Genomic DNA, 72,089 nt, shown 5'->3' on the forward strand with positions numbered 1-72,089 from the left:
ACGGCGGCGAAGCGGTTGAGCGCAGCACGACTGCAGCTTCTTCTTCATCGAGGCGAGGAATCCACCACGAAGGCGAGCGTAGAGCGGTGACTGACACACCCTTTGTTTTCTTGAGCTTGCTCGTTTAGGCTTGTTGTGTGCTTGGAGCCGTTTGTGGCTCGCATACGGTGTATTGGCAAGTCCCTTGCTTCGACAGTGCGGCAAGGAGTGCACAATCATCTGCAAACAAAACGTTTTTTGGTTTCATGGGATGTAGTGTTTGTGGAAGATTCTGTTCAGCCCTTGCTGTCATGTACTACAGACAGTAATGTAAGCTCACAGGACATTTATGACACTTTGTTGCCTCTTTTCAGTGGTGGAAATACGAATGTAAGTTCCAATGAGGCAAATGTACAACCTATGGGGGTTTTTGAAAATGTTTTAGATCAGCCTATTACTGATGCAGATGTACATGATGTACTTTATGAGGAAAGGGCTGAAAATGAGCAGGCTAGAGGTATGCCAAAATGGCAGGTGCACACTTTGCATGACAGTAAATTGGATGCACCTTTGTCTAGTCGTACTCGTTCAGGCTCTCGTCATGCATCTTATGCATCTGATTGTTATGCTTTGGCTGTGTCTAGCTTACATGATGTTGAGGAGCCTCTGTCTTTTGATGAAGCACATAATTCAGAAAATTGGATGGCTGCCATGCAATCAGAATATGATGCACTCATAGAAAATGACACATGGACTTTATGTGATTTGCCTCCTGGCAAAAAGGCCATTGGTACGAAGTGGGTTTACAAGTTGAAACGCAAGGCGGATGGTGACATCGATCGCCATAAGGCTCGACTTGTTGCAAAGGGTTATGCATAGCAAAAAGGCATAGATTATGAAGAGACTTTTGATCCCACTTGTCGTATGACTACTGTGCGTTTTCTATGTGCATTGGCAGCTCATTTTGGTTGGGATGTACATCAATCAGACATTGTTACTGCTTTCTTGAATGGTGACATATTTGAGGAAGTTTATGTAATGCAGCGTCGCGGTTTTGTCATAAAAGGACAAGAGGACAAAGTGTGCAAATGTAACAAGGCTTTGTATGGGTTGAAGCAATCTCCTCGTGCTTGGTATGAGAAAGCTGACACTCATTTGGTCAAACAAGGCTTTCGTAACAGTCCAACAGAAAGCACATTGTATGTAAAGCGTGAGGGTGATGTATTTCTCATCGTGGTTCTTTATGTTGATGATTTGCTCATCACTGGAACAAATGAGAGACATATTTCTGAATTTAAGGCTGATTTGAATGCTACTTGCAAGATGAAAGATTTGGGGCTGTTGCATCATTATTTGGGTATACAGTTTAAGCAGTGTGATGGTGGTATTGCCTTGTATCAGAAAAGTTACATAGAGACATTGCTATGTAAGTTTGGACTTGAGGATTGCAAACCTGTTGCCACTCCCATGGAAACAGGTTTGAAGTTGAGTCTACATGATGTTGGTGATCCTGCTGATGTCACTCTTTATCAGACTGTTGTTGGCTGCCTCATTTATGTATGCAACACGAGGCTGGATATTCACTTTGCAGTCTCACAAGTCAGCAGATTTATGCATAGCTAAGGGTCTAGGCATTGGCAGGCTGTCAAGAGGATTTTCTGCTACCTTAGTGGGACTTTACATCTTGGCTTGTTTTATCCCAAGGGGGGATCATTTCCGTAAGACTTACATGCTTTTTTGGACTCAGATTGGGCTGGTTGTTTTGACACGAGAGTGTCCACAAGTGGTTTTTGTTTCATGCTTGGCAGTTCATGTATATTATGGTTGAGCAAGAAGCAACCTACTGTGGCCACTTCGAGTTGTGAGGCTGAGTACAGGGCAGTCTTCACAGCTACGGTTGAGTGTGTATGGCTCAGACGCCTTATGGATGATTTGGGTGTTGGACAGGACACTGCCAACACTATCTACACTGACAGTCAGAGTGCATTGGCAGTTGCGAGGAACCGAGTTTTTCATGCTCGCACAAAGCACATTGAGGTGCATTACCACTATGTCTGGGAGAGGCTCTGAGCAGGAGAGATCAGCTTGGCTTATGTGCCAACACAGGACAACCTTGCAGATCTTTTCACAAAGGCATTGTCTCGTGAGAAGCTTGAAGCTTTCTGCAAAGCTTTGGGCTTACTCCCTTTTGTGGACTGATCATGTCCTTAGGGCATGGCACTTCCCTTTACTCATGTGCCAGCTCTCGTTCACCGCATCACTCCAGGGGGGAATTGTTACCATATACATGTGGTAGTGATGTGTGTGAACACACTAGGACCGTCGGGGCATTTTTTCCCTCTTTAGGAGGTTTTTCCCCCCGTGCATTGTATATACGCCCATCACTCTAGGGCTATCTATCTTTCCATTGCAAACTAAGTAACACACTCTCTATTGTGTGCCTTGAGCTTCCTTCGTCTTCTCCAAGCTGTGTGTGTTTCTCTGCAACCCTAATTCCAACAAAACTTGCTTTCACTATTGCATATAATTTTAACTAAGGGTGGGAATCCTCTTATCATTAAAGCATTGGCTAAGGCTTGCAAAGGTAAACTCAAAGAGTGGCCTAGGTTAATGCGTTATGCTTTACGGAATGATCTTACAAGTCATAGCTCAATTACTAACTAAATGCCTTTTGAGTTGATGTATGGTCAAAATCATGTAATGCTAGTTGAGGATGTAATTCCCACATGGAATGTATTGCCTTGGGAGAATGTAATGAGTAAGGAAGGCCCTCTTGCTTTGTCCATAGAGCAATTAGAAATAAGGCCTCAAGGTATTGGGATTGCGGTAGAATGACTAAAAGATGAAGGTTAAAGAATAAGGACATATTCAATTAGAGGCATAGGCTCATACCCAAAGCTATTAAGGAAGGTGATTGGGTGTTGGTGTAAGATAGTAGTCTTGACAACCAACATTCAACAATAGCAAAAATTTCAAAGAGATGGTTTGGTCCTTATGTGATCAAGCATGTACATGGGAATGAAACTTATACCTTGCATAAATTAGATGGGACAAAAATGAAGATTCCCATCGCAGGGAAAATAATCAAGTTATTCAAAAGAAGAGGTGATATAGATCCCTTTAATTCATAGGAAATTCAAAATGAAGGCTCCGATGAAAATGTTATGGGTGAGGATAAGAAAGAGAGGACAATTTGTTAGATGTTGTTGAAAGTGATGATGAAATCGACATGTATGTTGACTTAAATGAAGATTGGACCTGCTGTAAAAAGATATGTGTGGCACATGCCGAAGGATGTTCGTGCGTGTAATGGAAATGGACTATGAACATTAAGAATAACAGAATTAAGAAAATTGTAGTGAGTATTTTTATGAGAATACTTTGAAAAAATAGAGGGTGAACTTGATTAGAGGTAGCAACATAACCATTATACTTAATTAACTTGGCATGAACAATACTTTGCAAGAGAGATAATTAGAGAACTTGACGACAATTGAGGACCGGATTTATGTGGAGCCGGTCTCCCCTCCAAAAGGCTTCAGTATTACAGCTTCTCCCATAAAGAGAGACTTGGTACAATACAAGCTTTGTGTTTCTTGAGACCTTGATGGTGCAATGAAGATAGAGAGCTTCATGCAGCACAATTATGCCCGTAGTAACATAACTAAATGAAAGCATTAACTTGTCTCCGGCCTCAGTCCCAAGACCTCAAACACCTTTGAAGGTGGAGAGAGCTAGCGAGGAATGAGTTTAGGGAAGAAGAAGAAGAGATAACTTACGAGAAAGCAAAAAATCTCCTCACTTGTATTACTCTTGTAGTTTAGCATAGAATAGTAGCATAGTAATGGAGATGAAGAAGATGGCAAGCTTGCACTTTTGAACAAGGCTCTTGGTTGGATTTGCATTCCATAGCCAAGGGTTGTTGGTGTAGGCTCTCAACTTCTCAAACTTGGAGAGTTCTTGTTCAATACACCGTGAGAATGAGTGTGAGTGTGTGAGAGAGAGTATATGGTCAAGCTACCCCCCCCCCCCCCCCCCCTGCTTGGATTGACACCTCTTCCTAGCTCAAGTTTGAAGTTGATTGTGTTGGGTCCAAGCCCTTGTCGGTGGGAAAATCCCCTTATAGGCATGCAGTAGAGACTCAGTTAAGGTTAAGTTTGCATGGCCTTTTCTATGGTTTTATATACATTGTAAGCTAGTAATCAAAAGAAAAAAATAACGTTTTTTTTTTGTGCCTTGTTGTGTCGATCTCTCTCTCTCTCTCTCTCTCTCTCTCTCTCTCTCTCTCTCTCTCTCTCTCTCTCTCTCTCTCTCTCTCTCTCTCTCTCTCTCTCTCTCTCTCTCTCTCTCTCTCTCTCGTTCTCTTCTACTGCATCTTCTCCACACCATGCCTCAAAGGTGGCATCCCCCGTAGCTCAAGTCACAACAACTGGTATCATAGCGTTGCTGATCCCCAACCGGATTCTTGTTCCCCAGGTCCTCCAAATCGAAACTTGGCTTCTCTGCAGCAAAATCGAGAAAGCATGGGAGTTCAACTCTGCAACTGAATCGAGCAAGGGATGGTATCATTCGAAGGTAGCTTGTAGCCTCAGGTGAAGTAAGGCAAGCTGTCAAGCAAGCGTCCCAAAACGCTATCCTTGGAACTAGCAGCCATGCGTACTGCATATCAAAAGGCACGTACAGTTGCAACAAGTACTAGGCGGCCATTTACCCTGCATACACGACATCCCAAAAATGCAGTTGACAGCTGCAAAGGTATCTCCAAAAGCCCGTAGCAAGGCTTGATGTTGCATGCAAACAACCAAGAGCTTCAAATCCGCCTTCCCTGTGTCGTTTCTGTGTTACAGAGTTTGAAATTTTTCTTTTTAACTTCATGCTTTTAAAATAGTAGTCACCTTCTTTGAGCCTTATTCAAGAGGGCATTCACCCTGTGCTAAACACCTTCTTGTATCGGCACTCCACAACAAGCTGGTTCACAACAGTGTTTATGCATTTCCAAGGCATATATAGCAAAAGTGATTTCCTACGGGTTTCAGAACACTACAAGCCTACGACTTTCTTTTCAAAACGGTGTTGTTTGCAGTGCTATGCAAGTGATGACATATCAAAAAGCTATCACAGCACGTGGTATAGGCCAGCATATTGAGATGCTCGAAGTTCTAGTCTCTGACTTGCAACATCATGTCAAAATGCATGCAAGAACAAAGATCGATTGGCTACATCAAGCACTTGAAATGCAATTGCCATTGCGTGCGACCTAACAAAGGGCTTCTCAAACAACCATCCGGCATGGAAAAGATTCAATATATGCAAGCTCTAGCAATAAGTCAACTAATGCTACACATGAAGATCTCCTTTGACATTGCAGTACAAGATTTCACAAAATTATTTTACTAGTTGAGTGTCATCGTTTTGTTTTGTCTTTTGTCAACAAAATTATCTTTTTCACTCATAGCCTCTTTTACCTTATCTATTGTTTGTCATGCCATGATACACTTTTGTACGGGTTAGACACTGCCACCACACAGATAAGTGGTAAGACCTCCCAATTTTTATCAGTTCTCAACCCTTTTTGTTGCACTCTCATGAGGTTACTGGGTACACCATAAACCCAAGGTTTGGTAGTGAACCAAAAACTCCATTTTTTGGTAGCTAACTTTTTTGACCTACACCTTATCTGTTCAAGGGGGGGTTACTGATCTAGCACCAGGTTATGTATACACCAGAAATCCTTGGTTGTGAGAGAACCTAAAACTCATGGTTGCCGAGTATACCAAAAACTCGAGGTATCATGAGAGGGTCTGTCCAGTTCGGGCTTGAGGGGGGGATTGTTGGGTCCAAGCCCTTGTCGGTCAGCCCGTGGGAAAAGCCCCTTATAGGCATGCAGTAGAGACTCAGTTAAGGTTAAGTTTGCATGGCCTTTTGTGTGGCTTTATATACATTGTAAGCTAGTAATCAAAAGAAAAAAATAGCGTTATTTTTTTTTCGTGCCTTGCGTGTCGATCTCTCTCTCTCTCTCGCTCTCGTTCTCTTCTACTGCATCTTCTCCACACCATGCCTCAAAGGCGGCATCCCCTGTAGCTCAAGTCACAACAGATTGGACCTTCTCTAGACTGGCCAATCATATGAATTAGACATATCAAGCAACCATGGTAGCATTTGGACATATTTCCTCCTTTCCTCTTTGAGAGAGAGGGCTTGAAAAATGCTTAAACAATTAATGAAATAAACTAAATTCTCATTGGACCCCTTTAGAGGTCAACCAATAGGCTTTAGGTAGCATGTGTAAGTGCTTGACATGTGTCCTTGTTGCCTCTTAAGTCTTGGTCTTGCCTTGAGTGAGTGTGTGTGTGTTCTCTCTCATGCCCCTAGCTTTAGGGAGCGCCCCCCTTCTTGCAGGGATCATGCTGACTTTGAAACACCTCATCCCTTGAGCACCTTAGTCATGAAGCACCTTAATCATCAAGCATGACAAGCACCTTAATCATCAAGCATGAAAATCACCTCAAGCACCTTAGTCAGCAAGCACGACAAGCACCTAAAGCTTGGGCCGGGTTCCCACCTTAAGCTCTACCCTAGCTTGCCTAATATCCTAGGTCTAAGGACTTCCAACACTAACCTTTGGAGGTTTTTAATGAGGCTAACCATATTTCAACCTCCATTAGCTAGCATTGCTCTTTGACAGACCATCTCTCATTTGGACCCATTGACTTTGGTCTCGTGCTGAGATAGCTCCATAAGCACATGTCTATATTCTAACTCTTGTTCCCATTTATTCTCCCACATTAAATGATCAATTTAAGCCATTTACATAAGCGGTTACATGGGGACGACAATGTCATTGACCAACAGATTTTGGTTGATTTCATTGAACCTCCTACCTTACCGCATGAACCTGAACATGTTCTCGATTATCATGAGTTGCATACACGTCATCATGTACATCAACAAGCCTTATTCAAGTGGAAAGACCGACTTGAGGAAGGTGCCACTTGAAAAAACATTAGTGTTCTTAAGAAGAAGTTTCCCACTTTTGTTTTTTAGGAAGAAAACTCTTCTTAAGGGGGTAGTAATGTCAGGACACTGGCAAAGCCGGACTAGACAAGGGCAAGGCCCGGCTAGGCAGTGTGGAAAGGGATTCCAACTAGGGTAAAGGGCCAGGGGCCATGCTATATAGTGGGTGGCTGGGTGGTGGACTCCTAGGTTCTAGTTTCCCTTGTTCAACACTATAGGTTAGGTTTAGGTTATAGGTTATGTTAGATCATGTTGGGTTTAGGTTATAGATTAGGTGAGATTATAGGTTAGGTTAGAGCTAGCGGCAAATGAATAGTAGAAAAAATACAAACAGACTTCGAAGATGACTCGTGTATTTCTAAAAATGCAAACGGACTTCGGTTAGGTTAGGTTATAGGTTAGGTTTAGATTATAGGTTAGGTTAGGTTAGATTATAAGTTAGGTTAGAGCTAGCGGCAAATAGTAGAAAAAACACAAACGGACTTCAAGAATGACTCGTGTACTTCAAAAAACGCAAACGGACTTCGGTTAGGTTTTGTTATAGGTGAAGTTATAGGTTAGGTTTAATTTGGTTATAGGTTAGGTTATAGTTTAATTTGGTTATAGGTTAGGTTAAGCGCACACAAACTTCAAAAGCACTAATATATAGTCATTGATGTGGTCCTAATCTCCGTGCACCTCTAGATTGAGGTGTGCGGGGATCGGACATGGCTAGAGAATGTGAGATTGTTAGAGCTCGAGCTAGCATCAAATAGTTGAAAACATGCAATCGGACTTCAAAAGTGCATAGACTTCAAGAACCTTAATATATAGTCATTGACCAACAAAGACAAGATTATTACCCTGTGGTCCTAATCTCCGTGCACCTCTAGACCGAGGTGTGCCGGGATCGGGCCTGGCTAGAGAACGTGAGGTTGTTAGAGCTAGTAGCAAATAGTTGAAAAAACACAATCGGACTTCCAAAGTGCACACAGACTTCAAGAACCTTAATATATAGTCATTGACCAATAAAGACGAGATTATTACCCTACGGTCCTAATCTCCATGTATCTCTAGGCTGAGGTGTGTGGGGATCGGGCATGTTGGCTAGAGAATGTGAGGTTGTTAGAGCTAGCAACAAATAGTTGAAAAACTGCTATTGGACTTCCAAAATGCACACAAAATTCAAGAATCTTAACATATAGTCATTGATCAATAAAGACGACATTATTACCTTGTGTTCCTAATCTCCGTGCACCTCTAGACCGAGGTGTGCGGGGATCGGGCCTGGCTAGAGAATGTGAGGTTGCCATGTATTGTCATCATGTACTTAGTAGTGTGTACTTATAACAACTAGAGTGTTTTAATTATTTGTTGCATCATTGTAGATAAAGTATGGACGATAGGATGGCGTGTCCTTGTGCGCATTGCAAGCATCCTTTCAAAAACCAAAAATCTGCGAGACCAACACATACACAATCACAGTCTCTTTCTGATTGAGCAACTACAAGACCTCGTTATCGATCTCATGGTCAAGGGACTGAAGGTCAAACTCCGCAAGTAGACATTGCTTCAACTTCATCCCAAAGAAGACGATTTTCAGACGAGTAGCCATCAACTAAGTCCTCCCAACCAATACCTGATGTGGCATTTCAGGAAGTAGAGATGGAGGAGATGTTGGACACATTCTTTGACATGGATCCCATCATTGAAAACATAGAAGACGACTACATTGAACGAAATATTGTGGACCAACCTCAGTCATCCCGTTTGTATCGACGGCATGATAACAGCGATAAAGAATGCGAGATGATGCAAAGTCTTGTACGCATGTCGCTTTACAATGGTGCAAAAATCTAGGTTCTCTGTACCGCGTTACTAATTCTTAATTTGCAGTCTGTCTATGGTTGGTCTGACGTCTCAATCACATAGAGCTTTTCAGGTAAATACATTGTATCTTAAGTGTGATAAAGTGCAAATTACAGCTCAATAATGTGATCAAGGGGCTGACTTTTTCATGTAACGACAGGTTGCTCAATAAGAAAATCTTGCCAGAAGGGAATCACATGCCCCCTACCCGTCCAACCGCTAAAAAGCTTCTTACTAATTTGGGCTCGGATTATCACAAAATACATGCATGTCCTAATGATTGTATACTTTTTTGCAATGAGTATGCAAATTTGGAACAGTGTCCTAGTTGTCGATTAAACAGGTGCAGGGAGGACACACAAGGAAAATTTATCCCTGCAGAGGTCCTTCGACACTTTCCTATCATTACAAGAATAAAGAGCATGTTCAGGTGCAACTCCATAGCCGCTTTGATGACATGGCACTCAAATACTAGATTGATAGATGATGTGATGCGGGTACCTGGTGACTCTCGTGCATGGAAGCACCAGAGAAAAGTTGTCCTACATTTACGAACGAGCCTTGATGTATCCACTTTGGTCTGGCAATGGACGGAGTAAACCCATTTGGATTACGGAGTTTGTCATGGAGCACATGGCCTATTTTTCTAGTTAATTATAATCTTCCACCATGGCTAGCTATCAAGAAGGGCCATCTGTTGTTGTCATTGATCGTCCCTGGAAAGTACAAAGCAAAGAACATGGACGTCTATCTGGCACCACTTATAGAAGAGCTCCAAATTTTGTGGACAGGAATCGATGCGGTTGATATGTCCTAACCAATCAGACGATGGAAATACATGTGCAAGCATTCTCATGTGGACCATGCACGATCAGCCAGGCTTTGGTGAGTGCTCAGGCAAGTGCCTTTGAAACCCTCACACACATGTGATTCTTGGCATGCCAATGCTCTTATATTTTAATTTTGTGATGTTTCAGGCTTGAGTTACTCGGGCAATCATGCATGTCCAAAATGTGGTCCTCGACTTGGCTTCCGTTGCTCTAAGCATTTGAACAAGAGAGTTTACGAGATGCGTGGTAGATTTTTTCTTGAAGAACATGAGCTACATGGACCAAACATATGCAAACATGACATGCATCCACTGAAAGCAAGTGATTGGAAAAACATGTGGCTGGAGAGGAAAGATTGGATGCCACCTAAAATGAAAAGACTCTTTATTTTCCATGAACTCCCGTACTGGAGTGACCTGCTGATTAATCATTTGCTCGACCCAATGCACATCTTCAAGAATGTGGCGGAGATCATATGGAAAACCATCACTGGAAAAAGGGAGAGAAAGGCCCAAAGAGATGACCTACATGGTGTGGGTCGAATGCAAGAGATGTGGCCTCGGCTTAAACCCAATGGAAAGTTTGCTATACCAAAAGGTCCATGGGTTTTGCGTTGTGTAAAAGAGAAACAAGTGAAGAAGACTATATCTTCATTCAAGACTCCCACGGGGTACATGTGATGTTTTAAAATGACTGTTACGAGAGATGACAATCTCAATGGTCTTAAGTCCCACGATTGGCACAAATGTTTTTAGTTGCCTTCTCAACTCAGACATCATCAAAAATGGCTAGAGAGGTACGAAGGGAAAAGCAACAACCCTTGACAGATCGCTTGCAATTCAAGTGCAACCGTGCCACTAGAAACCTTCCTTTTCCAGATCATCTTAAAAAAATGCCCGAATTTCCAACTGGACGGTGGTTAGATGTGACAATCTCTGAGGCAAAGAGGAATGGAGTGTTGATTATTACTGAAGAGGAAGAGGAGATGTCAAGGGGTTGCAGTTGGCATGTATATTTTCACAACTTTTTTTTCGAGCTCCTCATGATCACATTGCTTTAATAACTTTTAGTCTGCTTCAATTTTGTGGCTGCAATATCACAAATATGGAGCTTTGTGGTCACATGGGAAACACTTCAGAGTGCAACGGATCAACGAACAAAGGGTCACTTTTGACAGTGGTGTTAGGGAAAGCTTTGTCCAAGAAAGTAGGAGTAGTGCCAGATATGAGAACACAGAGACTAGCCAACTTGAATACTCCGGCTACATCCAAGACATCTTGAAGATTATCTTTAGAAAGTTTGATATGTTTATCTTTGATGTCAAATGGTTCAAACTTATTACTAGCGGACCTAATGCAACTATGCGTAAAGACAAGGGTGGATTGATCCAAGTGAACTCTAGGCGGTGTGGCCAGATATGCGGGATACATTCGTACTTCCGCAGCATTGTGAACAAGCTATATTCACACACGATCCACTATGAATAGAAAATGATGAGAATGATCTGTTTAAACCCTGCTGGCTCTATGTCGTTCAAGTTGCTCCACGGAGCAAGCAAGTGTGTGAAGGATTGGACGTTGAGATCGAAGAGGCGCAGACCGACGGAACTTTAAGTTTAGATTTTGAGGTGGATGTCAGCAGTGAGCAATTGTCTGAACCTAGAGATGAGGTGTCAAATATTGAAGCTGATGCAGAGAGCGACGAAGAAGTAGAGTTTGATGACAAAGATGCAAAAGTACAGATTGAGATAGACATCTTTGGTGCATCAGATCTCATAGAAGATGAGAGATTAACTAATGATTTTTTCTAGGAACTTTTTTGTAAAACTCTTTTTATTAGTCTACAATACACTTAGATTCATTCATTTGTGTTACAACTTCGTTGATTTGTTATTTGTATTGATTAATTGTTTCTTCTATAAACTAAACGTATTTTGTGGATGTTGTTTGTGTATGATTAGCCATGGCCGATGATGATGAGCCATACTCTCTTAGTTATAGTTTTTCTGTCACTTCGACTGGCATGTCACCCGAGCAGATGGGCTCGTTTTTGTCTCAGTTCACACCATAGTAGATCGTGATGGCACATCACCTTTGGACAACGGGTTCCTCTAGACATACTACGGCCGACTCTATGCCCGGGACTAGTGTGGTCCCTACACCGAGTGGCCCCATTCCTCACTCGAGTGTGCCCCCTACACCGACGGGTGGTTCATCCTCGAGACGAGGTAGGCATCGTTTTGGAGGTGGTGGTTGCTATGGTAGCGGTTCTACCGATGCGTCCACACCACTGAGAGAGCGTCCACCACTCTCTTCAGTAGATAGTTCACCGATTGGCACACCACCTACACCTTGGGGATCACATGAGCATGATCCTAGCAAGGTATACAAGAGCAGGGATGGGGCTGTTGTGGCAGATAGGGTCGAAAAGGCCATGCAACGAAGGATTCGACAACTCTGTACAATTTAGTTTGGTCACTCTGTGATGGAGGTTTGGGATAATCTTGATCTTGAAAGAAAGAATTACATCGTCGAGGCCATTCACAGAGAGTACATGCCAGCAGAGGGGTATGATCTAGTCTCAAATCCCTAGATTTTGAGTGTGGTGAAGGCCACAATGTCACACCGTTGGTCAGAGGCGAGTGACATGTACAATGCCGGCAGTCCAAAGTCGGCATGGTTGGACGCAGAGGAGTGGGTGGGGATTGCGTAAAAGACACAAGACAATCTTGAGAGATTTCAACAGTAGAGAGATGCAGCCAGAGCATGTTTGGAGTTTGCTGGAGCGTCACATCTTGGGAGTGGAGGCTACGACACGCTTCGATTTGACATTGACATCCCTCATCGTCTTTGAAATCCCTCTGTAAAGTGTGAGCTTTGTCCTAAGGTGTGAGTCAAGGAGAGGAGAGTGGATTTATCCCACATACTGTGGAGCAAGGCTGTAGAGCTACTTAAAGCTCATTTCATGAATGAATAAACAACAACTCCATTTTGCACTACATGCTTGTCTATGGTGAGCTTGTGCTAAGCTAAGTCAATACTAAAGATTGTGTTTATGAGTCCAAGCTAATTCTATCTTGGAACCTAATTCACTTGAGTGATAATCTTGCTTACACACACACTCACGCATTGATGCTATGTTTCTCTTTCATCCACCATAGCTAGCACGATCCAATTCCTAACATTTGGTATCAGAGCCTGGGTATGCTAGCTAGGCTTGCTATTATGCATTGGCATGTTTGTACAATTAGCATTCATTGATCATCATTAGATAGATCCATTAGGTTTGCTCTTTTATTGCATAATGCATGCCTAATTAGTATTCCATTGGCTAGCATGAGCATGTTCTTGAGCTAAAAACTCTTGAGCCACTACTCACTGGCTTGTTGGAAGCTTAATTAGCGTCAAAGTTCATTAATTTGCCATTAGGAACTTGCATTTTGCATCCAAAATCTGCTCCTTGTTTTAGTAAAATTGGCATTTACGATTGGTGTGTGTGCGTAGCCTGTCTCGAGAGCTTTCCATTGAGCCCAAGATTGTTGCATTCCGATTGTTCTTCTTCATGCTCCAAGCTTAGCTCTTTCACTCTCATTCTCTGAAATTTTCTGCAGAACAGAGCCACAGAGGCACTTTGTGTGTGTGGGGAGGAAGGTCATTTAATGCCAAAGAGGAATTTTCTTTTTTCCTTTTTGTCTTGAGGAAGCAAATCTACCAAAAAGCGTGGGAACCTCCTATTTTTAGGGCCTTTGACCATTAGGGGCCATACCATAAGGGATTGGGGCGCCCACCGGCGGACATGACCACGACGGTAAGCTGCCCTTGATACTGTTTTTGGGTCCGCGATCGATCGACCGGTTGTTGAGCAGGGAATCCCTCCGTTTGACCGACAACAACCCCGCCTGCTCGATCGGCTGCAGACACCCGCCCTCACCGTCCGACTATGGATTTTAGCCAAGGCGCCAAGTTCCTTTTGATGCCGTTTTCGGGTCCGCCCTTATTCGGGCCTCCTTCCCACGCCTGCCGTGGTCCAACCCGCATGCCTTTGGCCTTGCCCATTGCCCTTAATGCCCCTTCTCGCACCGCTCCACTTACCTTCCGACGGGCCTCGAGTTCCAATTAAGCCGCACTTCCCACAAAAGTAAAAAAGGGGCCCACATCTCCACCTGCAAAGAAGCCAAAGCAACTAAAAGGACAAAGCTCCTTCAAGCATCAGAAGCAAATCCAATGAGCTTCACCGCGTAAAGCAAATGACATTACCTCCTTGTGAAGAGGGGCTTCACCGACGCGATGGTAAAGAGGAGCTTCACAAAAAGGGGGATCTCGCTCTCTCTCTCTCTCTCTCTCTCTCTCTCTCTCTCACAATGAAACCTTAAAATTATTGCAACCAAGCACAAAATTTTGCAAATAAATTTTTCTATCATCAATTGTGCTCATGTAAAGAGGCAGACACTGGATAGGAGAGTCTCCTAAGCTAAGACCCCTCTATTGGCACAAATGGGGGACAAGGGAATAGAGAAATTCAATGGGGAGGGATTTCACACTTGGCAAACGAAGTTAAGAGGCTACCTTATGAAAAAATGTTTGTGGTCTGTCATCAGCACTACCTTAGAGCAACAAGCCGAACCCGATGGAGTGGACACTAGGGCATCTACACTCATAGCAAGTGCACAGAATTTGGCCAAAGATGAACAAGCATTAGGAATCATCATCACCTCCTTGCATGCCAACTACGTGCATTTCATAGATGAATGTAAACATGCACATGAAGCCTGGCATGTCCTAGAAAGTAATTTTGGAGCTAGGGCCAAAAGAAGCAAAGTTAGTCTTAAAAGACAGCTTTACAAGATTACTATGATTGAAGGGGAGGACATAGCTAGCCTAGTGAATAGGCTTAAGAGCATTGTCACGCAGCTCACTTACATCCAAGTCAAAGTACCAGAAGATGACAAAGTGGCCATACTATTAAGTGCACTTCCACCTTCTTATGACCACTTAGTCACAATTCTTGAAGAAAAAGTGGCCATACTATTAAGTGCACTTCCACCTTCTTATGACCACTTAGTCACAATTCTTGAAGAAAAAGAACCAGCACCACCATTCCAAGATGTCATCAACTCAATCCAAGCAGAAGAAAGAAAGCAAAGAGGTTCACTCACCTCATCAGGAGGAGTTTTTATTGCAACATCTTCAAGGGGAAGATATTCACCATCGACATCAACAAACGGAAGAAAGTGTTACGAATGTGGAAGAATGGGACACATAGCGAAAGACTGCTACACAAACAAACCTTGCAACAAACGTGGTAGGAAGGGACACCCTCCTTCTCGATGCTACTCAAATGGAGGCAGTAGCAGTGGAGAAAGAAGCAGCAGTAGAAGCAACAGTAGAAGCAACAGAGGCAAGAGACCTGACAGAGGATCAACTCACATAGTAGAAGACAAAAAGGATGAAGGCGAGAGCAACGTTGTCTTTTATGAAGACCCATGTTGAAGATGCAGACTCTCTACTTGTAGCGGAGGACTTTTTCCTGTTTGGATACCAGCTTATCATTCTGTGTGGACATCACCATCCTTTGTGGATTTTTATTGTGTGGATTTTACCATCCTATGTGGATATCACCATCCTTTGTGGACTTTATTTTCCTGTGTGGATATCACCATCCTATGTGGATTTTGTTAGCCTGTGTGGATCATGCATCTTCAGTATCTTGTCTTAGTCCAAACCTCAAGGGGAGGATTGTAAAGTGTGAGCTTTGTCCTAAGGTGTGAGTCAAGGAGAGGAGAGTGGATTTATCCCACATACTGTGGAGCAAGGCTGTAGAGCTACTTAAAGCTCATTTCATGAATGAATAAACAACAACTCCATTTTGCACTACATGCTTGTCTATGGTGAGCTTGTGCTAAGCTAAGTCAATACTAAAGATTGTGTTTATGAGTCCAAGCTAATTCTATCTTGGAACCTAATTCACTTGAGTGATAATCTTGCTTACACACACACTCACGCATTGACGCTATGTTTCTCTTTCATCCACCATAGCTAGCATGATCCAATTCCTAACACCCTCATGTACTTACCATCATCTATCTACCTCGAACAACCATCCTATAGCATCAAAATCACACTTGGGAATTTTTTGTATATACACCCATATGTTTCGTCTCGACATACAAACATGATCTCAAGCATAGATAAGAGAGTGCCAGGGTGTGTTTCAAGGAAACCATGACTAGGGGAAGTGTACTTTTGTCTCCCATAGAGTCTCTTGAGAGTACTGTCTTGAGTAGACTTCTCGAAGATAGAATTTTCATCATTGGCATCGTAGGTAGTGTTAGCATTGGAGTTCCAATCAAGGACTCCATTTTGGTCAAGGCATAGACTTTGGTGATGACTTTATAGGTGAATTTTATTTTCCAAGGACAAGTACTTTTGCATAAATACGTGTATTGTCCTCTCTATGTGTGTTGAGAGTGGTTTATATTTATGCATTTATTGGCACTCATGCTTACACTTGTGGCTTATCTATGAGATTTTTTCATCTCTATTTCTACAATTTTCAACTCATCTGTAGAAACATGATTTACAGGCATCTAGACATATATTTTTGCACTAGTTCTTGGTTTTGATGGGAGTTTATGCGTATGCTAGCACTACTTATGTGATATGAGCTCTTTTGAGCGTTATACCCGTTGGGATCCATTATACTGCTTGCATATCTATTAGGGATTTTTTATGTGCATATCTAGAAATTTTGCATAGATTTTTGGGCTTGTGTATATTGCATGGTGCATATTGTCTAGGTACATCATTGTGGAGCCTATATTGACATTATTTTTGGGAGTTACCCGTTCGTTTCTAAGATGGTCTATAAAAGCACTTTCTAACACTGTGGCATCATCACTCATCTTATTTGAGACATTTTGTATTCACTTTCAATGAAAAATGACATTCATTTTTTATTCATACTTTTTTATTTTATCTTGTGCTTTCCCATTGGTCAATGATAATGTAGCCTCAGTAGAATGCGGATCTGTAGCATGTTGATCTAATAATGTGGTAAGATCATCACAGTATGCAATAGATATAGCATTAACCTTGGGTCTATGAGAAGGTGCATCTGCTACTTGATTGTGCTTTCTAGTAGTGTGAGCATTATGAAATTAAAAATGAGAAATTTCCCTCCTTATTTGTTTGTCAAATATCTTACTTAAGTCATTAATTTTTGACACTTTGATGCTTCGTGCAAATAATGAATGAAGTACCAAAAGATAAGACTTCCATGAGAAGCTCTTTCTCCATCTTGGTGAAGATGAGAATTTTGTAGGCTATAGCATGTCCCACTTGTAATAGAATAGCATTTAGAAAGTCCTTGCATGTATCAAAACTATCTCAAAAGGCCTATTGATATTAGGTAGTAATAGCACAAGTTGAGCAGTAAGGTTTTGTTTGAAGGTTTAAAATCTTATTGTTCTCTCTCTCTCATTTAATATCTAATCTTCTTCTTGGTGCAATCATAAGGGGGAGAATTTTCAAGAAAAAGTTAAATCTTATTTTTATCTTTGCCTCTAGAAAGAGGGACCTCACTTGAAATAGTCCGAGTGAACAAAGAAGCCTCCTCTTCAATAAATATTTTGAAAGGAAATTGTGCTTTAGATGGGATAGATTTATGAGGAGAGAGTAGATTCCGTTTAGTTGTAGACTCCTTAACATACACTATATATAATATAATAGACTTCTTTATTGATCGTTGAAAATATATGTGAAATACAACTGAAATCGTTCTACCCTTTGTATTCTCTTTGAATGACTACCTCTCTATCTCTATGCAAAAATTTAATAACTCTATTAAGAAATTGCAAATTGGTTGACATATGTGTAAACAAAGGTCATCCTAACATAAAATTTGTATGCTTTAATTTGAGGAGAAAAAATTTCCTCCTGATGAACACACTCCTGGATGTGAATTTGGAGCTTACCAATCAAAGGAAAAACTTGGGCTTCTTGTCCCTCAAAAGATTCATCTACATCTTTGGAGGGACCCATCTTCTTAGTAGAGAATCCAAACTTGATAGAAATCTCTCAAGAGGTGAAACTATGGGTAGAGACAAGATCAACGAGGATGAAGACATCTTGATTCCCAAAGCTTTGTCCATGCATAACATAATGGAGCTTCTTGTTGACTTGAGTTGTTATGTGAAAGAACTTAAATATCTTGTGGATTGTTCTTTTTGGTTTTTTTTAAAGGCATTCACAATAACTATGACTAATTTGTCCACATTAAAAACATTTATGATCTTGCTTGTATTTTTGAAACAACTCAAGAGAAAGCTTATTGCTACCTTTGTAGATTCCCTGCTGACTTTTTGACCTAGCATTTGTTCCCACCGTACACATTTTCTTCCCCCTTTTATTTGAATTTTGGTATATTTCTAAACTTCTAGCTAGGCCTCTGTTTAATTCAATATAAATTAAGCACTCTTGTCTGACAGAACTATCTTTCTTTTATCTAGATCCTTCTTCTATGGCAGAGAACTAGAACTCGCTTGAGCACTAGAACCAATATTCTCCTTTTGAATTAGTTGGCGAAGAGTTTCTTACTCCAAATACTCCTTGCGCTTAGTCTTCATATCCATTTTATATGGCATTGAAGAATTCCAAATCTTTTTGTCCACATCATACAGAGTGCATCTCCCTTGGCTAATCCGGCTCAGATAAGCTTATGAGGAAATGAAGCTATGTGAATCCACCCTTTAGGAAATGGTTGGTTTGTTTGATTTTGACCTCGAACAAGGTTTCAAACATCTCTCTCAATTCGGGTTTTTATGTTTCCCTCTTTGCCAATTCTTTCTCTAGAGGCCAATATTGACCATCAACCATGCGTTTTTTTGGTTTGAAGCTCCATCAGTAGATATGAAGATAGCATATGAGGTTACTGGACATATGGTATGATCTAGGATGGTTCCTTTGGGTCATCTTTGGTTAGGTTCCTCCATATATTGAGGCGGGGGAGCATGTGATTGCTCTCCATGAAGGCTTAGTGTTTAAAGAAGCCATTATGAGGGAATTTGATAGAATTTTTTTTAAAAGCTTTTCCTGAACTTTTTTAAGTTTGTACATGTTGGACGGATACGCCATGACAGACGTCCGCATAGCGAGAACTCACCTAACATATAATGTCAACTGAGGATGGAGCTCGACCCGCAGACGCGTGGAAGCAAGAATAGGGTGTCAATCTACACTGGACCGACTCCTGACTAATTCCTACAGAGGTCTCTACCTAATGTCTAAGCTACAACCTTCAAGAGTGCTTAAGAAGAGATTTCCTACAACGCTTACAAGAGCCAAACACCATCAAACAGTCTCGAAACGCCACAGAACTTGAAGGAGACCCTACTAACACCAATAGGTCACTCTCCCTAAGGTCCATGAACCAAAATCTCAACCCAAAACACCAGGTACAAAATCGCGTAGGATGTCTGGCCGAAATTTTCAGGTCATCGTTTCCAAAAACTAAAGTGCCTAATGTGTAGCTCTACTCAATGCGAACGCGTGGATATACTGAAATGCAGAAACGGACAACGTATGCTCATCAGATCACTAGATGAAGCTCGTAGATGGAGCTTGCAAAACCGGACCGTACGCGCGCAATGTAGGTATTGGCACGTAGCTCTCGTTGGGGGCAACATGCTACACTTCTCCGCACTCGATTCCAACCACTGGTACGTGCATAGCGTCAAGAAGAAGCTCTCACTCTCTCTCGTACACAGTACGCTCACTCACAGACAGTAGATCAGATTATTAGAAGCCTCCTTACAAAGTTTTAGGTTTTGGCTTATATACTAAGCCTTAGAAAATCTAATGTACGACCAAAATGACCTTATTTGTCCCTAGGCTTCTATAGAGCTTAATTACAACACCGTGAGCTGGCTTTGCTCATCCAACAAGCATCTGTGGCCAAAATACAATTGCCGACTTAAAATATGAAGTTCCCGTAAACATTACAAAAGGGGCCGTAATGGCTCAAAATAATAATAACGGGATATTCGATGATGTCCATGAGCTTGTATCTTCACATTACAACATCCATCTTTGTCTTCATCACTTCATCAACATCTTTATTTGGAATATTTAGAGAATCTTTGAGGAATCTTCATGGAATCTTTGTGGAAGCGTTGTTGAAAGGTTGACCTGTCAACACTCTCCCCCTCCGAAGTCTTATCGTCCCCGACAAGACCCTATGTCTGCAGTGGCCTTGATGAGTGCTTCATGTTTTGGTGTTGGTTGAAGCTTTTGTTGTTGCAGTTGCTTCTATTAGATGCTTTGTATGTTTTAGAGTTACCTTTTTCTTGTACCTGTAGTGTAGTTGAAGCCATAGCTCTCCCCCTCCGATTGGTTGTTGTAGCGTGAATAGGTTGAGTGAGGTTTGTTGTTGCAGCAAGTCATTATCTTGGCAGCTCTGTATTGTTTTTTCTTTGGGTGTCATCCTGCATGTGTACCTGTAATCTTGAAGCCTTTTTGAAATTTTTCTCGGCCGTTCCCCTTTGATCTTCTAGTTGATGAGCATGTAGTTGTTTGGGGATGTCGTTGGTCTGCTTTTCTGTGTTTTTATAAGAAAAATAAAATAGTAAAAATAAAATGTGGCGTATATTACAAAATGAAGGTCTTGGATACCTGGATAGGACTAATGGGAAAAACCCACTGGGAAAAGAATGCCTTTAGTCACAATTAAATGTGAGGCTATATGTACTTATGTTTTGATGTAACTGAGTTTTGTTGAGTTAAAGTACTTATGGCCGTATGGCTACTATTATTGACTGGATATACATTGGATAAGTGTTAGTAGCTTGAAGTCAGAGTCATTGTTGTTGAGCAAATGCTCATGAAACCTGTTACCGCTTCGTCATCGTCATTTTGTTGTGTAAGTGCATGGGTGGAACACAAATCATGTCAAATGCAAATGTCCAATGATGGGACATTGTATATGCTTGCACAGATAGATGCATGGGAAACAATATGTTGTGCGAGAAGAGTTTGAATGGGTGCTTCTAGGAGTGAACATAGCTAGAGAAGCAAAAAAGTATTTGACTTCAAGAGCTACCATTACTCACAAGAAGGGTTTTGGTCGACGAGGTTTTTTCCACTCTCCTCACTGTGTTCATGTGCGTGAGTGTTTTCTGGACTACTCTGCCACTCCACCATTTAAAATGGTAGACTTTGACTCTTATGCTCACCTCTTCCAGCATGAGTGACATGACTTTATGTATGCTCAACTCTCTAGCTTGAGCTTATATCTATTAGCTAGACTCATAGACCAGAGAGAAAATATTAGACTTGAAGCTTGGGTCTGACACTTTGCTCATTTAGTGGCTCAACTGCCCGACTCTAGACTCTTATGCCATGTATTTTTAATGGCGACTTGGACTTACCTGATCACATCCTGAAATCCAATTCCATATGCTATTGAGGTTTAGGCCATTCTCTTTGGTTTGGTTTTGTGATGCCATTTTGTCAAATACATTGACAAATACCTGCTCTTCATGCTTTGGTAGCACACTGATGTTGCGTGGTGAGATAGGTTTTGAGGTTGAAGCAATGGTTGATGAAGTCTTCTTCCAGACTGTGTTCTTTAAAACTATGACTTCTTCTTGTATCCTTGCTTTACCTTTGTTGATAAGAGGATGTAGACTAGTTGTGGGCCTCTGTTGTTGAGTTTCGGTTATAGGTTTTGGAATCCAAGTTGTCCTTGGTCCTTGTGTAACCTGATTTTCCACTTGCCTTGTTGCTTGTTTGACTTGATGGTCCTTTGGCTTCAGTGTCCAAATATTGCTGTTACCTTTGTAAAAGCCTTGCTCCTGTAGTAAATGACGAGGGATCCACCTTAGAGTTGTAGCACTCATGGTTGCGTAGTTGGGTTGTCGTTGTTGGGCATGTTGTGCTACATGAGTTTTCTTCATGATCTTAGGGGAAGCTTTAATCTTTGGCAACCAAATTTGAGTGTTACCTGTATAGTATCCTTGTGCTTCCAGTAGCTTGATTGGGATCATTCGTTGCACTGCTTGCTGTGTGACCTTAGCTTGACTTTGTGGGGTATTTTCACCGTAGAGCTCTGACTTTGGTACCCACAACTGCTTCAATGTGTGCTGCTTGGAAGGTCTTTGCTTCTTCTTCCTGTACCTGGTTTTACTCCTATATGAACATTTAGACCTGCGCTTGATGCCCTGTTGATCTTGTTGTGAAGAGATACCACATGTTGGGAATGTCCAAGCTGTTACCTTTGGTTTTTTGACCCATACTTTGATGTTCTCGTCATAGTAGCCTCGAGCAGTGATTGAACTGTTTGATGCTATCCAACCTGTGACTTTTGCTTGTCGTGGTTCTTTTGATGCTGGTACCCAAATTGGATCTTTGTCCTTGATGTACTCCTTCGATACTAACACTTGGTTGACCTGTTTCTTTCTTTTGTGGAGGCTTTGTTGCGATTGAAACTTTGGTTGATAGACTTTGCGCTTTGGTTTCCATTGTGTTGTCGAGGGTTTGGCTTTTGATGTAGAGGCTTCTTCGTGTACGTGAATTGGCTGGGCTAAAGACTTTGACTGAAGTGAAGGATTTGGGTTGCAGAACACTGTTTCACTTGCTTTAGCTTTTCCTTTGTCGATAGTGGCCGAAGATCTTTGAGTTGTCGTAGGCTTAACCACTATTGAAGATTCAGGTGCTTCTTCAAACATTTTCGCCCATTGCTTGTACAAAATCAAGTGTGTACTCATTTTTTGAGAGTCCACCACTAGGAATTTGTCTTTGATTACCTTTGACCGTAGTGTAAGGGTAGCTTTTGCAATCCCTAAACTTGTGACGGCTATTCCATGTGATATAGGAACCTGTACCTGAATTTCATACAGTTTTGGTTTATCTAGAAGTAACCACAGCCCATAAGACATGACATTAGTGGTGGCAGTGCAATCTATGTCTGCTGTAAAATTGAATTTCAGTTTCTCATGCACATCCAATGAGAATTTAATCTTATTGTTGGCTGCCAAGTAACTGATGTCCTCTTTGCTTTTGGTACTTTTCTTGGACTTTTGTGCCTTGGAAGCTTTATCATCCTCTTGTATGTTGAACTTCTTTATCATTTGACTGGTTGTAGCATGTCCCAAGTGCTTACTACCTTCTGATCTATAGCTTTGGGGAAGGTCTATAGCCTGAGCAGTTTGTTGGTCTTTATCGCTAGTTTCTGACTGTGACGCCTTGACTCTTGATTTTAGAAGCTCTCTATCACTATTTACTTCTTCTAGCACTTGAAGGTAATTCAATGGTGACTTTTCTTCTTGGAAATCTTTTGAAGTTTGTGTAGTAGGATGTTGAGGTTGACTCTCTTCTTCTGATGCAATGGTCGCCGTGGCCTTTGGTTTTCATTGTTCCATGGGTTTTTGTAGAGCTCTTCTCGAAAATATTCATTCATATCCTGTATTGCTTGTCCTTGGTAGTCAATCTTGGACTTAGTCATTTCCTGTTCTTCTGTGCATTCTACGTCTTCAGTTACATCTTCTTTTAGCTTCTCATACTCTTTGATTTGTTCAATCACCAATGAAGAGTCCACAGTAGAGAATTTATTTGGTAGACGTTCAGCTTCATCCATTGATTCTATTTGCATGTCTTCCACTTGTGACGTGGCACTAAGATTTTTTGTTACCACAGCCACCTCTTCTTGTGTTGGCTCACTATCGTCAGAATCTTGGCTTCTTTTGCTCTCGACCCTTGAACTGCGAGCTTCATCTTCACCACCTTGTGGATGCTTTGACTTGTCCTCACTGAGGTTCTTTAAGCGATCTTGAATCAGCTGATTCAATTGATCTTTTTTGAAAGCCTCATTCTCTATGATAATGTCGTTGACACCCTTGACTTCAAGAAACTGTGTCTTGAGCCTATCTTTTGTGCTCTACGACAAGATCTGCTTCTTTTCAGGAGATCTCGTTGGGGATTCTTGCTTTCGTTCCCTTGTTGTCATTGTTTGAACTTTGCTTTTGGCTTGTTGCTTCTTCTTTTCCATGTAGAGCTTTGTTGGGCAGTCCTTCACTAAATGACCAATGGCACATCGGTTGCAATATGTCACTATCTCAACATGTGCACCCTTTGGACGAGGCAACTCTTCATAATACTTCTGATAATGGTTTCCTGTGGTATCTAGATACAGATATGACCTCTTCTTTGCATGCATGAACCTGTAGATTACGACTGACTTAGGTGTATCCACTGGCTTCGTCTCTTTATCCTTCATTGTCTTGTCCTTGAGAAGCTGAAAATAACTTCCATTATTGCTTGCATACAAGATCAAATCACTATCCATGCTTTCTAGTAATTGTAATGCTAATTCTTCCATCAGTATATGGTCTTTGTTGTGGGGCTTCTGCATAGCCTTAGGGCTATGTTTTCGAGTTGATTTTGGCGAGGTTTTCACCGAGGGTGAAGATCGAACCGACTCTTTGTTTTTCGTTTCCCTGGATGGTGCTTTTAGACGGGGTCCAAGTATGTGACTTACAGGTTGCCCACAAATGCTAAACTCATCCATATTTTTCACATTGGCTATTTCATAGTGCCTATCGTATTTGTTGACCACAATGACATCTTGACCTGACCTTAGAGGGCATTGTGAATTTTCAGTGGTTTCTCCTCCGGCTCGGCATCTTCCAATGCTTCTTGAAATTCCACTTGGGTTCCTGAAAAGGACACTGCTTCTTGTAAAGCTGGACTTCTTAATCCCACTCTTGAAGATAAAGGTTCTCTTTGTTGAGTTTGAACTCCCCCCATCCAAGAGGTTTCCATATCTGATGTTGGCATCTGTTCAATGCCTGATGATATGACTTGTTGTGCTCTGTTAAGTAGCTCTTGAGACTGAGCTAGCTCTTTTTGAAGTTGTGCTATCTTCATAGCTGGCACTTCCGGCGTATTCCCTGTTTGTGAGATTTGGTGTGTTTGTGCTTTGTCTTGTGCCGGTGCGGTGCACGAGACTTGTGCAGTGTCTTTCCATGTTGTGCCTTGTGTTGTGCCACCCATTTGTGCAGTGACAGCTATAGTTGTAAACTCTTCTAGCTGCGTTTCAGTTGCAAAATATTGGCTACTCTCTGCACGAACTTCATGATTTGTGGCAGCTTTGTAGTAGCGACCGTCCTCATCTACATAAAGGGTACCAATTTTCCGTTTCCCATCTTTGAGCTTTGTACAGAAAAATACTTGGAGGATATGTGTAGAGTTCTGTAAGTTGATCCTTGTGCAACATTTCTATCTCATTGTCGATGTATTTTCCGTGCCTCATGTAAATTGATCCCAGACAGTCTTCCATGAAATCTGGATGTGGGTGTAGTACATTCTTTGCTATTTCAACTTCCACATATTGAGATGTCCGAGTTTCCTCTGTATCTTTCTTTGTCTTGATGTACAAATTCCGATTTATATCCTCATAGCATGGAAATCCTTTGTAATGGCCAATTAAATAGAGCCCACTTTGCTCTCTTGTAATTTCTGTGGATGTACTTGAAGCTTCGTCTCGGCTTGTCTGGTTCCTTTGAGACGCCATTGCTTTTGTCTTGACTCCCTTGTTGTACATGTTCAATGATAGCTCTTATAGCTTGCCTCAAAGCTAATAAAAATTATTAGCACCCTTGTGCCGGTCTTTTTCGCTTGAGGTCCTTCAGCTTTTGTGGATGCCTTAATCTCTGAGTTTTTTGAAATGGGCTTTGCTTGAACTTCTTAGCTCCCTTGCTTGCCAAGGCTGATATTGTCTTGTCTGGCTGCTTGCTTTGCCTATAGCTTTTTAGCAGGCCTCGATCTATTGGAAGCACTGTGATAAGTTATGCAACTTACCACTATACTGCAACGACTGCTCCCTTCGTAGCGATTCTTGATTCGAGCTAACCTGTGTTCACTTTAGCACACATCTGCAAAATTCTATTTAGCTGGCAAACTTTTTCACAATGAATGTAAAAATTCTTGATGTGCCTTTGACGGCCACACTTGTTCCGTGGGCTCGGAAGTGACTTTCAAGTTCGCTTTTAGCTGAACTAAACATAAGCTAGCACAAAAGAATTATGCACAAGTTGCAGTGATTTGGTAGCAAAAATCTTGTGTTAAATTCTCCAAAACTTACGACTGTTGTTGCAAAATCAAGAGTCCTTGTGTATGGTCTTACTGCTACCAGATTTGTGTATGGACGTACACTAAGCCGTAGTTAACTTTTACACCTTTCCGCGGGTGACCAATGGTTTTCCCAAAAGATAATTTCAATCAGACTGCTAACTTAGCAGTCTTCAATACCGTGACCGTTTTCTCACAATTCTTTCGAATTATCGGTTTTAGACACTCCTGAATTTCGGATGCATTTTGAGGCCTTAAACGATGTTTTTTACAAAGTTGACCTAAACGGTTGTCGTGGGCACTAATATCTGTAGAGTCGCTCTCAGGTTACGTTTTGATATAAAAATTTTTCCGATCCGATACCGTTTGTGAAAGTTATGGCCAAAATAGTGAAATGCAGTTAAGAATGGTCAAAATGAGTCCAAATTCAATTTTAAAAGAAGATTTGGGATCTCTGTGACACTGTGAACACTCCTGTATGGTCAAAATTGCAGTTGGACCCTAAAACTGGCCTAGAGACATCCTACGCGTAGGATGTCTATATGCTCAGAATTTAACAAAATTTGGTCCAGAGACTCCCCTTAAGTCCAGCAACACAATGGTATGATTAGAATTTCATTTGGACCTAAAAATGGCCTTGAGACATCCTACGCGTAGGATGTCTTTTTGCTCAGAATGACTTGAAATTTTCACCCCAGCCTTTCCTTGATGTGCTGATCACAGTGGTGTGCTCATAGGTTGGTTTGGAGTCCTAAATCAAGCTGGAGACATCCTGCGCGTAGGATGTCTAACTCCTCAGATTTTGTCCAAACTTGATCCCAAGATTCTCCTAGTGCTCAGCAACCCAATGGTATGCTTAGATTTGAATTTGGATGCCAATAGGTCAAGATTTGGGCTGCATAAGCTTCTAGTGCACTCCAAGAGTAGAATTTCTGACAATTCTTGTCTTTGCTTGGTAAATAGGCCAAACAAAGTCCAAATTCACTTTTGAAAAAAAGATCTAGAATCCTTGAGACACTTAGAACCTCCCTATATGGCTACAATAGAATTTTGACCACTTTATGACCCTGGAGACATCCTACGCGTAGGATGTCTTTTTGCTCTATTTCAGCTCAAACTTGCACTATAGCTTCCCCTTGATGTGCCAAACTCACAGCTATTTTTACTTTTTGATTCTGACACCTACAGGTTAGTCAAATGATCAAGAATCTGTTCTAAAAGCCTGATGTCTGTTCTAATGAATTCCCAAGTCAAATCAACTCCAAATTGGACCAAATTTGCCTAGGAGGCTTATCTAAGGCTATATGACAGCATGGTATGGTCACAGGAGAATTTTGGTCTTAGAATCATGCAGTAGACATCCTAGCCTATGCGTAGGATGTCTTTTTGAACCCAAACTTGGACCAAAGATTCCCCTAGTCTTCAACAACCCACTGGTATGCTTACATTTGAGTTTGGATGTCAAAAGACCCCAAAACTAGCTATTCTTGCCTTTTGTCTGTCCAAAACAGCTAAAGTCTATTCAATCTTCACTTTCACTGACCCAAATGAGATGAAATTTATCACATGCACTCAATACAACATTTAGAACATGCCTATGGACTCATCCTATGGTTTGGTCTCAAAATTAGGCCTTGGACACAATTTTGGTAGGATGTCTGGCAATTCTCGTCTTTTGGCTTTAATGTGTCAAAATTTGGTCAAATTTCCACTTTCCAGGTGAAAATAGGGTAGAACCTACCTTCTAAACACACTGGTAACCTCAGTTTTTCCAAAAAGTGCCCAGATCACCCTGTAGACATCCTACGCGTAGGATGTCTACTGCTTATTTTTTCAGACTGAAGTGTCTCTGATGCTTCCTTATGCTCTTAGCAAGTGCAAGTATGCTTCACATTTGCAAAAAAAAGCAAAAATCACTCAATTTAAGCCTTTTCTGAAATTTTACGTTTTCTGACTCCGCCTTTTGGCTTTTGGTCAACAAAAATAGGGAAAAACACTCAAGTCAATATGTTACTAGGGTAAAACCTACCCTCTGAACCCACTCGTAACCTCAGTTTCCCCAAATTTCCTGCCAAAAGTTCCCTGGAGACATCCTACGCGTAGGATGTCTACTGTCTTAAAATGCAAATTTTTTCTGGTAGTATTACTCCCTATGCTCTGCAGAGCTCTCAACAATAATCATAGAAACTTTTGGACTTCAAATCAGCTTCCAAAAACAATTTACCGTCTTTCGTACTTAGCGTTTTCCACTTCTTTGATGAGCCTAACAGCAAATAAGACATTAATAAAGTACTCTAGATCAACAATCAAGATATCCTACTTACCCTACTCCTACTCATCATGTGAGATGGTGATTTTGATGTCTTGGTTGCTTCCTGGCCTCACACGGACTCTCAAGTCAACCTACCACCACATCTACCACTCCAACTCCTACTCTCTACACCACAACCTACTACTACCTAATACTACCTAAGACAGAAGATCTAGGCTAGACACACGCTCCCTAGACTCCTCCTAAGACCTAGAGAATCCACCACCCTCTGATCCTATCTAAATGTAAAATAGTACTATGGCAAGCCAGAGGGACCTCTATCCTCAAGGACTAGTCTCGGTCACCTACTTAGGGCCCTCGTCCTCGGCAACAACGGTGCCAGTGTTGGACGGATACACCGTGACGGACGTCAGCATAGCGAGAACTCACCTAACATATAATGTCAACTGAGGATGGATCTCGACCCGCAGGTGCATGGAAGCAAGGATAGGGTGTCAATCTACACTCGACCGACTCCTGACTAATTCCTACAGAGGTCTCTACCTAATGTCTAAGCTACAGCCTTCAAGAGTGCTTAAGAAGAGATTTCCTACAACGCTTACAAGAGCCAAACACCCATCAAACAGTCTCAAAACGCCACAGAACTTGAAGGAGACCCTACTAACACCAATAGGTCGCTCTCCCTAAGGTCCATGAACCAAAATCTCAACCCAAAACACCCGGTGAAAAATCGCGTAGGATGTCTGTCCGAAATTTGCAGGTCGCCGTTTTCAAAAACTAAAGTGCCTAATGTGTATCTCTACTCAATACGAATGTGTGGATATGCTGAAATGCAGAAACGGACAACGTATGCTCACCGGATCACCAGATGAAGCTCGTAGATGGAGCTCGCAAAACCGGACCCTACGCGCGCAATGTAGGTATTGACACGTAGCTCTCGTCGGGGGCAACATGCTACACTTCTCCGCACTCGATTTCGACCACTGGTACGCGCGTAAGGTCAAGAAGAAGCTCTCACTCTCTCTCATACACAGTACGCTCACTCACAGACAGTAGATCAGATTATTAGAAGTCCCCTTACAAAGCTTTAGGTTTTGGCTTATATACTAAGCCTTAGAAAACCTAATGTCCGACCAAAATGACCTTATTTGTCCCTAGGCTTCTATAGAGCTTAATTACAACACCATGAGCTGGCTTTTCTCATCCAACAAGCATCTGTGAGCTTAATGCAATAGTGTCCGCTATAAAAACCTGAAAAAATTATGTGTATGGTGCTCAATTTGAAATAGGGTTTGAACATGAAAGTATAAAGTGATTGCCAAAATACAATTGCCGACTTAAAATATGAAGTTCCCGTAAACATTACAAAAGGGGCCGTAATGGCTCAAAATAATAATAACGGGATATTCGATGATGTCCATCAGCTTGTATCTTCACATTAGAACATCCATCTTTGTCTTCATCACTTCATCAACATCTTTATTTAGAATCTTTAGGGAATCTTTGTGGAATCTTCATGGAATCTTTGTGGAAGCGTTGTTGAAAGGTTGACCTGTCAACAGTACATGAGTTCTAGTTTTGTACAAGTATCACTTCAAAAATCTCACTTATGGGCACTTATACCTCTGCAGGAATATGTGCTTCCTAAATCAAGATAAAAAACGCACAACAAAAAATCTCATAGGCCCTTTTGACGTTGGTTGCATGTCCATATATACAAATTTACAAAAAAGGGGGTGTCAAAAATGCACCCAACATAGTTTTCCACACCCCATCCTGCTAGATCATTCATAATCAGCAACAAAAAAGAGATCCTATAAACCTCATAAGGGAGTCCTCATTTCATCTTCATCATTAGCCACATTGTCAAAAAATTCCTCAAAATAAGGCTCATCCTCAATTACAGTCATCAATCTTGCAATATATTTCTTGCAAAGCTGTAGCCATTCACACGTGCTTTATGTGGGTTACCATCTAAGTCAAAAAGATGATATGTGCCATTTGGAACATGTTTAAGACCAAGAAAGGACCTTACCACTTAATTTGAAACTTCTTTTGAAAAGTGATATCAAGATTACGATTGTAAGAAAGCACCATGTCACTCTTTTGATGTCTTTGTCATTCACCTTCTCATTTGACTTTGCTTGATTGTTCTTCAAGACTTGCTCATAATGCTCAAAAGCAAGAAACCTATTCAATTGTACACATAGCAAACATAGAAGCCTCTCCTTGAGTGAGTCAATAGGCTCTTCTTCAAGCTTTAGCATCAACTTCAAAACTGGTATCTCCACCTCAATAGAAAGTAAAGCCTCTTTGCCAAAAACTAGATGGAATGGAGAGAAACTAGTACTTGATTTGATCGTAGTCCAGTAAGCCCATAGAGCACAAGATAGCTCTAAATCCCAAGTCTTCACATTATTTCTTGTCATCTTTGTAAGAATCCGAATGAGTTCTCCATTAAACCTCTCATTCATTCCATTACATTGGGGATAATATAGAGTAGTAAACCTGTGATGCATATGAAGCTTCTCACATAGATAATCCACTAGCTCTCCCATAAAACCTGGACCCTTGTCCAAAAGTAACTCTAGTGGCATGCCAAATTTGTAGCAAATTTATTCATATGCAAATTGGAAACATATTTCATTAGAAAAATTTTGAACTCATTTTTGGGCCTTTTAAGAGTGCCACATCATCAAAGTTGTACAAAAGAAAGCAACCCGGTAGACCCCTCTAAATATTGCTTAGAACCCCATGATATGACCTATCATTGGAAAGTTCTTGAAAAATGGATTCTAAAGAGCCAAGGTCCGAAAATTTTGGATGGCTTCTATGAAAGTTATGCTATTTTTTTTCAATCATTCAGGTTTTGTTACCGTTACGGTAATCTAAAATCACCTTTTTCTAGATCTACATGAAGGCAATGTCCGATACATGCATGCTATATATCAATAAATAGCATTTGAAGAGTAGATTCTAAAATATCCAACCTCCGACAAGTTTGGATCTTATTTGCAAAAAATTTATCGATCCCCACTTTTTGAAAGCTATGCCACATCAACAATTCTTACAAGGCCCATTTTTGAGTCCAAACTTTTCCTAATGTACTCGTGATTTTCTCAACAACTTTGGCTTCAGTCCACCTGGATAGATGGTCAACAAAATTAAGTATGTAATGTTTGCCTCTACCTGTCATAGGTAGAGGACCTATTGCATCAATACTCCAATTCTCAAAAACATCATAAGCCACAATGGTGCCTATTAATTTTTTATTTGAGAACCCTATTTTCCATGCTGTGGCACTCTTTACACGACCTGCACCAATGATGAACATCAGGTTGAATGCTTGGCCACACATACCCCTCTTGCAAGATTTTATGCAAAGTGATCTTTGAAGCAAACTGACCACCACAAGAACCCTCATGATTCTCCTCTAAAATCTATAAAATTTCTCTTTCCAAGGCACTTCTTGTCAAGACAAGGGCAAGGTTATGTAGTCATAGACTGGGCCAGGGGCCATACTAGGCAGTGCGGACAAGGGAATCCGGCTAGGAGCCTGCCTATATAGTGGGTGGTTGGGAGGTGGATTCTAGGGTCTAGTCACCCATGCTTTACACTGGTATCAAGAGCAAGGTCTATTATAGGCACAGTGGGTCGTGGACCTCCACTTTTAGCATGTTCATGCAAACCAAGGGCGAGTTTTGCCGAGAGAGGGAGGTGGGCATGGCTACTTAGTCGGGGTGCAAGACAAAGCAAGCATGGGTGACTAGACCCTGGAATCCACCTCCCAACCTCCCACTATATAGGCAGGTTCCTAGCCTTTTGCCCTAGCCGGATTCCCTTGTCCACACTGCCTAGTCTGGCCCCTGGCCCAGTCCGTGACTACTTGGCCTTGCCCTTGTCCTAACATTACTCCTCCCTTGGAGAAGCGTTTTCGTCCTTGGAAACACAAGTGGTAGTATGCTCGTAAGAACACTAATGTTTTCCTTGTTGGCATCCCATACACGAGCCAATTGTCCATATGACTGATATTTGGTGCAGTGAGGAGGTTCAATGAAACCAAGAGCAACATCTTGATTGTAGACATTGTTGTCCTTTTGCAGCCACTTGTATCTAAATGGTAACTCAATTTATAACTCACTTGAGTACTTTAAAGGAGTAACCACAACTAAGAGGTGTCTAAAGGCATAACCAGTTTTCAGATTTTCTGAAGGATTGGAATAATGCAAGAAAACCGTGGTGCAACTTTCCATGGAGTTGTGAGCCAGATTTCCAACTCGCATGAGTATCTTGAAAAGCTCATAGCTACTAAGGGATACAATGGGGAGTGTCCTCATGTTAGACTTTTGAACAATTTGGAATACACAGAACTACATGGTCACCCCTAATGCAGGTTACATGCCAACATACTTTATCAACACACACACTAAGTCCTTGACCTATGAAACTATTGAACGGTATCCAACCCCACCACAATAGGTGTTCAAAGTTGAAAACCTAACCTAAGTAAAGAAGACATATAAGCTTCCCATCCAACGTAGGATGAATAGCAGTAGTAAGAGTGAGGTACTTCCCCCCCAAAAACTTACAAACAATCTTCCCAAATGACTGATAAATGGGATTCACCATATCGTACAACCTTGCTTAGAAACCAACAATTTCCTAAATAACCATCTTGGCTATCTTGGAAGATCTACAAGCACCCAAACCGAGCCATGACCTCTATTGGTGATTGGTAGACCCAAGAGTAATCTCATAGAGATACTGTACATAGAGTAGCAAATGCTTCATAAGCAACTGATGTGATGAATATGCATGCCGCTCCAAATCAGCCTTTGCTAAACACTAGGGCCCATAACACCTAGTGTGCATGCATTTAGCAAAAAACAGATCCGAACCTGTAATCCCATGGTTATATTTGTGATGCTCGTAGCACACATTAAAGAGGAATGTAAATAATTATGAAAAAAGAAACTAAATATTGTCCACTGCAATCATTTGCAAGACTTGTTGAAACATTTGAACCATAATAGAAGGTGAAACATTAATCACTTCTAGGAACAAACAATGAAACTTTTTCATTAACAACTCAGTGCCTTGCTATATGTATAAAGAACCATCTGTAATGTTGTTCAGCAGTACATGTACATGAACAAGTCATTCGAAGTATCCGACAATTTTTGGCCACCAAAATTGTTCCTGATACGACGTGCTGAAAATAGTATAGAAAACAGATTTGACCAGCACTTAGGGACTTTGGCGTGATGCATACTTGAAATAGGGGACGCTAGTGCTAGTCCCAGATACTCATATTCTCCACATGTGGAATATGTCTCCTGTAAGAATTTCTGAAAAAAGAACATCCTTCAAGTATAAGAGTACTTGTGCGTGGAGGTAACTACAAATACTCTACGACGGGGGTGAGAGGGACCCTCATTAGTCGTGCTCCACACTGGCTAAACCAAACTCCTTGAGTCCCTAAACCATGTTGTATCCCATGTGACAACATGTGCCAAATAAAATCCGACAAGTGGGTTCATAACATCTAAACGCCTAAGGCCAAGGGCCTTAGGACTTAATATCAATCAAGGGAAAGTGCCCACAGGTCTAAGGACCACGTAGTTGATGGAGCTTATTTGGAGTGTTTGGCAAGGTGCCGCGTGCCCCAAGCAAGCAGAAAGTGCCCATAGGTCTCTGGACCACCAGCATACTCGAGGGAGTTCATTTGGGGGGTTTGGCGAGGTGACGCAAGCACGATGTTTGCTACTCCTTGGGAACACCATCGGCAAGCCGGATAAGAATTGTCCTTTCAAAGTCTTCAAACCTTGCTACGTTGCAAGGGTTCTACGAGAGGCTTTTCAGAATAAACCCGATTCTAACCACACTGGCTAGAAGGACAACCACGGATCCAAGGGATTCGGGTTCAAAATTTTCCCAGTTCAAGCAGGGCTTGACTTTGAAGGCACTTTTCTATTTTTTCATTACAGTTACAAACCTAATTAGCACAACTAGTTATTGGCGACGCCGATATATCATACGGCTACGATATTTCTCCTTATTTACTCGCAACACATACAGTTATCATGGATTCCTCATTTGATTTTTTGGATATAGGACTTTTCGAGAATCACCTTTTTGATTTTGACCTTCCTTCAACTGCATCTACTCCTCCTCCTCAAAGTGTGCTTGAAATTTTGGAGAATACCATCAATCCCATCGATGACAAAGAGTACGTTACACGACATGAATTTCAAATATTTAAAGAATGGTGTGAGTGGGTTGGAAACACACAATGCCTCTATAATCACCCGACACACACTCTTGGAATGATACACACACACACACACACACACACACACACACACACACACACACACACACACACACACACACACACACACACACACACACACACACACACACACACACACACACACACACACACACACACTAGGGGACACCACTCAGCTTACACAACCCACCTGGCCGAGACAGGGAACACACCAATGGAGTGAGAGGAGAGAGGCTATTCATTTGCCCACTCAACACAGAGTCACACACACACACACACACACCCAAAAAAATCAGCTTAAAAGAGGAATATTTCTGATGATTAGACACAATTGAGCTTGGCCAACACCAATGGAGCAAATAGCGCACACAATATGGATGAAATATGCCAGATACAATCACAAATTGGAGCATAGACTTCGCTCACAAGAGAAAATTACACAACAAAAATAGCAGAAAAAAGTGAGGAATTTGGCAAAATGGACAGTGCCATTGTGTTCACAGCTACCAAAAACCCCAGTCTACAATATCAAAGTGCTCAAATCCGACCTCGGATGAGCAGTTTATGGCCAAAATAGGCTCCAAAAACAGCAAAAACACAACTCTGACTGTTCCTCCTCTTCTCTCCACGTTTTTTTTGGTATTTTTCTCAGGTTTTCCAGTGTCCACACTTCACTATATCCCTTGGGCACCTTATGGACCCCGAACAGGCCAAAAACTGGCCACATAGTGCATTTTTGTCACCCTTCTACATCCATCTGCACACCTGGCACTCAACTTTTTCCAATAATGCATTACGCAATCACGTGAAGTGGCCCCCAAATATAGTTCTCATGATGAAAATTTTGCATAATTATAACAAGAAAACACCCATGTTGTGTCCCTACTTATTCACGTGCAAGTCTTGACCCCATTTGACCTCCTGATGCCATTAGATGTCATCTGACGCACCCACTTACCTCATGGCCTCGGTCCGCTGATAGCTTCCTCATGAAGTTTTACGTTCTACCAACTCCTCATTATTATAGAAAAAACACATTGGTACTGGTGATAGTGAAAATCGATGTACTATGTACACGTTGTCCTACCTATACACATGTGGGCCCCACTCAACCACCTGGCTCTGGAAAATGGGCAATTCTTTATTCGATGCACCATGCATGTGTATGTACATATGCACAATCACTTATTCCAAAAAACTCCTAACATAATTTGCCCATCCCCTAGTCTGCTAGATCATTCATGATCAGCAGCAGCAAAAAGAGATATGAGACTCGCCGCGTCACAGGTCTCCTCATCCCTCACATACATTACTTGTTCTGCACACAGCTCATCTTGCTCCACCATCATTAATCTAGCATGATATAATTTAAGATGCAACCCATTTACCCTTGACTTATGTAGAATCCCATCCAGGTTAGCCAGCTGATATGTACCATTCAAAAAACATTCCACTACCTTGAAAGGGCCTTCCCACTTAATTTGAAACTTCTTTTGTAATGTCTTGTCCAGCTTATTGTTGTAGCGCAAAACCAAGTCATGTTTCTTGATACCCTTAATTTTGACCTTTTTATTTATCTTTTCTAAATCTCTATCTTGCATCTGCCCATAATGCTCCAATGCGCTCATCCTATCTAGCTAAACCTCTTTGGGAGAATATACGTTGGAGAGTGGAGCTAAAGAAGCCTAGGACATATGAAGATGCATTGGAGGTAGCAAGGAACAAAGAGTGGAAGTTGAGAAAAATGAGCCAGTTAGGGGTGGAGTCTTTGCCCATGAGGTCTGAATTTCAGCCTATGGACTCTTTACAAGGTCGTATGTCAGGGGTTCATCATGAACCAGTGGTTCCTGTTACTACTCAGGTTATGCCAGCAGTGGTCACTACATCGGTGCAAGATGATGGGCTAAGGCAAGACATGAGGCAAGTAGTAGATTTGATGAAGAATCTCAGCCTAAACATGCTAGGTCAAGTGGGAAATAATCGAGGTCGAGGGAGGTTTGCAAATCAGCCAGGAGGTGAAGAAAGGCCTAGGAATGGTGTTGGACAAAGCAATGGTAGGTTTTGGAGGCAGACACCCACATGTTACAATTGTGGAGAGTTGGGTCACATCAGCCCGCAATGTGATAAGCCACCAAGGATGGGGGGAGACATGTATCCATTGCCAAGATAGGTGTTAACTAGGTCAAATCATTATGGCATCGAAATTAAGGGAGAGGAAGGAACCAGTGGACTGACCCAGGAGGAAAAGGGAAAGAACAAAGTGCTAAGTGTAGTCACCTTGGAGAAGGCATCAAAGCTAGAGGATACATTAGTGATGCCTATTGGGAAGAGGACCACAGAGGATAAGGAAGGAAGAAGTGCCCCAGGTCCTAGTAAGAAGAAAGGAAAGAGCCATGAAGGCGAGGATGTCAAGGCCAAGAGGAAAAGGAGAGCTCGTCGAAAGCTTCATGTTTTAGATTTTCCACTAGGGGATGGGCAATTAAGCTATGACTTGAAGGAGGATCTGACGAGCAGGAAGGCATATGTTACTTTTGGGCAGCTTATAGAGATGGTGCCTAAGCTAAAGCGACAGTGGAAGAGGATGGTTAATCCAATGGAGAAAGAGCCAGAGAGAGGTTCAGTAAAGGTGTTGGCAATGGATGAGCTACCAAACATTTGTCCAATAGTAGATGTGTGGCATAAAAGGAAAAATTTGGGACAAGGTTATGTGGATGGCGGAGCCCAAATATGCGTCATAACACACTCATGCGTTGAGAAGATGGGTCTCACAGTGGCTGGGGTGTCGGTTTTCGGATCAGATTGGCAAACCATCAAAAAGTAAAATGCTTGGGTGTTGTAAAGAGCTTAGAAGTGGAGGCATATGATGCAAAGGCAGTGGTTGATTTTCATGTGATGCGAGCAGGGTTGGGAGCATATCCTATTATACTGGGCAGACCATGGTTACATGTAGTGGGAGCTGTCAAGATTGGCGACATGGTACGATTAGCCTCTATGGAAAGACAGGTACCAAGAAGCTTTATAATATGGACACAAGGAAACGATTAGAGGAGATTTATGAAGATGAGGATGAGTCTAGTGATGAAGACTCTTCCACGGTGACAGATGAGGACAGTGATAGCACTACCAGCAGTGATGAGGATGCTGATGTTGCATTTCTTTTGATGGACAAAGAAATCCAGGAGTTTGGTTTAGTTGCATTTGCGAATGAGGTTGAAGATGAAAGTGAAGGGCCTTATGAAGTGATTGAAGGGCTGATGCAAACCAAGGTTGAGTTGTCAAAGAAGCATGAATTGATGACACAAATGATCAGGGGAGACCTCTCAGCTATGGAGAAGGGAATATATTTGCACATGCCGATCTATGCCAAAGTATTTGATGCTTTTCTTGATGCAAGATTGATATATGGAATCTCTACATGTTTTCCTTGGGAACCAGGTGGAAGCTTGATTAAGTTTTTAAGGCAGGGAATACCAAGTGTTTTTGTGTGGGATCCAGGTGGAATGAATATCTCTTTTTGTTGCTGCTAAGCATGAATGCTCTAGCAGGCTAGGGGATGGGCAAATTATGTCAGGAGTTTTTTGGAGTAAGAGATTGTGCATATGTACATATCCATGCATGGTGCATCGAATAAAGGATTGCCCAATTTCCATAGCCATGTGGTTACGTGGGGCCCACGTGTGTATAGGTAGGACAGGGTGTACATAGTGCAGCGATTTTCATCATTACCAGTAGCAGTGTGTTTTTTCTACAATAATGAGGAGGTTGTAGCACGTTAAACTTCTCGAGGAAGCTATCCGCGGGCCGACGACATGAGGTAAGCAGGTGCGTCAGATGGCATCTAGTGGCGTCAGGAGGTCAAATGGGGTCAATACTTGCACGCGGAGAAGTACGGACACAACGTGGGTGTTTGCTTGTGAGAATTATGCAGATTGGTCATCATGAGGACCTTTTTTTGGGGCCACTTCACGTGGTGGCGAGATGCATTATTGGAAAAAAGTTGAGTGCCAGGTGTGCGAATGATGCAAAAAGGTGACAATTATGCACTACGAGGTCAGTTTTTGGCCTGTTCGGGGTCCGTTTGAGGTCATCTAAAAGGCCAAGGGTGCCCAAGTAATAAAGCTAAGTGTGGGAACTCAAAAAACAGAGAGAAGACCAGAAAAAACGTGGAGAAGAGAGGAGGAACAGCCGCAGGTGTGTTTTTGCTCATTTTGGAGCTTGTTTTGACCGTAAACTGCTCATCCGAGGTCGGATTTGAGCACTTTGACATTGTAGATTGGGATTTTGGGCCGTTTTGGACGCGATGGCGCTGTCCATTTTTCCAAATTCCTCTCTCTTTTCCTGCTGTTTTTCTGTGTAAGTTTCTCCTATGAGCGAAGTTTCTGCTCTAGTTTGTGATTGTATCTGGCTTATTTTACCCATATTGTGTGAGCTATTTGCCCCATTGGTGTTGGACCAAGCTCAATTGTATCTAAACATCAGAAATTATCCTCTTTTGAGATGAGTTTTTTGGGTGTGTGTGTGTCTGTGTGGAGTGGGCAAGTGGATAGTCTCTCTCCTCTCACTCCAGAGGTGTGTTCCCTGTCTTGGCCAGGTGTGTTGTGTAAGCCGAGTGGTGCCCCATAGTGTGTGTGTGTGTATCTTCCCAAGAGTGTGTGTCGGGTCACTATAGAGGTGTTCTGTGTGTTTCCATCCCGCTCACAACGTGATCATGTGAATATTAAATCCCTGGTTCCACCTCTAGATCACCCTGCTAGCAAAATAGATGGGATTCATGTAGTGAGAGTTGTTACCTTGCTGAGGAAGCATAGCTCCTGTATTCACAAAAAAATCCTTATCCCAATTAGAAGCTTGCATAGTAGGAAGAGAACCAAGAACCTCTTTGATAGCTTGAAAAACCTCTTCACATTCATGTGTCCATTGTAGAGGATCCAACCTTTCTACTTGTTATAGAGGATAAAGAATCTGCGAGGACAAAGGAATGAAACTTGACACATACTTTATGTTATGAATGAAAGTAGCAAGCTGCTTTATATGCTTAGGTGATGGGGGAAGCACCAAAGACTTCACTTGATATCCATGAAGTTTTAGTATCAAGGATCAAGAATATTAAAAAAGTGTGGAATTCAAACTTCTCTTTGCAAAAGGTGGGTTGTTTTGGTAGCTTTTTAAAGGAGGTATCAAGTATGGTTTTGTGTAATGGCTAGGTAGGTTAATAGGTTACTAGCTCCCTTTCATCCAAGGGTTGGATGTAAGATGGTATAACAATGGGAGTTTTAACGGGCATGGAATAATGCTAAGGCATGCTAAGAGATATTTTGTTGGAGGGCAGGGGGAGGGAAGCAAGGGGATTTAATTTTTTTAATAAATTTGGTAGTTTTTTAAAGGAGGTATCAAGTATGGTAATTGTATAATGGCTAGGTAGGTTAATAGCTCCTTTTCATACAAGGGTCAAAACTGGCCAAAATTTGCCCTAAATAGATTAAAAAAAATGGGCCAAAAATGTGTGAGAAGACATATTTTTTCCACATCACTCATGTCTCCATGAGTTTCCAAGATGAAGGAGTGTGTGAAAGGTCAAAGAGGAGCACTTTCATCTCTGCATGTAGAAGAGGAAGCAAGGTTTCTATGGGTGGTCCTATGCAATCCCATCTTGTTCGGTTCTTGTTTTTGAGTCCGTGGAAGAGTGAATGAGGGTTTCTTCTCTTCAATTTTGCACTTGGGAGAGTCTATGGAAGTGTTGAGGACTCCATGGATGTATGTGTGCAAAGAAATTGAGGAAAGAAGTTGCGGATTTCTACAAGACTATCTAACCCTATATCAGTGCCATTAGGGATGTTGAGGATACACCAAAGAGTCCAACAGGGTGGATTTTGGTGAAGCTTTAAAATGGTTATGGAAAAGCCTTTTGTGTTTGGATTTTTTGAGTTTGTGATGGTATTTCTTGTGTCTTTTGATAGCCATAGAGTGTGATTCCAAGCCTTTGATCAACTCGACTCACGATGTAGTGTTTGGGGGTAGACAAAGGCTTGTAGTTCGAGACATTTGGAGCTTGAAATGAGTTTGGGGGAGTAATTTCCTTAATGGAATTCCTTGTGTTGTATTAAGGTGCAAGTGTGTGTGAGTATCCATACGGTGTCTTTTGCTTCATCACTACCCCATGCAAATGTGTATGTATTTGGGCCCACCAACCCTTGTTAATTGTGCATTTTCTCTATCAATAAATTGGTTAAATTCTTTTGTTTGTCTAATAGCTTAAGACATCAAATGGAACACCTTACCAATTACAATTTTTTTGGTGTTGACAATCCTTAGGAGCTGCACATAAGGCTTGCTATACCACATGCCTTCTCTGTATTACGCCAAAAAATCGATGATTGGATAAGAGACACACATATTTGAGTAGCAACTTGATAACTTGGATAATTTGAGAGAAATCATTACCATATTTATTCCATGACACTCTCTATGAATGCTGCTTTAATAGTTTGTAGACCATTTAAACCATAGTACATCATTGAAAGCGGGACTCACAAAAGATTAGGAGGTCCTTGTTATGTGACTTGGTCTCACATATGGCATAGGTGAAATGATGCTCCTTGATAAATTTCACCACATGATTGGCATCTAAAAAAACCTGATTTACAAATGGATTTTATCCAATGTCTTTCAAGAGCATATTCAATGTATGTGTAGCTCTTAGCACAGAAAATGGTGCCCACATGAACCTGGGGTACTTGTCTTGAATTGCCAAGCTTGCACCCTTGTAGCAGTGGAGGTATTGTTGATCACAATTGTTGTGACATTTTGGGGCTCCCCTATGTGATGGATGGCATGCTCTTATACCTTTGTTAAAAAAAATAGTTGATTTCTCTTCTAGAGAGGGATCCATCACCTCTAGTGTTATGGAATGGCCTATGAACTTTGAGAATAGCGGAATTAAGAGAATTAGAGTGAGCATTTTTGAGACATTACTTTGAGCATATGGAGGGTGAACTTAATTTATGGTAGCAACATAAACATAGTACGTAATTAACTTGGCATGAACAATACTTTTGCAAGAGAGAGAGTATTAGAGAACATGACAATAGATGAGGACCAGATTTACTTGGAGCCCCCCCCCCCCCCCCCCCCCAAAAGGCGTTTGTATTATAGATTCTTCCATCAAGAGAGACTTTGTTACAATACAATCTTTGTGTTCCTTGTGACCTTGGTGATGCTATGAAAATGGAAAGATTCATGCATCACGAGCTTAACATAAACTTTGCAAAAAGAATTAACCATCCCAAGCCTTAGTCCGAAGGCCTCAAACACCTTCAAAGGTGGAGAGAGCTAGCTGGAAATGAGGGTAGGGAAGAGGAAGAAGAAACATTCCATAGGAGAAAGAAATAGTTCCTCACTTATCATTACTCTTCTTGCTTAGCATAGCATAATAGAATAGTAATGAAGATGAAGAAGATGGCAAGCTTAAGCATTGAAGCATGGATTTGCATTCCATAGCCTAGAGTGTTGGTGTAGGCTCTCCACTTCTCAACAAACTTGGAGAAGGAGATGGAGCTCTTGTATTTTCCACTCCTCAATGAGAAAATCTGTGTGTGTGTGTGTGTGTGTGTGTGTGTGTGTGTGGGAGAGTATACCCCCCCTCTCATGCTTGGTCCACCTCTCTCTCTCTCTCTCTCTCTCTCTCTCTCTCTCTCTCTCTCTCTCTCTCTCTCTCTCTCTCTCTCTCGTATTATTTATTATTTCCTTTGGACATGTGTCCTCTTTTTCCTCTTAGAGAGAAAGAACTTAATTATTTATTTTTATGTATCTAAATTCTCATTGGACCCCTTTAAAACCTATCCAATAGCATTCAAACACATCATGAGGGCCACATGTGGAGGATCATTTGAGCATGTGTCTTTTATGCTTATTAAGTCATTTGGTTGAATGGAATACTGTGAGACGGGTGTCTAACCTCACTCCTATCTTGTTGAAAAGGTAGCAAGAACCACGATTAAATTGTCAAGCCATGGGACGAAGCTGACTCAACTAGTGCATGGAGACTATAAGAGGTTGTCAATCTCTTGGAAAACAACAAACAACTCGCATCTAACTCAAGCTACACTCAAGTGACTGAAATCACGAAAAGCCAATCGCTCATCGACAAATAAATCACATCCATTGCAGCATCAAATGACATCCAAATGTGGCGAAACTTCCAGGACATGTTTATAAGACCTAGAACACATGCTTATGGTCTCAAATCCCACTTTAGGTCAAGTGCAAAAATTGTGATTATTAATAGCAGTGGATTTTTGACCTAGTTGTTTTTTACCCAAAATGCATTCAAATGCTTTGCAATGATGCCCCAATACCCTGCCTATGCTTAGTTTTTGATTTTGAAGTGTAAACTCCTACTTATGATGAAATGATTGTGTCAATGCGTAGAGCTCTTACCTGTGATTGCAAAGCAACAGACGCGATTGCAATGTGACAACTGGTGAAGGAGTAGGAAGCATGAGAAGGAGAGAAGTGAGCGCCGTTAGCTCACGCTGTGTATTTCATTATCCAAAACTTAAAAATAACTTCCAAAAATTGGCTTTTATACCGTAGCCAAGGTTTTTGGTGGTCAAAGCTTGTAATCTGGGAGCTCTAACTAAAGATAGGTAAAGACAGGTTGATACAATCTGGAAGCTTGTAGCCCTGGCTCATCAATTGCAAGGTTTATCTGAAAAATAGGAGTTACAATATTCTTGATATATCAAAATAATTTAAAAATTTACAATGAGAGGTCCAAAAAATGCTATCCAAGTTAGCTTGCCGCTAACATTCTCCCCCTCCTCACCAGTGTCGTCCCTTGACACAGCTTTATGGGTTGAAATAATCTTTGGGTTGACGGCTAGCAAGGCGGTCCTTAAGTGCATGTAAAGCTTTTTCATGTCTGATCTTTCTTTATTTGTTTGGAACCTATAAAAATTGCATAGTGACTCTGTTCTTTAGCTCGACGATGGAGTAGCCTACGAATCTAGAAATCGGGTTGTTGATCACTGGCCAAAAATCTTCATTCTCCAAGTGAAGAACCCTGTGTAGAACGCTTCCTCAAACGCAAACATATTATGAGATGGCAAGAACATGCAACGGGCGTAGAATCCATAGAGGACTTCTTCAGAAGGTTGGCCACTTAGGTCGTAGCATAAACCCTTATTGCCCTCAAGGAAGGACATCCATGGTGCTCCTGCTTACTTTGGCTCATGAAAGACTTCAATGCATGTGAGTAGCATTCGGCAATTTTGTAGAGCATAGCACATGAAAGATCAGAAACACTTTTGAAGAATGACATGGCGTCCGTTAGGGTTTTCACCATGTATTCCTCTATCAACGTTCCCTTCTCTGGAGCTGGAAATCTTGGATAATTCAACCATGTAGGCCGCTTCTTTGTCATTGCCTCCTTTGCTTGCCATGTCCTTACTCTTGGTACAGGACAAAAAGTTGGGTCTCTTTGAAGCGCCGCAAGTGCTCTTGTGAGCATAATCAAGTATCTAGGATTCTTGTTTAGGCAACTCTTTCTCGACTTGGGATGGACTTCATTTGCGCCTTCTGCTTGCATGTCTTTGTATAGTCAGTCCTTGACCTATAGCAGCTCGACCTTGATCAAGGGGTATGGCAGTGATTGATGATGCCATTGTGCATTGATTTGGTTGGGAGTGACTTGAGTAACATTGATAGAATGAAGAACTCTCAACTCCCAATCCATCGCTGCTTTCCACTGCTCATCCGTCTCCTGAGCAACCTTATCCTTAAGTGCATCTTCTTCAACTTTTGACAGCTGGACCATCGGCTCTTGATCGGCATCTGTTAATGGTACTTAAAATTCTTCTTCTCCCTCGAGCCCTTCTGTCGGCTGTGTTTCCATCTTAGCAAATGAGACCGAGGGAATATCAAAGTGGGATTGTTTGGATGTACCTGCTTCTTCCTGTGTCTCTTGCTATCCATCCTGTAGTAGCTAGTTAACTCTCTTCAGCTCTGCTATCTCCTTGAGCAGTTCTTCTTCTCTTTGTATCCGCATTAATGCGAGGTCTCTATGTTGTGAGTTCTCTGGCTTCAACTCTATCTCGAGATCTTTATTCTTTTTCTCCAGTGATTTATACACTTCATATGTACCTTTGATCGAGGCAACTGTGGGATTTTCTCTTATTTATCGCAAGAAGGTTGCCCGATCGTTGATCCTCTGCTATGAGTATTGTAGTGAAGTGTTTGCTACATCTACCTACACTTGGATCTTTTGAACTGACAGAGTTGTAGTTAAGAGTTCGTTGGTAACTTCTAACAGCTGTTCGTCTTTGGTCTTGCAGGCATCTGTTAACTTCATGAGAAGTTCGCCTAGCTCTTCCATTTCCTTTTGCTACTTTTCTTGGGCTAGCTGGTATTGTTCAGCTTCAGCTTTCAACTCTTGGACTTGTTTCTGCAAATTGGTGATGACATTTAATCTATCTTCTAGCTCTCCTTGAAGAGCATCTATCACCATTTCCAAATCTTTAGCCTTAGCACTGTGGCTAAGTGCTATTGACCTCATTTTTTCTGTCATCTCCTGGATATACTTTGCATATTCATGAACTTGGAGAATTACCTCATCATTGGTATGCCAGTCTTCAGTTCTTGTGAGCTGCCTAGACGTTTTGGCAGTCTCTTGTGATTATTTTGGTGGGATTATGGTGCCTATTTGTGGTAGCAGCCGGGTTTATTCTTCCCCTTGTGGCTGTGCTTTTGTCTCTATCACTTTTTCTTCTTGAGGCTTCGTAGATGCCTCGGCTGTTTCTTGCTGGGTGGTGATAGACGGTGTGGTTTTTGATTCTTGTGCCTTTGTTTGCTCAAACCTTGTTTCCTCCTCTAGTTCAGGACTTGCTGCCCTTTCCAGCTCTGGCTCCTTTGCTTTGGTTTGTTCGGTTGTTGCTTGTTGTTTAGATCCTGCTACTTCTTGCGGTCTAGGATCTTTTTCCTTGTTTTGTGCACCCTCAGTAGATCTAACTGTTGGCGATGGTGGAGGGCTTGGGATGGGGTGGTCATGTTTTTCTGTAGCAAGTGACAATGGTTTGGGAGACATCTCACTTTGTTTGTGCTAGGTATCACCTTGTTTTGTCACCTCAGCTTATTTTTCTTGCTCGGACACATCTTCTCTAGCTTTTCTCTCAGCTTCTTGAGCTTCTTTTAGCTTTAATGCTTCCGCTTCCTGGTACATTCTTTCCAAGAAATCCTTTGGGTATTTTGCTTCTTTTTGTGCAGGGTTTTTTGTGCTCAGCCCCTTTAGCTCTTTTGATATCCACTTTCTAGGGTCCTTGCCTGCAGCTTGGCGGCTTCTTTTGTAGGTTTCTTTTTCTTCAATCCTCGCCTTTTTTTTGCTGAGGATCTTCTTGATGTGCGACCACTTCCTTCTTCTTCATGTCCTCACGTCTGACTCTCTTCTCTTCATTTTCTGAGCTTTCACTGCTATGTGCTTCATGAGATCTCTCTGAAGATTCTTCATCAGATTTGTAAACTCGTTTTGTGGAACTTGTGGCTCAAGGAGATGGCTGTGCAGACACAATCCATGTGCTCTGATCTGGGGCAGGAGGCAAATTGTTTGCCATGCTGATAGCATGGTATGCTATTCTTGTGAGTACGTCAGGTGCTCCCAGACAGGTTATTTTACCCTCTTTCTTTGTACCCTTTAGTGTGGATAGCACATACTTTGCATGATCGATGGGTTGTCTGTTGTCAACTTTAGCACTTGTGTAAATATAGTCGCAAGTGCATGATTAGGTGTTGTGTACCTTGGCGGTCTCTTTGCTAGAAAGTGAAAGTGTTGATGATATAATCTTGCTTGTTCTTCCACTTGCTTCTGAATGAAATCAGCAAAGGTTGCCACAACGGTTTTCTTGGTGAAGGTACCTGCTGTCTTTCTATCTCTAGTCCTCACGGTCATCCCTTCTATCAGCAACTTGAGAGCTTCAGTCACTATTTATTTAGTAATTACCACTTCTACCTTGTGCCCTTGCTGGTCAGTAATCTGGGTTGTTCCATGTTCCTTGATGTTGGACAAGAGCTCATAAGCTTTCTGAAAATCTACACCACATGGCTCTTGGTCATAGAATTCTCTAAGTCCAAGACTTCTGTTAGCTTCTTTTGTTTCAGGCTTTGCTGCGACACTGTAGACCTCTTTTGGCAAAAGTTGTAGTTCTACCTGATGTCCTTCTTCACTTTTGAATCTACCTGTGAAAGTCGTTGTGTTGTTCTCCTCAAGCTGTTCTTTTGACAGATAGGTTGCTTTGGCTGTCTTTACTGAACTGGGGTCCAATTGGTATGGTAGAAGCTCTTGCAGCTTTGTCCGCTACATAGTCCTGAAGCAACTCATCCAATTTTGGCCCATCTGGAGTCAGTTTGACCTCGTATGTCAAATTTGACGTTTTGTAGCCTTCGAGCTATTTTCTGCTTTCTGAGGGCTTGGCTTGATTGATTTTATGAAACCAACCATATACATTGTATATATACCCCCCCGTATATAAGCTGTCTGTGGAGTCAAAATCCAATTCTGGCATTTGCCAAAAACCTAGCTTTTCTACTTGGGACCCCCTCGACCCTTGTCGAATGGTCAAATGTTGATATAGAAGTGTTGTATTATCTAGGGGCATGCTACAATTCAAATCTCGTCTGATTTGGTTGAGCTGACAGGCCGCTATGGTCAATTTTTGGTCATAGGTCTTCGTGCATTGCTCGGATTCTAGGGTTTTTCCCAGGGGTTTAGACTAGCTGTCGGCCGTACAGGCGACTGTGGACTCCAGAAAATGCGTGTGAAGAAGGTCGAAAAGCTCTATCTCCAAAGGCAACAAGTGGATATGAGGTGATTTTAGCCTACCTTGGGTATCTATACTCGGACTTCCCGAACCATTTTTCCCCAAATTCCCTTGTTATTCCTTTTAGGCCATGGAATCTATGTTAGACTTAAAAATTTCTTCAATCGGATTCCTATAGCTCATTCTGCAAGAATTCTGCAAAACTAGGTTTGGCTGCCCAATTTAGGCTTCCCCCTTCCATCTGTCGATTTGATTGAAATTTTTTGTGCATGTCTGCCTTGTTCTTTTGATCATCAACGTATCTTCAATTTTTCCATCTGAGCCCATTTGCTATTTATTATTAATTTTTGACTAGTTTATTAAAAAAATCAAAGAAAATAACAAAATGCGCTAAAACAGTTGAGTGAAAATCCAATAATTAAGAAAATCCATTGAAAAACACAGCTTTATTGTCTTTTGTTGAATTTCTCTATTTTTAAGTCTCAATATCAAGAAAAATGAAAAAAATAACAAAAAAGGACTATTTTTTAATGATTTTTTAATAGTATATACACTATTTACACTCATCCGGAAGATATTATCAGTTGAGTTTTCCCTATTGATGATTTATAAGGGCATTATTAGGTAATTTTTCAAAAAATCACACGTTAACATCAAACTTTTTCCTCTCTCTTCAAACATTGCCCTAAATTACTTAGTTCCCTTCCACCCCTCGTAGATGGCGTACTCCGGGACGAGTGTGTGCATGGATTGAACAATTTTGGCTAGGTCTTGAGTAATTAACTCAAAGGGTTTTTGCTGTCCAGGTTTTCTGATGCTTTCTTCCAAAGAGAAAATCTTGTAGCTTGTGTGCTCTTTGCTTGATTGTACCATCGGGATGCTTTGGCATGCTGATTTCCTGAGCTGTTGGTATCACTAGTGAGAGCTTTTAGCCACCATTGATATCTTGGTTTGTCTTGGTCAGAATGGTGTGCTTGAGTCTTCTGAGACTTAACTCTCCATTGCTTGATCGATTTTATAGTTTGCGAAGAAGATAGAATTCTCTTTTTTCTTCCAAATCCATTTCGTGTTAGGTTTCTTGCTCGGAGATGCTCGTCTCTCTGTTTTGAACCTTGGAACCGTCTTTGGTATTGTCGATGATGTTTTGGGCACCCAGATTTGAATCGGCTTGTCTTTAACCTGTGCTTTTGGTACCCAAATTTCCCTGACTCCTTGCATGCTACTTGTAGCATTTACCTGTCGATATAATGGAGACGATTGATTGCTTTTTGGTTTGCTCTACTGGTGAGGCTATTTTCCATTCCTCTTTGCTTGGTGCAATTGGAACAACAAGTTGTCCGCCTTTAGGTGATAGCTTGAGATGGTTGGTATCCCAATCTGGTATTGCCTTGTACGTCCGCATCCATGAGATTCCAAGAATCATTGTCTCATTCATGTGTTGATCTGGTAAGCTTACAAACTGATGAGGACATGAACATCTATGTACTATCACATTCAAGTTGACCACTCCCAATGTTTGCATAGGGTTCTTGTTGCATCCTTTGATAGTTGCTATTCGTGCTGTCAAAGACTGATTTGTTGCTTTCTTGTATGTGGAATAATTGACTGCATTTACTCGAGCTCCTGTATCGGCCAATGTATTTGTGCTATGATTGTTGCGTTGTACATTGATTTGAAGGTCCATTCCATCCAACCATTTATCATCGATTGACACTACATCTTTCTGCAATTTCCATTGTCAATCATTTATTTCCAGAGTGTTGATGGGAATAGGTATTTGTTGATTCTTGAAAACAGCTTTCCTTTTGAGTATTAAAAGCCGAGATTCCACTTGGGCTTCATCAATAACATGCTGTCATTTTATCTTTCTTTGCTTAGCTGCATGTATTCTTTCTAGCAATTCATTGGTTAGTGGAAAATTATACTTCTTAAAAGGACATCCACTAATCCAATTAGCCATCGGCTCACCATCTAGGGTGGACAACTTAACTGCTCCACTTGGAGAGAATCTTTAATGATAAGTCCGTTTCCCTTTTTCTTAAACTTGGGAATGTGCTGCTTAAGGGAATAGACTAAAACTAAATCCCCTTTTTTGAAGATTTTTGTAATTAGATGGAAATCAAAAAATTGCTTTTGTTTTTGTGCATAGATGTGAGCTATAGCAATTGGCCTTTGCTCATCTAGCTTTCCTAATTCTTCAAGTCTCTCTGAAAATTCATGTCAAGTCCACTCAAGATCCTTAGCTACCCTTACTGTCCGCACTGTAGAAATTCTATTGGCAATATGGCATTAAGACCATAAACAAGGTTAAAGGGTGCACCGTTAAAGTCTGTTTTGCATGAAACTCGATAAGCCCATGGAGCAGCATGGAGATTCATTTCCCAGTCTGTCCTTCCTGAACTAACCACTTTAGTCAATACCAAGCTAAGAATTTTATGCATATACTCAGCTTGTTCGTTTGCTTGTGGGTGATAGGGAGCTGATTTGTTATGAATGACCATAATTCATCAAGAAGATACTCAATTATCTCATTGAGGAAATGAGTTTCCCTATCAATGACTATTTCTAATGGCAATACATATCTTGTGAATACATACTCATATAAGAATGCAGTAGTGGTTCTGGCATCATTCTTTTGAGTTGCTTTAGCCTCGGCCCACTTGGTATAATAGTCCGTAGCTATAATGATATATTGAGCTTGGGTTCTATAAGCAGGTGGCTGTATTGGCCCAACAAAATCTATATCCCAGTTTGCAAAATCTCTAACCCCCATCATTGGTCTTAAGGGCATGCTATCTACACGGGTTGACATTTTTGCTCGTTGACAAGCATCACACCTTCAAACATATTCTTTGGCATTTGCAAAAAGTGGTGGCCACCATATGCTTGCTATTAAGATTGCTCTTGTGGTGGCCTCACTAGAAAAGTGACCTCTAGCTAATCCAGCATATGCTTGCTCTATAATGGGAATATATTCGTCTTCATTTGCACAAAGACACAAATGTTGATCCTTACCTCTCCGATACAATTGGTTTCCGATAAGAGCATAGTCCTTTGCTTCAGTTTCAATTGCTCTTTGACGGCATCAAGAAATGTTTGGCTCGATAAGTAAGTGACTAGATAGTTACTCCACTTAGAAACAGGTGACATTTGGAACTATGTTACATGAGGTATAAGGGTTTGTTTTTGACATTAAGGAAAATCCTTTACAAAAGAATGAACATCACTCCTCATAGTTGGCCAATATACTCCAAGTCTCAAGATCCTTTGCATAGTTTGGTCTTCCGCAAAGTGAAGCCCTACTATGGTAATATGTTCTTGACTTAGGTATTGGGTTTTCTCCTAGGGATTAATGCACAACAACAACATTCCATCATGATTAATTTTGTACAACCTACCAGCTAGTAACTAATACATAGCCAATTTCTCAATTCATCTATTGTGATAAGAAGTGGTATTTGCGAATCCACTTGAGCTATGGTCATCAATGATACTGAGGCGGTCCGGGGCGGGCAACAAGAAGAGCAACCTCTAGAAACCCTTCAAGGCTCCCGTGCTGCTCAATGGGGTTGGGGCACGGGGTTGGGGCACAACACAACACAAACCAAAACAACAAACCCACAGCCAAATCCCAACTACACAAGGGGCACCACCTAGTTTAAGAGAGAACTAGGACGCAAAAGAGGAGAATCGTTAGAGCAACCCACAAACAAGCAAGGAGTTTACACTAACCCTAACACCAATGGAACACTCTCACACACACTAAAACACGAGAGAGAGAGATAGTGCTCGGGCTGCTTTGAAACGTATCGGCAATGATCAAGCAAACACAACTATATATTTAAGAAAGAGAGAGAAAGGGGGAGGGGGTGCTTGTTGCATTAATACCTTCTTACAAATCTGTCATGACAAATCAAAGTGAGATTAGTATTTTTTCAACATAGCTTGCGTAAATTTCACCATAACACATCACAAAAAAAGCCACCCCAATCACTGTCTTAAAGCCAGGGGAGTCCTCTCCACCCTGTCACCCTCTTACAGTATGTGGGATTTATGGCTAGATTGATGACAACACCAGAGACAAGCTATCAAGAACTTAACAAAAAACACCAAGACACTTACGCATCATTGTTGTCCATTACTTCACGTTGGAAGGGAGACAAAGTATCCAAGCTTAGTCCAAATCCACCCTCCTTGATTCAGCAAATGTTGGGCTTACACTAGTAGGAGAAATGATAGATTTCCTACTCTCAATTGAATGATCACTCTCTCTCTCTTATAATGGCATAGAGTTCCCTTGCTAATCTCCTATTACAACACATGCACATGCATAAGACAATGAGCTTCCACTCAAGAGCTCCTTCTAAAGAGGTTGAGCTTGGCTTCTCAAGCTATAGCATAGTGCTCTTGCTTATGGCTCCCCTTTTTTTGTGCTAGCTACACCCTCCTTTTATAGCAATTTTGAAGGTTAGGGTTACTCCTCTAACCATGGTTGGGTTAGATTTTCAGCAATTTATCTAATTTCTTTTTCTTGGAATTATCAAGAAGTTGGTGGGGAAAGAGAGAGGAGAGAAATGGAGGTGATAGGACTTTTGATAGTGGGTTAGTGTTAGTAGAGTTAGTATTAATTTACAAATGGAATTGGATATTTACAATGGGAGTATCCATGTAGGATACAAATAAGGAAGAAAAACTCTTAAGAGGTAAGAAAAGGTGGATTTCTTACAAGGTTGATGCTCCAAGTGTCTTGAGTAGGGCCAATTTTGACGCTTGTTGACGGTCCACTAGCTTTGACGGTACATTTTTTCTCCACTCTTGACCTTCCTTGAGACACAAGGTAATTGAAGCTAAGTAATCAACCACCATGATGCTGTCTTTTAAGAGAAGAGGCTGAATTTTGTGGTTTTTTTGATAGATATGGGTAATTTGGAGGAGGAAAAATGAGACTAGGTGGTCAATTTTGGAATGGAATTGTGTGTGGGAGGTATGAGTTCACCATGGTTTCTCTTATTCTTCAAGGTTGAGGAGAAGGTGAGTAGGGTGCAGAGAGGAGTGGTGAGAGAGGTGGGGATGATGAGTGGAGAAGTGTGTGTGAAAGAGGAAAATGATAAAGTGGAAGAGAGAGTGTGGCTGCATAGCATGGGAAAACTGGGGTCCACTAATAAAATCATAGCTCACAGCTAGTAGCTCAAAAAAATATGAAAAAATTTGAGGCAAAAGTTCAGCCCACGAGCTACAACTTTTGTTTGTATCACCTTTTCAAATTCGGAGAGCAAGTGAACTTTAAAAATTCAGCAAAACCGACCGTTTTTTTCCACTGCACAAGGTCCTTGTGGGGTCCTTCTTTGGATGATTCTTTTGAATACCTCCAAGAGTGAGCCCTCCATAGTGCATGTATGCATGCCACCTACCCTTGACCTTATTTGGTAGGTCTATAATTGAAGATATTGTTGAGATCATGATATAAGTGAATAGTACAACTAAGAAAATCAAATATTGAGGGGTCTAAAAAATATGTACATGTCAAATATAAATAATATAGGTGGAAAAATATAAAGGGGTCAAAAGAAATATCTCTCATTATAAGTCTACCATAAAAAGATGAATATTTTTGGTGGTCTAATTTATGAGAGTAATAGAGAATATATGTAGGAAGGAAAAAGTCACAAAAGTGAAAAAAATATACACATAAATAGAACTAGTTTTTTTGGATTTTTGTTGGGATGGAGTTACACCAAAAATAAGAGAAGCTTACATGAAAATATTTCTATATGGAATAAAGAGTATGAAAAATGGTAAGAAAAATTGTGGTAATGGTTAGGTATACAGTGAAAGGGTGAGGGTAACCACAATGTTTGAGTGATTTGATAGGGGGGGATAACTCACTATGGCAATCACAGAGAGCCGAAAAACGGCTATCATTAGCCCTCCCCCGGGATGATGGTATATTCATGTACCATCATGAAGAATCTTTTCCAAAGAGAGTGCTTCAGAGTCCTTGACAAGATTTTCATTGTTTGGCCCCTCAGAATTTTGGCTGGAGTTACACTCATGCTTCATGTAACAATTCTTACATGAGACAACGGCCTTTGGACAGATCTTTGGTAGATCCTTTGGTAGAAGGCGACTCAAATAGGGCTTCAAGCGATACCCGTTTACCTTCCTGGAGTGCTCTTTACCATTCAAGTCCATAAGCTGATAGTAACTAGAATTGAAAGCCTTATTGACTATGTATGGCCCTTGCCATCTAGTTTCAAACTTGGCATCAAAACGATTGTCAAGTCGATTGTCATACCTTAGCACAAGCTCTCCTTCCTTGATGCCTTTGTCCTTCAGTTTCTTGTCAAGCTTCTCCTTTGTCTGTGTGGCTTTCCTCTTATAGCACTCGTATGCTACTTCTCTTTTCCACTCAAGCTCAGCTAAGGTAAGAAGTCGATCCATCCATGCTTCTTGATCATCTTGTGCTGATTTGCCATGAAGTCGCATTGTTGGAATGCTTAGCTCAATTGGCTGTAAAGCCTCTTGACCATAGACCAAGTGAAATGGTGTGAACTCCGTGGCTTCCCTATATGTGGTTCGATACGCCCACAAGGCACCATCCAAGAAGTCATCCCACAACTTTGTCTTGTTTTTCACCATCTTTCTAATGATGCCTGCAATGACACCATTAGCTTTTTCTACCAAACCATTTGATTGGGGATAGTAGGGTGTACTGTGACGATGTAGAATGCGAAGTTCTTCACAGACTTCTGTGAGCAATCCCTTTCTAAACCCTGGACCATTATCAGAAACAATCTCCAAAGGTGTGCCAAATCTACAACAAATGTGAGTGTAGACGAATTTGCTCACTGTCCTCTCATTTACCTTTGCCACACTTTGTGCTTCCACCCACCTAGTCATATAGTCTACAACCACTAGAATGTAGAGTTTACCATTTTTTGTCCTAGGCAGAGGACCCATAGCATCAATGCCCCACTTTTCAAAGGGTCCATTTGCAAGCACTATTTGCCTCGGGCCATGCACCAACCTTCTATTTCCATTTATCTGACAAGTGTGACAGCTTTTACACCAATGTTGAACATCCACATGCAAACTTGGCCAAACATACCCCGAAAGCAAAATCTTCTTCACAGTTAATTCTTGGGAAAAATGACCACCACATGCCTCTTCATGCAAACCTTTTAGAATGGCTGGAATTTCCTCGATAGTTGGTACTCTTCTGCTTACTTGATCCTTCCCTCTTTGATAGAGGGAGCCTTCTAGGAAGAGATAGAAACTTGCCTTCTTCATGAGTCTCCTCTTCTGAGCCTTCGTGAAGTCTTGTGGAAACTCACCCTCCAAAATGTAGCCAATGATGGGAGCCAATGACTCCAATCCCTGGTATCTCGGTTGCTTGACAGTTGCTGCCACCATGATGACCTGCACTTCTTTCTCAACACATGTAACTACTTGCTGTGAAAGTAAATCGGCATCTTCATTCTGTTTCCTAGGAATATGATATAGTTGCACTTCTTCAAATTGATTAAACAATCTACGAATGGCATGAACTTTTGTCCGTAAGCTTTCATTCTTGCATGCCCAAATGCCTAAAATCTGTTTAACAATGAGAAGTGCATCTCCCTTTACCATGAGGCGTTGTATACCATGGCCAATGCATATTTTTAAACCATGAAGTAGTGTGTCATACTCTGCTTCATTGTTGCTAGTTGAACCTGGTAGATTGACCTTCTCTTTCATGACCACCTCTCCGCTTGGGTTGAGCAACACTAGCCCTCCCCCTGCTTTCCCTGTGGCTCGACGAAAAGCTCCATCAAAGAACAAGGTAAAAGCATTAGGAATACTTTTTGGTGGTGGTAATGGTAGGGTCTTTACTTCAGGCACCTTAATCTCCTTTTCATGCACCCTATAAGTGAGAATCCCTGCCAATTGTGCACGCACACTATCTTCTACCTTGAAAGAGTATTGAAACTCTTGCAACTCCATAATCCACTTTGAGATCCTAGTACTAAGATTCATTTGAGATGACACCCAAGGGAACAAATTCTCTGCAGTGAGAATTACAAAAGGTTTTGGTAGTAGGTAGGATCTAAACTTTCTCACCGCAAACATGAGAGAAAGCATCATGAGTTCTGCTTCTGTGTAGTCTCTCTCCAAAGCATTCATGACCCTACTAGCAAAGTAGATGGGTCGCATCCTTGTACTGTGGAGATCTTGTTGTAGCAACACAGCACCAATTGTTTCCCTTCCAACACTAGAGCTAACAAAGAATGTGTACTCCCAACAAAGAGGCATGAGTGTTGGTAGCTCTGACAAAATGACTTTAATGTTACAAAAATACTCTTCAAGCTCATCAGACCATGCAAATTCTACTTGTTGTGTCAACTTTTGCAAAGGATGAAGCAACTCCGAGGCTAAGTGAATGAAGCGTGACATATACTTCACCTTTTGAATGAAAGAGATGACCTCCTTAAGACTCTTCGGTGATGGGAGCTCAATAAGAGCCTTTGCCTTTGAAGGATCCACCTCAATGCCTTTATAGGAAACCTTGTGATCGAGCAAGATCACTTCATCCTCACCTATGTGGCACTTGTCCGGGTTGAGTTGACCTCCCATGTCGTAGAGCTTCTTTAAACCTTCTTCTACCCTTTGTAGATGCAATGATTTTGAGCTATAAATGCAAAAATCATCAATGAACACCCTAATTGACTTTCCAAAGAATGCTTGAAACACCATGTTCATGAAACGTTGGAATGTTGCAGGAGCATTTGTTAGACCAAATGGCATGACTCTAAAAGCATAACAACCCCAAGGAGTGATAAAGGTTGTTTTCAATTGATCTTCCAATGTGATACCTATTTGAAAGTAGCCTGAGTAGCCATCACACACAGTGTACTTCTCATGACCAGCTACCTCATTTAGTATCTCATCCTAAAATGGGAGGGGAAAGTGATCTCTTTTTGTTGCCTCATTGAGTGGACGGTAATCCACACACACCCTCCACTTTCCGTTTTTCTTAGGAGTGACAACAATGGGAGAGACCCACTCTGAATTCTCCACTGGATAAATGAAACCTGCTGCTAGAAGCTTTCTTACCTCCTTGAGTAAAGCCTGCTCCTTGATGACTCCTAGCCTTCGTAGCTTCTGAGCCTTAGGTGTGGCCTCTGGCTTCAACTCAATTTTGTGTTGAACAGCATCTACTCCACGCACATCGGTGTAGTCTTTAGCAAAAATCCTAGGAAATTTCCTTAGCACACATTTGAACTCCTCTCTTTCATCCTTTGTAAGTGTTGTTGATAGAATACCTTCCAGCATCCCTTCATCTTGAACACCTTCGTTCTCTTGAGGACCTACCTCCTCCAAGCCTTGACAAGAGGTCTCTTGGTTGGTTGGCTTAAACCTTACCCCCATGACTTCGATGGAAGACTCCTCTTCAGTAATGCTACCGCTACTTTCTTCTTCTGAAGTGTTATCGGTCCAACCTTCTTCCGTCTCACTTTGAGATGATTCTTCATGGAGCTCCTCTTGGCGTTGCTCCTTCATGTCAAAGACAACCTTCTTATGATTTTCATTCCTGCAAATTAATTTCCCACTCTCCCAATCCTGCAAAGCTCGCATTTTCATTAGCCATGGTCTTCCTAGGATAAATGGATAACCACTTCCCTTGGTCAACATAACATAAAATCCACCGCTTTCTTAATGCCAAAGGCCTCTACAAAGACATTTTTACAGATGCCTACACACCTAGCCTTGCTATTGTTTGCCATCTTGACTTTGATTTCAGGTGTCTCATGGATGTGCACGCCTAGTCTTTGCATGAGTCCCTCTGTCATGATGCAAATTTGTGCACCCCCATCCACTAGACCTTTCCTAACCAATCTTCCTTTGATGTAACAATCTAGCACAGGTGTAATATCCTCGTTCATTTCAGCATGTGCAATTTTTACAACAGGAAAACTCTCTTTTACCTTTCTCCTAGTGCTAACTGCCTTTGTTAAATCCCTCCTAACTTGTGGGCATAATGCAAGAAACTGAGGCCATGAGATATCAGGACCCTTACCTCGCATGTCTTCCAACAGGTTGTATGGAGCCATACCATGTCCAAGAGGGAAGTCTTGGAGATTGATACGACGTCGAGTCCTCTTAGCTTCCTTGGTCTCCTTTGCCTTCTTGCCTTGTCCATGGTCACTCTGTGATGGGACACCCTCTTTCTCTTTACCTTTTCCTCGGTCACGCTTAATGCCATTTGCTTCCATGTCAACCTCATTTGAGTTTGTCACCTCTACCACATGCACATTTGGATCTGGCAAAGGTGGAACTCCTTCTACTCCTTGTGGAGGTGGTCTTGGTCCATTTGGCCTTTGTAGAAGCCTTGGTTGTTGACTAGCTCCTTCTCCTGCATTCATCACTGGGTAATTCAAGTTAGGTCTCCCTGGCTCCCCACGGGGCCAAGGACAATTATACATCCCATGTCCAGACTCTCCGCAATTCCAACATTGCAAGACTCTCCTAGGTCGTGGATCTCGCTCTTCAGACTTCTTTGCTTGTCCCTTTGGACCTACAGCTTGTGCAAGGTGAATTGACAGGCTGCTTAAAGATTCGTTTAACTTCTCAATTACTTCCGCCGTTACCTCAGGAAGCTCCCTCGATGTTGATGCTTGTGACTTACCTTTGGGTCTAAGACCTTCTATTGGAACCTCTCCCCTTAAGCACTTGAGTTTCCTATATTTCTCAGCAGCCCTAGTTTCCGCTGCATCAAAAGTAGCAGGTGCACCCGCCTCAACTTTTACCTTAAGGTCAGGAAAGAGTCCGGCTATGAACCTCTCCTTCTTTAAAAATTCTGCACCATCACCAGGGTTAGCAACATTTCGTATCCATAGAGCCCAAAGACGTAGAAACTCTTGCTTGTACAAGTAGTAGTCATCTAAGTCTTTTTGCTTATGAGAAACAATGTCTTACCATAGTTTTTGAGTGTTTTGGGGATCAAAGAAGTATCTCTTAAAACGATTCAAAACTTCTGTGTAATTCCCCTTAACTTCCTCAGGCAAAGAGTCAAACCAAGTACTAGCATCTTTCCTAAGGACCACCTCAAACATTTCTACACGTTCTTGATCGGTTACTATCCTCTTGATACGGCAAGATATCTTGAAATTTGCTAAAAATAATTCTGCATCCTCTCCAGGCTCTCCAAAGAAAAGAGGATATCCAGACATTTGGTGTTGGCTCTCCATTATTATGAAAGATTACAACACGAGTTACAATAAGGGATACAATAGAGATTTAGAACCACTCGCCTGCAAATGAAGAAGTAAGAAAATACCACTCTAGGTTTTCTTCTTCAGCTATCCAAGCTTCAATAAGGTCTCGATTTGTTTGATCAAAACAAAAAGGTAGACTATTGATGAGCTCTAAGAAGGGTTGAAATTCTTCAAAGCTAAGGCGATAAACAGAAATCTCTAGAACTTCATTTTCTGGATCCAAAAGAGCAACCACGTCCCAAGTGATAAATTGCACTTGCTCTACAATTCCCAACGCACAAGCGGTTTGTATAAAAACTAGATCTTCATGCTCGTCGAAGGCCGTGAGAAAGTAGCAATTGACTAGGAGCTCCTTTCCTTCGAGTTCCACACAGTCGGAGTGAGGCAACCTTCTCACAATTTCATAAAGAACATCCTCATCAAGTCCAATCAAGTTTGCAAGATTTAAAGACTCCACTTGTGCTACAAAATTCTTGGACAAAAACTCCTTAGGATTATGGTTAAATCATTCAAAAGCATAAAGAGATTTACAATGTCTCTATGAACAAAGTGTCATAGAAAGTAGAGAAGGATGAGAATTTATACAAATTTGCAATCTTCTCTATGCTCTCTTTATTAAGACAAGCTCTGAATAGCTCCCTATCTCCTTTGTTGAAAGCGAAAGGAAGACTATTAATAAGACGCAAATGAGGAAAAAATTCACCAAATGTGAGTCTATGAAGCATGAACTCTGGCCGCAAGTTTCCTGAAGAGTCTTCCTCAATGGTGAAATGCACTCGCCAAACGCCAAATTTCACTCTATTTACCAATCTTAGGGCACACACTAGTTGGATGAATGCGCGGTCTTCCTTAGTGCCCAACAACAAGAGGAAAATGGAATCCACGCGTAGGACTTTCCGTCTTAACTTCACCACCCTCTTGTTATGAGGGAGACGCCTTACTACTTGCTCCTGCAACTCAATTGGTAATAGAGCTAGATCTCTAAGGATTGAACTTTCACTGCACACACATTCCCAGTTAGAACAAATGATCGTTTTTTTGTTTCTTGTAACAACTTGGACAAAGAAAAAACAAACATACACACTATTTTGCCGGGCTGCACTTCATTTTAAATAAAATGAACACATGTACATCAAAAGAAGTGTGGTAGTTGATGAGAGGTAGAATGACAGGGTTTGGTGATGCAAGAATTTCTCCTGCTCTTTGAGCACCAAACATGAACACCATTCGTTGTTGAAAATGGATCTTTCTACTAATTGCAACATTTATTCTAATGTGTGGAGTAAAATGAAAGGGAAAAACCTCTATTCCTGGGCCATTATCCATGGCCTAATGCTTCAAATAACACAAAAATATAGACGTCCAAACTAAGGTCGTACCTAATGAGAGGCAAAATAAAAGGATTTACTGAAGCGTTTATCTCGGCCAACCTAAGAGGACCTAAAATTCTACGAATGACACGTTGAAATTGCAACTTAGTACTAACAATTATGTGTACCTTTTGCCTTGCAATGGGAATGAAGGGATCATACAAATCTTCGTGATTCATGCAAACTACTGGACTATGCTAAAGGTTGATTCTACACAAAAATACACAAGCCGTCCTCAGTGGGGGCACCAATTTGAGGCGGTCCGGGGCGGGCAACAAGAAGAGCAACCTCTAGACACCCTTCAAGGCTCCCGTGCTGCTCAATGGGGCTGGGGCACAACACAACACAAACCAAAACAACAAACCCACAGCCAAATCCCAACTACACAAGGGGCACCACCTAGTTTAAGAGCGAACTAGGACGCAAAAGAGGAGAATCGTTAGAGCAACCCACAAACAAGCAAGGAGTTTACACTAACCCTAACACCAATGGAACACTCTCACCACAATTAAACACGAGAGAGAGAGATAGTGCTCGGGCTGCTTTGAAACGTATCGGCAATGATCAAGCAAACACAACTATATATTTAAGAAAGAGAGAGAAAGGGGGAGGGGGTGCTTGTTGCATTAATACCTTCTTACAAATCAAAGTGAGATTAGTCTTTTTTCAACATAGCTTGTGTAAATTTCACCATAACACATCACAAAAAAAGCCACCCCAATCACTGTCTTAAAGCCAGGGGAGTCCTCTTCACCCTGTCGCCCTCTTACAGTATGTGGGATTTATGGCTAGATTGATGACAACACCAGAGACAAGCTATCAAGAACTTAACAAAAAACACCAAGACACTTACGCATCATTGTTGTCCATTACTTCACGTTGGAAGGGAGACAAAGTATCCAAGCTTAGTCCAAATCCACCCTCCTTGATTCAGCAAATGTTGGGCTTACACTAGTAGGAGAAATGATAGATTTCCTACTCTCAATTGAATGATCACTCTCTCTCTTATAATGGCATAGAGTTCCCTTGCTAATCTCCTATTACAACACATGCACATGCATAAGACAATGAGCTTCCACTCAAGAGCTCCTTCTAGAGAGGTTGAGCTTGGCTTCTCAAGCTATAGCATAGTGCTCTTGCTTATGGCTCCCCTTTTTTTGTGCTAGCTACACCCTCCTTTTATAGCAATTTTGAAGGCTAGGGTTACTCCTCTAACCATGGTTGGGTTAGATTTTCAGCAATTTATCTAATTTCTTTTTCTTGGAATTATCAAGAAGTTGGTGGGGAAAGAGAGAGGAGAGAAATGGAGGTGATAGGACTTTTGATAGTGGGTTAGTGTTAGTAGAGTTAGTATTAATTTACAAATGGAATTGGATATTTACAATGGGAGTATCCATGTAGGATACAAATAAGAACTAGCTTTGACGGTACATTTTTTCTCCACTCTTGACCTTCCTTGAGAGACAAGGTAATTGAAGCTAAGTAATCAACCACCATGATGCTGTCTTTTAAGAGAAGAGGCTGAATTTTGTGGTTTTTTTGATAGATATGGGTAATTTGGAGGAGGAAAAATGAGACTAGGTGGTCAATTTTGGAATGGAATTGTGTGTGGGAGGTATGAGTTCACCATGGTTTCTCTTATTCTTCAAGGTTGAGGAGAAGGTGAGTAGGGTGCAGAGAGGAGTGGTGAGAGAGGTGGGGATGATGAGTGGAGAAGTGTGTGTGAAAGAGGAAAATGATAAAGTGGAAGAGAGAGTGTGGCTGCATAGCATGGGAAAACTGGGGTCCACTAATAAAATCATAGCTCACAGCTAGTAGCTCAAAAAAATATGAAAAAATTTGAGGCAAAAGTTCAGCCCACGAGCTACAACTTGTGTTTGTATCACCTTTTCAAATTCGGAGAGCAAGTGAACTTTAAAAATTCAGCAAAACCGACCGTTTTTTTCCACTGCACAAGGTCCTTGTGGGGTCCTTCTTTGGATGATTCTTTTGAATACCTCCAAGAGTGAGCCCTCCATAGTGCATGTATGCATGCCACCTACCCTTGAACTTATTTGGTAGGTCTATAATTGAAGATATTGTTGAGATCATGATATAAGTGAATAGTACAACTAAGAAAATCAAATATTGAGGGGTCTAAAAAATATGTACATGTCAAATATAAATAATATAGGTGGAAAAATATAAAGGGGTCAAAAGAAATCTCTCTCATTATAAGTCTACCATAAAAAGACGAATATTTTTGGTGGTCTAATTTATGAGAGTAATAGAGAATATATGTAGGAAGGAAAAAGTCACAAAAGTGAAAAAAATATACACATAAATAGAACTAGTTTTTTTGGATTTTTGTTGGGATGGAGTTACACCAAAAATAAGAGAAGCTTACATGAAAATATTTCTATATGGAATAAAGAGTATGAAAAATGGTAAGAAAAATTGTGGTAATGGTGAGGCAATGTACAGAGCATAAATAACACACACCTAGGTAGAAATATTTAAATAAATACCAAAATAATTATGAAAAAAATTCTTTTATTTAGGCCCTATATACAAAGAAATATTTACATATGCATGGGCCATAATATACTTATATTTTTTATATTTTTTATATTTTTTTTTTGGCTCAACTAGCCCAATGACTAGCTAATTGAGGTTTTTTTATTTCAATAAGGAAATATGGGAAAAGTCCCCTAACTCACACGCACCTATATACAGTGAAAGGGTGAGGGTAACCACAGTGTTTGAGTGATTTGATAGGGGGGGATAACTCACTATGGCAATCACAGAGAGCCGAAAAACGGCTATCAATACCATATTTTCCAACCATGGAAGTATCATTTCCACGAAGAACAGATATGTGTCTTGTAGATCATCGTCTACTCCTTTAGGTGGTTCCCCTAAAACAATCCTAGACAAATGATCTGCTATTTGATGAGTGGTACCCTTTTTCACAACTACAATGAAATCAAATTCTAGAAGAATGATGAACCATCTCACGATTCTTCCTGTGTTGCATGGCTTGTTGACCAAGTACAATAAGGCTTGGTGGTCCACAAAGAACACAAATTTGTTTGCTAATGGTAATGTCTATACTTTTTTACGGCATAGATCATTCCTAGTCGTTCCCTCTTGGTGGTGGTATAATTATTTTTTGCCATGTTCAACTATCGGCTAGCATAAGAAATAGGAAAATCAATTTTACCGTCTCCTGGTTGAGCTAGTATACATCCGATGGAAAAATTGGAAGCATCTACATGTATGTGGAATATCTTATTCCAATCTGGTGCTTTCAATATTGGAGCTGAAGTGAGAGCTTGCTTAAGCTTCATGAAGGATTCTTCACATTCATCAGTCCATCAAAGTGTGTAATCAAGCTATACATGGGTTTTGCAATAATAGTGTACATGTAAATGAACTGTCTGTAATATCCACAATGTCCCATGAAGGCTTGAACCCACTTGACTGTTGTTGGTCTACGCAAATCAGCAGCAGTAACATGAATTTTATCCATATCAGTAGCTATGCCATTTTCAGACACTATATGTCCAGGAATTTTTCCTTGTCTACCCATAAATGTGCATTTTTAGATTTAAACAAATCCTATAAAGTCTACATTTTTTGAATACCTTTTTGAGGTGTTCAAAATGATCAGCCTGGATTGATGAATGTACGCATAGATCATCCATATATACTTCTAAGAATTTCCTTAGGTATTCTTTAAAAGCATGGTTCATCAATCTTTGGAAGGTGGCAGGAGCATTACTTAACCCAAAAGGCATTACCCGATAGGCAAAAATACCCCATTCTGTTGCAAAAGTAGTTTTATGCTCATCTTTTGGGTCAACTAAAAGTTGATTGTATCCCAAAAATCCATCTTAAAATCTGTAAGCTTCTTTACCTGCAACTTGTTCTAAAACATGCTCAGTGATAGGAAGAGAAAAGTTGTCTCTAATGGTAGCTGCATTCACTTTCTTGAGGTTGACACAGACCCGTAGTGTTCCATTTTTTTTGGGTACTACCACAATTGGAGACACCCAGTTTGTATGTTCAATTTGATAAATGAATTCGGTCTGATTATATGTGTATAGCCTTTGTCTACTTGGTTTTGCATCATCTCTCATGGGTATGATATGTTGACAAATTTCTCAGTCCTCAACACCCTTGAGATCCTTATAAGACCAAGAAAAGATATCTTGGTATTCTTTTAGTAAGCTTAACAGGATCTCTTCTTCTACTTCTGTCAGGTCATAGGCAGGTCTAAGCTCTTCTCCTGGTTCGGCTAAATCTATCTTTTTTGCATTTTCAGGTCCTTCATCACAAGACTCATCCTGTTTTCGTAGTTCCCTTAGAGGTTGTTTGACTATGATTTTTTAATCTTGGAGAGCATATTTATTGTAATGGGATGGAACGCTCATTACATCTGTACCATCCTCTTCCCTATGGTTTCCATTTCAGTCGCATATATCTCCTTTAGAGCTTTTTTCAACTCTTGATACTTCTTTTTCCGCTCAACTCGCGTCATGGTTGAACCCTTGTCCTGTTTTTTAGGTTTTACTTGAGTTTCCTTTCTCGTTTTTCTCAATGTTTTTGTCATTTCATGTTCTTTGTGTAAAGGATATCTACCAGTTATTTTGTCCTTGACACAATCATGTGCATCTATCTGCATCAAAAAACTGTGTTCTACTGGTGGAGACTGATGGCATAGGTCTAGCTTTCACGTTTTTGGTGTCTCTTTTTTGTCTATACCATTTTTGTGTTCTCGGTTTCTGGTTTGGAAAGCCAAAAACGTTTTCCTCCCCTCGTTTCATGAGTAGCTTAGCTCTCACATGTTCTTTTTCCGATCCCGAATCATCGGAGGTAGCTGAGTGTTCTTCTAACTCATATGTTGCATCATAGTAGAGGTCTGAAAAGACTTGTTGAGCTTTCATTAAGTCCTTGGATCCCAAAATTTTGTCTTCAATGTGGAGGGTTTGTATGGGGATTATGTCATAGCCGTCCTCATTACAAAATTGAGTAGGCATAGATGTATTTACGCATACATCCATTGTTGCTAAAATTTGAGTCCATTCAGATGGCTCAAACAAATGATCTGGAAAGGGTTCAGGTACATAGGCTTCATCTGTGCAATCCCTTTCTAAGATACATTCTTCTCTCTTTAAGCTCCCGTTTTTTGAAGCTACACACATCCAAATAGGAGTGACTTTGTTCAACCAAGATGAAAGCTTAGTTTTAGCTGAAGAGACTGAATCGAACTCTTGTATGGGCGTTTTCATGACATCTCTATAAGTGTGATCTTTTAGATTAACCCTTGTTATTGATCCCACTTACTTCAAGTAAAGATAATTGTTTTACCAATCTTGGATGAGTTGTACTTGTTTCATGAAAGGTCTTCCCAATGCGATTTCGTAATCGAGTTTTTTTCCGAAGTCTAGTATGGCAAAAGTGTGTTGATATTCAATCCCACAGGAATTAACTATCACTTTTTCAAGCAGTCCTAAGGTTCTTTCGATATGTCCATCAGCCAATTGCAATTTCATTCGAGTTTGTATAATGGTTGGTTGTCCCCAGGATTCCCATACTGCTTTCGTGGCTATGGCTATGCGTGCCCCACTATCCAGTATTTCCACGGTTTTTATATCATTATACCTCACTGGAAGGGTCCTGTTTCCCTCTTCCCCTTCGTAGTATTCTCCAAATTTTCTTATTGGAATAGATCAAATCTCTTTCTTATCCATTTCGTGTTTCAATTTTTTCAAATTTTGTTCGATTAGCCCTTGGGAAGAATTTTGGACATTAATTTTTCCCTTTGCATCACTTTTATATTTATTTTCCATGGGCTTGACTTTCCATCAAGCTCCTTGATACACAAAGCAACCATGGTATGGTGGATTACTTCGCTGATAGAACTAGGCCTTTGAGAGTTGACATACTCGGCCATTTCTTCAAGTAATCCCACACAGAATTGTTGCTTTTGCTTGGCAAAGTCTATCTTTTGAAAGACAGTAGCCTTGAGATGTAAATCCAAAAACTTGTCCACATATTTGTGAATAGACTCATGAGAGAGAAGCCTCAAACTCCGCCATTTGGTGAGCACTTTGTCCTTTGCATCGCTTGCAAGGAATTGCTTCATGATGGAAACTCGTAGAGTTTTCCATGTCTTTGGGGCTTCGCCATTGCCACAAAGGCTAGCCCACCATTGATGAGCCGATTTTTGGAAGTGCATAGCTACATGGTGTAGCTTGGAGGACTCCCTGAAGCCGTCGTCTCCAAAGGCCGCATCAAATTGTTGGATGAAGGCCAATACTTTGTTGGTAGCACCAAAGGTGCTATCATAGGTGAGAAAAGAGATACTCTTTCCTCCCTCTTTGAACTTGTTTAGCTTTTGTGACCTTCGCTATGTAGGGAAAGATTTGCGGTGCCCTCCCCTCTTGTATTCTCTAGGAGAATAGCCATAGCTTTCATCGGTAGAGGAGGAAGGTGAAGAAGAAGGATAAGGAATGACCTCTTTCTTGCCCTTTTTTTCCTTTGTTTCCTCTCTTCCCTTTTGGAGTGACGAGGAGAAGGACTATGGGACCGTAATTTTTTTTCCATTCAAGATTTGGATGTTCAACAATTGCACTCTAAAATAATTCAACATCCACTAGTTTATTCCTTATTCATTTTAATGAGATTGTTTTAGTGCTTTTGGATAGAAAATCACCACAACAATGGGTCTTTGGAAGCTTATGAAATATCTTAAAGTTAAATTAACATGGGCTTTTCTAGGCTTATGAAATATCTTGAACTTAAATTCCAATAGAAATATCATCCATTTGATTAGTCTTCCTTGGATGACAATTTTGTTGATCACATATAATAGAGTCGGATGATCTATAAAAAATTGAAATACTTTGTTGAGAAAATAATGTCTAACTTAGTAGCATTGAAGACCATCCCCAAAGCTTTTCTCTCTATGGTCAAATGACCCTGTTTTGCCTTGTTGAACCTTTGACTTACAAAATACAATGAATAATTCATTTTGGCTTCATGTTCTGCTAATATAGCACCCACTGCCATCCTAGATACATCGATATGTACATGAAAATTACTTCCCATTTTGGTTGGAAAAGTATTGATTTTGTGTTAATAGATTCTTTAAATGAATAGACAAATGCTTCACATTTGAGGGACGAACATACTTAACACCTTTCAAGGTTAGTTCATATAACGATCATGCTATTTATGCAAAGATATGAACAATTTTTCTATAAAAGTCAACATTTCTCAAAAAAGTTTTTATTTAGGACACATTGGAAGTTGTTATGGCTTGCTGGACACATCTAGTTTTTCTTTTATGGAAAAGTTTCCTAAAGTTCTCCATCATACACCTCTAAAATGTGGTTGGAGCATTGCATAATCCAAATGACATGGCTAAGTACACAAAAGCTCCCCATTCAATGATAGAGGTTGTCTTGGATCTATCTTTTGGAGATATTTTTTACTGATTGTAGATATTACCCCATCCACAAAATGTATGTATCTCATGCCCAGCTAGCTGCTATCTCTTCTAACATCATGTCCATAAATGGTAGAGGAATTAGATATTTGATTTTTTGAGCATTCAACTTCTTATAATCTACACAGACTCTAAGTTTACCTTTTTTTTCTGGGTACCACAACAATAGGAAACAATGAGTTGTTGCATTCTACTTTCTTTTATGAATCTAGATTCAAAAGGTTATCCATTTCTTCTTTGACCTTATTGCATAATTAGCATTCATCTTGTATCTCTAGATTCTGATTATTCAAGCACTAGGTTTAAATGGTATTCAATGTTGACAGACCTCGCGGTTTACTCCCTTCATATCAACGTCTTTCCATGCAAAGAAATCTATGTACTTATGAAAAAGCTGTCTAACTTTTTCTTTGACTACTAGCTTCATATGTTTATTAATCTTGATTATATTTGGATGTGATTTTGCTCCCAAGTTCGACTCTTCAACTTCTTGGTCATCTGCTAGCAGTAACCAATTAGGAGTCCCTCTACCCTTCCTTTTGGCCAATGATTCTATCTCTTTCTTGGTGCTTATCCTAGCTTCATATTCATGTGTGGAGAGTTTGAGATCATTGGTATAGCTTCTCCTGCAAATGTCAAGTGACCACTCCCTTTTGGTGATTGTGCAATTGAATGTCTCAATTTTGTGTAAGCTCTATCCAAATTGGCCATTCTTGGTGCCTCATTCTTACTCCTTATGAGGCTCTACTATACAGTCGTACTGGTGTTTTCCCTTGGTTTGTTTTTGTAAATCTTTTAGGATTTTTTTTTCTTGAGCTCTTTTTTGATCCAAAAGGATTGCGTGCATATCAATGTCTATCATTGGAAATATGTTCATAGAAGCAAGCATTGTGCCTTTTTCTTTGTTCCATACTTTTTGCACAACTCTTTTGGTTTTATTACCTTTTTCAAAGTTCTAGTATTTTTGGTTTGGATTGAATTCTTTGGTGTGGCTTCTGCTATGTAAGTTTCTGGCCTACATAGTCATGAATGACTCCCACATTTCTTAACCAAGGTCTCCCTAGCAACATGCTATAGGCGTCTTGTACATCCATGAACAAAAAACTAGATTTTCAAGTCCTATCTTTATCTCTACTAGTCCAATATCTTGCACAACTCTTTGATCAACCATTTTTATTTGAAATGGTGCAAGATTCATCTCGTTAATTTCCAACTTTTTCCTGGTGTGTTCTCTCAGAATGTTCACACTATCTTCCCATCGAGCTCTAGCCTGAAACACTTAGAGGTTTTAGAGGCAAGGATTGGCCACTCAAGATTTTCATTTAGAGGAAGTGTAAGATAATGATGTTAAAGTTATAGCATCTCAAGTGAATGGCCCAATGTGATCCTAATATTTAATTTGGACTTTGGTGTTTACTTTACTTAATTGTCAAAGTTTTGGGTATGACAATTTGTTGAGAAGGATACTTAAGGCCACCGTGTTATTATATAGGAAACACCCTGCCTCCATTGTATAATCAGTAATTCATTGCCGAGTTGGTTGGTTCAAGACTCTATGTGTGTGTGTGTGTGTGTTAGAAGCTGGACACACCCTCCGAAAAATGACTGCTCGACAGATTATTATTTTTTGTAATTATTTATTTATTGAGAAAACCCGACATTTCACCTTGTGAATATTGGGACTTACAGAAGTTTCCAGATTGTATCCCAGTTTTGACATTTAGATTGAGTAGATGGTTAAATTGGAACATTAGGGTTTGAGAATTGTAAAGTATTTATACCACTTCTTGACCTTAATGAAAAACCTTTTGTCATTTTAAAAAGTTTGAAGTCTGTGAGTGAGTGTACTGTGTACGAGAGAGAGTGAGAGCTTCATCTTGACGCTACACGTACACCGGTGGTCGGAATCGAGTGCGGAGAAGTGCAGCATGTTGCCTCCGACGAGAGCTATGCGCCAATACTTACATTACGTGCGTACGATCTAGTTTGAGTGAGTGTACTGTGTACGAGAGAGAGTGAGAGATTCATCTTGACGCTACGCGCGCACCGGTGGTCAGAATCGAGTGCGGAGAAGTGCAGTGTGTTGCCCCCGACAAGAGCTACGTGCCAATACTTACATTACGCGCGTACGGTCTGGTTTTGCGAGCTCCATCTACGAGCTGCATCTGGTGATTCAGTGAGCATACGTTGTCCGATTTTTCATTGCTGCATATCCACGCGTTTGCATTGAGTAGAGCTACACATTAGGCACTTTAGTTTTTGAAAACGACGACCCGCAAATTTCGCCCAGACATCCTACGTGATTCTGCACCAGGTGTTTTGGGTTGGGATTTTGGTTCATAGACCTTAAAGAGAGCGACCTATTGATGTTAGTAGGGTCTCCTTCAAGTCTCCGGTGTTTCGAGATTGTTTGATGGGTGTTCGGCTCTAGAAAGCGTTGTAGGAAGTTTCCTCTTATGCACTCCTGAAGGCTGTAGCTTAGACATTGGGTAGAGACCTCTGTAGAAATTAGTTAGGAGTCGGTCGAGTGTAGGTTGACATCCTATGCTTTCTTCCACGCGCCTGCGGGTCGAACTTCGTCCTTAGATGACAAATCTTGTTAGGTGAGTTCTCGCTGTGCTGACGTCCATCGCGGCGTATCCGTCCAACATTGGCGTCGCTGTCAGGGATGAAAACCTTAGGTAGGTGACCGAGACTAGTCCTTGAGAATAGGGATTCTTTGGCTGGCCATGAGTCTCGTTTTACATTTAGATAGGATCAGAGGGTGGAGGACTCTTTAGGTCTTAGAGGGAGTCTAGGGAGCGTGTGTCTGGCCTAGATCCTTCGAATTAGGTAGTTTAGTTAAGTTGTGAGTTGATGAGTAGCAGTTGGAGTGGTAGAAGCGGTGAGAGGAGAGCTTGAGAGTCCGGAGAGGCCAAGAAGCAACTCAAACACCATTATCCCCATTTCACATGAGGAGTAGGAGTAGAGTAAGTAGGACATCATGATTCAGGATCTAGAGCATTTCATGCATGTATACTTGCTTGTTAGATTCATCACAAGGTTGTAGAAGACGCAAAAGTGTATTTGAAAGCTGAAGTGAAGTCCGAAAGTTACTGTGAGTGTTTCTGATAGAGCTGTAGAGCATCAGGAGCATTTTTGTCAGGAAAAAAATTAATTTTAAGCCAGGATACATCCTACGCGTAGGATGTCTATAGGCTAGTCTGGTGGGAATTTTGGAATTTTGAGTTGACCAATGTGTTCAGAAGGTAGGTTTTACCCTATTTTCACTTGGAAAGTGGAAATTTGACCATATCTTGATAGGATAAGGCCAGATGTACTGAAATTGCCAGACATCCTACCCAACTTGTGCCAGGATATTAATTTAAGACCAAAACCATAGGATGAATGCATGAGCATGATCTGCATAACATATTGAGTGACTGAGAGAGGTTTCATCTCATTTGGGTGAGAAAATCGGGTTCTAAGCAGACTTTAGCACTTTTGACTGAAAAAGGCTAGAACAGCTAAAATTGGCTACTTTTGAAATCCAAACCAAAATCTAGGCATAACACTGGGTTGCTGACACCAAGGGGAAGCTGTGGGTCAAATCTGGGGTCAAACAGACCCAAAAAGACATCCTACGCATAGGATGTCATCTGTGTGATTTTGCACTCCAAACTTAGTTTTGAGCATACCAAAGTGATCAACACCTCAAGAGGAGTCTGTGCTTTGCATTTGAAGCTATTCTGAGCAAAAAGACATGCTACGCGTAGAATGTCTAAAGCAAGAAATTGAAGCCAGATACTGACTGGAGGCCTAGTAGGGTGTTGTATAGCCTGAGGCAAGCCTCCTAGTCAATTTTGGTCCAATTTGGAGTTGATTAGACTAATCAAGACCAACATCAGGCTGCTGGAACAGATTTCTGATCCATTGACCAGCTTATAGGTGTCCAAATCAAAAAGTAAAAACAGCTGTGGACTCGGCACATCAAGGGGAATCCATAGTGCAAAAATCCAAGCAAAACAGAGCAGGAGACATCCTACGTGTAGGATGTCTACTGAGGCTCAATGAAGAGAAAATTTGACTGAGCTTATACAGTGAGGTTCCATTTGGATTAAGGGTTCCAAAACTTCTTTTAGAAGTGAATTTGGACCTTGTTTGACCTTTTGACGGAGCAAAGATTGAATTCAGACTTTTCACGTAAATTGACCAACATCTGAGGGAAGCACAGTTCCAGATTAGCAGACCTAATCCAGGACTTCAACAGTGTATAAAATACAGTAGTGATTGAGGTTAACTCTCTAGTTATACCAATCATTACTAAAATCACCTCTAGCGGTTAAATGCTTTGATTCAATTACCGAAATTAAATGCTTGTGTACAGGTATATTCAGCAGCAAAGCAAGAAGTTGTGTGGAGACTGATCCTTTGCCAGGTGAGTGGTTGGATTTGTGATAAGTTTGCATTGATAAGTTTGATGAATTTAAGATCAGGAAGACACATTTTTAGAGACCAGAAGGTGGCAGGTGACCAAGGTAGCTTAGTGTCCACCAAGGAGAGTGTAACTCAAGCAAGGCTAGATCCACTAGCACAGATTATTGAGGAGGGTAGTGATACGGACACTTCATCAGAAAAATCCTTCTTCATGATGGGTAATCAACAGTCAGGAGGTTTCACCTATGACGGACCGATGCCAGGAGGAAGCACCTTCCTAAATCCTTTGAAAGATTCCAAGTTCACTGTAATCTTCTTAGAAGGAACAAACTCGAGGGGAGCCCTAGTTTATTCTGACTATTGAGGACGTAAGTGTATTTGTATTGAAGAA

The sequence above is a fragment of the Adiantum capillus-veneris genome, chromosome 8, assembly GCF_014529385.1.
Source record: "Adiantum capillus-veneris isolate H3 chromosome 8, ASM1452938v2, whole genome shotgun sequence".
Taxonomy (NCBI): domain Eukaryota; kingdom Viridiplantae; phylum Streptophyta; class Polypodiopsida; order Polypodiales; family Pteridaceae; genus Adiantum; species Adiantum capillus-veneris.